This window comes from Ornithorhynchus anatinus, chromosome 4 (assembly GCF_004115215.2).
Source record: "Ornithorhynchus anatinus isolate Pmale09 chromosome 4, mOrnAna1.pri.v4, whole genome shotgun sequence".
NCBI lineage: Eukaryota > Metazoa > Chordata > Mammalia > Monotremata > Ornithorhynchidae > Ornithorhynchus > Ornithorhynchus anatinus.
The window spans coordinates 43851963-43922360 of NC_041731.1; the positions used below are offsets into that span (position 1 = coordinate 43851963).

A 70398-nucleotide genomic window follows, 5' to 3' on the forward strand; every position below is an offset into this window, starting at 1 on the left:
TGGGTGCCTCCTGATACACGTGAGCCTTCCTGATCCAGTCCCCCAGCCCACTCACAAGCCCACCTGCTCTACAAGATCTGGAAAGTCACCTCTGGGCCACTGGTCCTCAAAAAGAACTCTGGAAGGCAGGGAGACAAGCAGCAGTGAGCTCCTCCCTGCTTGCTTTAACACATCAAACACTGGCACCAATAATACAGTGAAGTCTCTTTCTAGCGAACTCCAAGGGGCTGATTTTGGAGGCATTGGTTATAGGCGAGTCCTTTTCAAAGTGGAAGTCGTGATAAAGTCAGTTGCTGGATGCAAATGAAATTTTCGTCTTATGGAGTTTGTCAAATAATTAGTTATAATGAGACTGTCTTGAACTTTGGGTTTCTACAGTACCTTTCTTCCTGAAAACTCATATCACTTTAACATCTATTATCTTGGCTGCCCTCCCTGCATTCTTGAGAGCCAGGGGGGAGTTAGGATCATTCTCCACCATTTTGGGGAAGCAGCAGGGCATAGTGGAAAGAGCACAGGCCTGGGAGTCAGAGAACCTGGGTTTGAATCCCAGCTCCAGCACTTGACTGCTGTGTGACAATGGGCCAGTCACTTTGTATCTCTGTGCTTCAGTTACCTCATCTGTAAAATGGGGATTAAGATGTGAGCCCCACTTGAGACATGGACTGTGTCCAACCTTGTATCTACCCCAGCGCTTAGTATAGAGCCTGGCATATAGTAAATGTTCAACAAAAACCATAAAAAAAATACCTGTTCTCCCTCCTACTTAGGCAATGAGCCCCATGTAGGACCTGTTTATCTTGCATCTACTCCAGCACTTAGTACAGTGCTTGGCACATAGTAAGCACATAACAAATACCTTAATTATTGCTACATATGGGAAAACAGGACAACTGAGGTTCAGCAAGTGGCCCAAAGTCACACAGCAGTCCATTAGATTAGAATTGGGGATTAGAACCCAAGTTTCCTCATCCCTAGGCCAGGCTCAACCATTTTACTGAAAGACTAGAAGAGACAAACACTTAAAATAATAATACCCCCTCTTCTGAATTATGCTTTTGCATTAGAGTATGCATTTGTAGGGTGTGTACATGTATGTATGTGTGATAGAGAAATGTATAACTATGGACCTGTATCAGAGAGGAGGTTGGGGAGCACCTGGAAGGAAGAGGGGGGTCTCTTTGACCATGAATCAGGAATCCCTTACCTTGGCCCTTGGCCTACCCAAGGGAGTGTGAGGTAGGAGGGAGGTGGTGGTGGCTATGATGACCAAGGAATTTCACCAACATCACAATCACCAGGAACAACAGCATCCAAACATAAACCACTCAGAAAAAGTTGGTTCCAGCTGGACAATTAAGCCCAGTCTTCCTACCCACCTTAGAAGCCTCACTGAGTTTACTTCTGACAGGCAGGGTGTCAGAACCTGAATGACCATGAGGCCAAAAAGCTTTGAGACCCTGTCTCATGGCTTCTCACCTACTAGTACATGCTCATTTGCAGAAAGAGCCTAACAGGGGGCTTATATAGCACTCTTCTTGGCAAGAGCTCCAGGAGCACCTGATCCATCATCTCACTCACCTCTAATCAATCAGTGGTAGATTGCAAGCTCATTATGGGCAGAGAATGGGTCTGTTATATTGTTGTACTGTACTCTCCCAAGAGCTTAGTACAGTGCTCTGCACAAAGTAGGTGCTCAATAAATACCAAGGATTGATTTATTGAGTATTTACTGTAAAGATAATACTATACTAAGCACTTGGGAAAGTACAATACAGCCGAGTTGGTAGACATGTGAGAAGCAGCGTGGCTCAGTGGAAACAGCATGGGCTTTGGAGTCAGAGATCTTGGGTTCGAATTCCGGCTCTGCCACTTGTCAGCTGTGTGACTTTGGGCATGTCACTTAACTTCTCTGTGCCTCAGTTACCTCATCTGTAAAATGGGATTAAGACTGTGAGCCCCACGTGGGACAACCTGATCCCCTTGTGTCTACCCCAGTGCTTAGAACAGTGATCTGCACGTAATAAGCACTTAACAAATACCAACATTATTATTATTACCCGCGGTGATCTTACAGTGTAGAGGGGGAGATGGACATTAAATAAATAAATATTTTATAATATATAATTTATGGATATATGCATAAGTGCTGTCAGGCTGTGGGTGGAGCGAATACCGAACGCCCAGAGGTCACGGATCCAAGTGCAGACATGACACAAAAGGGAGTGGGAGCTGGGGTAAAGAGGTCTTAATATATGTTGGTATTTGTTAAGCGCTTACTATGTGCAGAGCACTGTTCTAAGCGCTGGGGGAGATACAGGGTAATCAGGTTGTCCCACGTGAGGCTCACAGTCTTCATCCCCATTTTACAGATGAGAGAACTGAGGCACGGAGAAGTGAAGTGACTTGCCCACAGTCACACAGCTGACAAGTGGCAGAGTCGGGATTCGAACCCTCGACCTCTGACTCCCAAACCCGGGCTCTTTCCACTGAGCTATATTAATCAGGGAAGGCCTTTTGGAAAAGATGTGATCTTAAGTCTGGGAAAAGTGAGGATGATCCTGCCATTGTAGAGAGAATCAGAGAAAGTACATGACTTATCCAAGATCACAAGGTCCATCAACTGCAGGGCTGGTTCTAGGAACTATTTCTCTTGGCTCCCCGGGGTGTTCCACTAGATTGTGCTAAAAAAATGATAATATAATAATAGATTGTGGGACAGGAACTGTGTCCAACCTGACAATTTGCATCTACATCAGCTCTTAGTACAGTGCCTGGCACACAGTGAGCACTTAGCAAATACCACTAAAAAAAAAATTTAAAGTGTCGGTGGGGAGAGCTATCACCCAGGGAGGGAAACAGCCTAAAATGGGGCAGGCTGATCATGGCTCTCAGGAGACATCCCCTGACAGATCCCGGCCATATCCTGTTTATTACTGGGCAACCCACGGGACAGGGGAATCCTACACCAGGGGAGTAATTGACATCAGATGCTTCCTTGACCTACAGGATCTACTGAGGAGCCTGCAAGCATTTATTGTCTGGAAGAAAAAAACTCTCTCTCTCTCTCTCTGCCTTGTTCTCTGCATTTCCCTCCCTCTCTTCTTTTCTCTCTCTCGGTGGCTGGCTCAGTGTTCGTGTGGCCCGAGCTCAGGGAGACTAACGATTCAGAGCTGCAGCGGATGATGAATATGATTGCTGAAAGCGTTTTCCTGAGTTCTTCTTTCCTGGGTTTAGGGTTACAACGTTCCAGACTTCCTGTCCAGCCTGGCCTTTTCAGTTCTGATTTGTTGGCCTTTCAAGCCCTGTCTGTCAATTCCCTGAGGCAGGATGGGAGAAAGAAGGAGGAAGAGGAGGAAGGGTGCGGGGAGGGGGAGGAGAGGAGAAGGAGGAGAAGAGAGAAGAGAAAGGAGATAAGCCAAACTAGGATCAGAATGGAGGCAGAGGGGACCACAGGGACCAAACCTGGTGCGATCTGGGCCTCTCTGGCCCCCAGCCCCCAGCCCCACCCACACGTGTGTATGCTCTCTGCTTCCACAGAACTTTCACTCCCGTCCTCTCATCTGATCCTGGCAATCAAGGAAATGGGGATGGGGAGGCATCATCACTTGTTAAAGGTGGGGATATTGGGGTCCAAAAAGGGTAAGCAACTACCCAAGGGCAAGTCATTTAACTTCCGTATGCCTCCATTTCTTCATCTGTAAAATGAGGATTAAGTGGCCATTCTCCCTTGTATTTAGAGTGGGAGCCCCATCTGGGACAGAGCCTATGTCTGACCTGATTATCATGTATCTACCCCAGAGCTTAGTATATAGTAACTGCTTGACAAATTCTGTGCAGGGAGTCAGTGTCAGAGCTGGGACTAAGGCCCAGGCCCTCTGGCCCACAGCTCAAGGCTCTGTCCACCAGATGACCCTGTTGGACCTTGAGTTGTCAATGGCCATCCTGGGGTTTCCAGATCAATACCCTCTCAAACTGCATCCTTCTTCCTCCTTATCCTCAATCAATGGTATGGGCTGAGCACTTCGTGCAGAGCACTGTACTAAGCCCTTGGGCTAGTACAATACAGCTGACAGACACAATCCCTGCCCTGGAGGACCTCACAAGTCCGTGGCTGTGGCCTCAGTTCCCGATAAGCCCGATAAGCTTGTCCCAGTCCTTCCCTGGCTCCCAGGGCTTTTAGAGCTGCCAGTGGGGAAGAAGCTGAGGAGTTCAAATAAGCTTTTTATTCTTATCACTATCAACATTGTTATTATTGTTTTCATTTGAGCAGTCTTGATCCCTCCCTTCTGCCTGTGTTCTGAAGACCCCTCCTCCTGTCTCACTCTGGGCTCTGTGGTCATTCATTCCAACAGTAGGATCTCCTGGGCAGTCTGTCCCCTTCCCTGGACTTCCCCTCCTCTCACCTGTGGGTGAAAGTTCAGCCAGCCGGTGCAGGGTGCAGGCATTGAGATTCTGCTGGGAGGAGATGATGGGGGGAAGGACAGAGAATGTGTGTGTGTGTGTGCAGGCACACCCATGAGCAGAAGTCCTTGAGGTGCTGAAAATCAAGATGCTATCCTACCCTCTCCCTGGCTCTCCCACGTGAACTGGTTTAGCTTCTCTAGGGACAGGGGAAAAGGAAGATGCAGGGCAGAGTGGCAGAGCAGATAGCAGGCTAGAGGTGCTGCCCCAGGAACATGGCTGGTGCCTGGGTCCCAGGATGTGCCACTCCCAGTCTTGGGACAAGGAAGTGGTTTATTTCCAGTTGGTTGTCCCTCAGAGGAATCTCCCCAGCCACTGGCCTAGGCCTGGGAGCTATTAGCCAGCTGGAATTGGGTGGCATTTGAATTCTTTTCTGCAGAGGATGCCAGCTTCCATACTCACTGCAGCCTACTTCCGCAGCTGGGTGGAGGGGAAGGATTTCCAGTTCTACTTCCCGGTGGGGGGTGGTGTTTAAGGGGGTAGGGCAACCCCTCGCTCCACAGCCTTTGATCCCGGCCAAGATTACTGACAGTCTCCTCACCCCATTCACCCTGTTGGGCTGCCCTGGACAGACCTAAGCCCCAGGGAGCTGTCCGACTTGCTTTCCATGAAGCCCCTGGGAGTCCCCAGAGCCCCCTACCCTGAGCCCCTCATGGGAGCCGACCCCCGCCGCTCCAGCCCAGACCACGCACCCACCCACTGAGCTCACTCGGGTATCTGATATTTTCTCCCTTTCCTCCAGCCAGACACTCCCCAGTTTAGGATTTTAGCGTTTCCCCACCCTCCCCAGCCTCCAATTCCAGCCCTGGGGCAGGGGATGAGATGGGTGGGCTTGGTTCAGGGCTAAGGGAGATGGAGGGGAGATGTGAGGAGGGGAGGGGATGGGGCCGTGAGAAGGGATGGGGGAGGGGCCGGGAGCAGGGGATGTGATGGGGAAAACGGGGAGAGACAGAGAGAGAGAAACAGACAGAGACAGAGGGAAGGAGGGGGGCGGGAGGGGATTGCTGTGACTCAGGCTCACTCTGGGTACAGTCTCCACCCAGGGAGAAGAGGAAGAAGACAACGTGGAGAGAAAAGGAGTTGAGGTTGGAGGGAATGAAGCCAACGAGCCTCCACCCAAGTCTACCCCAGGAAAATAGGAGGAAGGGAGGAGAAGGAGAAGGTAAAAGGGAGGAAGAGAAGGAGGAGATGGTGGAGAGGGGAAAGGTAGAGGAGGAGGAGCTGAAAGGAAAGAAGAAAAGGAGGAGGTAAAGGAGTAGAAGGAAGAGGAGGAGGAGGAATATGTGGAGGAGGAGATGGGGGAGAAAAAAGTGGAGAAGGGGGAGATGAGAGGGAGGAAGGGGAGAAGGAGAAAAAGTCAAGGAGGGGAAAGGGAGAAAGAGGAGAAGGGGGAAGAGGAGGGGGAGGAGGAAAAGATGGAGGAAGAGAAGGAAGAGGACATGAAAGGGAGGAAGAGGAGGAGGAAAAGTTGGAGAAGGTGGAGGAGGAGAAGGTGAAAGGGAAGAAAAGGAGGAGGGAGGAAGAAAAGGAGGAGGAGGGGGAGATGGAAGAGGAGCAGGAGGAGAAGGAAGAAGAGCAGGAGGAGGAGGAGAAGGAAGAGGAGCAGGAGGAGGAGGAGGAGATGACAACACCAATGATGGCAACAATATCAACAAAAAGAACTTGTTGAGAGGGTCCCTGTCCCTGCAGTCAGGGTGCTGGGTGCTGAGGGGCTGGAGTCTGAAGAAGGAGTGAAGCTCCACAGAGCCGAGCTTGGTATTGGACGGTTCTGACCTCCAGAGCCCAACAACCCCAGCAGGACAGTCTGTCCAGCTTGGGGCTGGGGTGGAGATTGACGAAGAAGCAGCTACCCTCTATCACCATCCTCCATCCCACATTACCCCATTAATAATCATAATAATAATGTTGGTATTTGTTAAGCGCTTACTAGGTGCAGAGCACTGTTCTAAGTGCTGGGGTAGACACAGGGGAATCAGGTTGTCCCACGTGGGGCTCACAGTCTTAATCCCCATTTTACAGATGAGGTAACTGAGGCACAGAGAAGTTAAGTGACTTGCCCACAGTCACAAAGCTGACAAGTGGCAGAACCGGGATTCGAACCCATGACCTCTGACTCCAAAGCCCGGGCTCTTTCCACTGAGCCACGCTGCTTCTTTACTTCCTTATCCTGAATAACCTCAGCTGGGATCGGGGCAGGGGGCGGGGGATGGAGGGGAAAGGAGAGTTGGCCAAGTATTTGGGAAGCATCATGACCTAGGGGATAAAGCTGGGGCCTGGGACCTGTGTTCTAATCCCTCTTCCAACATTAACCTGCAGTGTGATTTTGGGCAAGTCATTTCACCTCTCCGTGCCTCAGGTTCCTCAACTGCAAAATGGGGATTGAATGCCTATTCTCCCTCCTAGTTGGACTGTGAGCCTCATGTGGGACAGGGTGTGCATCAGACCTGATTAGGTTGTAACCATCCCAGTGCTCAGACAGTGCTGGACACATAGTAAGAGCTTAACAAATACCAATAAAAATCCCAGCCCCCTGATGTGAGGGGAAGTCGAGGAACAGGAAAGGGGACCCCTGTAATGTATACTTGTTTGCCCACCCCCATCCCATGTCCCTGTGGACAGGCTGTTAGGTCTGGCCCGTCCCCACGGATTGATGACATGGGAGCAAAGCTGCTTCCCTTTGTGTTTGGGAGAAGAGAAGATAATGGCCCAAATTACCAGCAATCACATCCCATTTCTGTGACGGAGGAAAATAGCCTAAATGGAGGATGTTTTGCTTTAATCCCTGAATTCAGCGTAATTGAGAAATTCTGTCTCCGAAATTCAAACACCCAAGTTTGTCTGACGCCCTCGCGGTCGGCGTCCATAGTGGAGCATCAGTTCTGGACAAAGCCTTGATGATAAGCACCCCCTCTCCCCCCAGCTCTCTCCCAACCACCCCAGAGCTTCCAGGGAGCCAAGTAGGCCCCACTTCTGCCCAGCCCCCTGCTCCCCAAATCCCTAGACTGGGTGGACCAGCTTCTGAGTGGAGCTGGGGGTGGTGAAAGGACTGAAAAGGCAGAAGGAAGAATTGCCAAATTCAGGGAGAGGGGCTTCTTGGGCTGAGAGTAACTCCAGGAGAGCAGTGGGGTGCTTCTATGCCCATATCACTCTTATGAGTAAAAAGAATGGGAGAAACGGGGTGAGAAGAGCTGGGAGAAGTCAGAGGATTGGCTTGAGGAACCAGTCTAGTTTGTCCTGCTCCCATCTGGACCTCAGCCCACCAGCCTTCAGCCTGGCCAGTTCACCACTGCTGTGGCTGGCCAAGCCTGGGCCTTATTTCCCATCCCCCTGAGCAGAACCAAGTCCAGATGGCACAGATGGGGAGATGGATGGGGAAAGGATAGGCAGGTTCCTGGCACTACTCACCCTTCTCAGGCCCTGGGTCCAGGTGCTTGTGCTCCTCTCGGGAGTCGGATGAGGCCCAGCTGGTCATGGTTCAACTAGCACTGGCCCCTACAGCTCCCCACAGCCCAGAGTCCTGATTCTCAGTCTAGATGAAGCAGGGAGCTATCCTAGGTGTTCCCAGCCATAGACATGGCTCTCTGCCTCTCCCTGCCTCTCTCCAACTCTCTTCCCCAACCCACTGCCGGAGCTGGTCATGGCTCCCAAGGAATAAGCAGAGAGCCAAGAACTCGCCAACATCTCCCCCGGTCCCTGGTCCCCTGTTCCCCTGTTCCCCTGGTCCCCTGGTTTGTTTCCTGGCCTCCCGGTCACCAGCATCCCTCCCATGGGCAGAGATGATGAGGACAGAAGTTTAGGAGTCCTGTTTTTGAGTAAAATCTTCTCAAGCCTAGAGTTGAACTTCCTGTCCAAGCTAACCTTGAGGAAAACAGGTCCTCAGGCCCCTCAGCCAGAGTCTCCTGGTCTGCCTCATCTTGCGGGCAGGCACTGTTGTTCTCCTGGGAGGCAGCCTGTGAGGAAGGCAAGGATTGCCCGGAGCAGGGCAGGATGGGGACTGGGGTAGTCGGGGTGAGGAGGCGAGCAAGAGGAGGAAGGAAAGAAGGCTGGGTAAATCCTGGACAGGAGTGGCTAATAACCTGGAATTCTCCATTTACACAATAAAGAACTCTGCCCTTCTCATCCCTTCTGTGCCCTTTCCTCATTTTCCCATCTCATCCATCACTTCTTTCCACAGGACTGAAAGCCTCTCTCGGGGCCGTGGAGGTGGGACGATCAATCAATCAATCAATGGTATTTATTGAACATTTAATTAATGGTATTTGTGAAGTGCTTACTTTGTGCAAAGCACTGTTCTAAGCGCTGGGGGGATACAAGGTGAACAGGTTGTCCCACGTGGGGCTTACAGTTTTTTTAATCCCCATTTTACAGATGAGGTAATTGAGGCACAGAGAAGTTAAGTGACTTGCCCAAAGTCACACAGCTGGCAAGCGGTGGAGCCGGGATTCAAACCCATGACCTCTGACACCCAAGCCCGGGCTCTTTCCACTGAGCCACGCTACCTTCCTGGGTGCAGAGGACTGTACTAAGTGCTTGGGAGAGTATAATAAAAAAGTTTGTAGATGTAATCCCTGCCCTCAAGGAGCTTACATTCTGGATGGGGAGATAAGACATTAAAGTAAATGACAGACAAAGCCGAAGAATGTAAGGATCTGTACATAAAAGTTGTGGAGCTGAGGGTGTTGAGACTATCAGAGTGCTCAAAGGGTGCATATCTGAATGGACAGGTGACAGAGGAGAAAGCAAATAGCATGAGGAATTGAGGACTTAGTCAGGGAAGACCCCTTGGAGGAGATGCGATTTTAGTCGGGTTTTAAAGACGGGAAAATAGTGGGCTGTTGGATACGAAGCGGGAGGGAATTACAGGCCAGAGGGAAGATCTGGGCAAGGAGTCGAAGGTGAGGTAGAGGAGAGGGAGCTTCAGTGAGTAGGTTCGGCATTAGAGGAGCAAAGTTTTCGGGCTGGGCTATATAGTAGGAGATCAGCGAGGGAAGGTAGGAAAGGGTGGGCTTAAAACTGAGGGTGGGAGTTTTTCTTTGATGCAGAGGTGGATTGGCAACCATGAGGTGTTGGATGGAGGAGTCAGAACATAAGGATACCTCTTTACCACAGCTCAAGACTTCATCTTACACAATCCTCAGTCTTCCTTTCTGGGAAATGGACCTATGAACTCCTGATCCCTCCCCACTCCCTACCAAGAGAGGTGAAAGAGATGAAAGCCAGGCAGCAATGAGACCACCCCCTCCTCCAATTTCTCTTCCTCTTCTTCCTCTTCCCCTGCTTCCTCCGCCTTCCTTTCCTCCTTTTCTTTCTCCTTCTTTCTTCTGGTCTTCCTCCTTCTCTCTCTTTTTTTTAATAGTATTCGTTAAGCACTTGCTATGTGCCAGGCACTGTACTAAGCTCTCTCTCTCTCTCACTCACTGTACCAGGCGCTTTCTCCTTCTTTCTGGATTGATCCCCTCCAGATTCAGCCCCGGGGAGCAGGCTGGAACCTTCATTACTGGAGTCTGAAAAGTGTCACCCCAGCTCCAACCCCCAGTAGACAAGGTGGCCAAGGACCCCCCCCCCCCCCCCCGGAGCAGGACTCTGGTGTGGGCAGCTGAGGGCATGGTTCAGCTGGAAGGATGAGGGGACTCCTGAGTGGGAAGTAGGGACCAAGCCAGGCCCTTGTTCGGCTGCAGGAAAGGTGGCCGTGTGCTGCCACCCTGTGTAGGACGGAGGGATGAGAGGGGAGACGAACTTACTGTGGCCTAGAGGAGACTGGCGGAGGCCAACTAGGCTAGTGCCTGGGCTCCCTTGTGGAACTTGGGGCTCGGGAAGTTGGGGTCTCTGCCGGGCAGGGTTCTGCTCCCCCTCCCTTCCCCTCTCCCCTCTACCAGGAGGCCCTTTAAGCTCTTAACATTCATCCCACCCTCAGCCCCTCGGCACGTGGTACCTTTCCGTATTTTATTTTAGTGCCTGTCTCCCCCTTTAGACTGTAAACTCCTTGTGGGCAGGGAACTCTGTTGTGTTGTACTCTCCCAAGCGCTTAGTACAGTGCTCTGGTGATGAAGGCATTTGTTAAGCACTTACTCTGTGCCAAACACTGTACTAAGTGCTGGGGTAGACGCAAGATAATCAGGTCGGCCCCAGCCCGTGTCCCACATGGGGCTCACAATCTGAGCTCGGCACATAGTAAGAGCTCAATAAATACCATAGATTGATCGACTGACTGATTGATTGACATAGGGCTGGGGCTACCCAAAGGGAAAATGGTTGGAAAGAGGAGGCAGGAGAAGAGAAGGGTGAGGCCAAGAACCAGCCCCACCTCATCCATCCCCTGCCAAATATGCTATAGAATGGAAGAACCCTATTCCCCACACTCTCAGTCGCAGGGCAAAAAGGATGGATAAGTGGTAGGAGAGAAGGCGAAGAGACCCCTGAATTCAGGTACGGAATCTGCTCTGGGCTCCATATCTTTCTTCCCCTGGGTTGCAAGAGGAGCAGAGTTGCTAGGGTACAGAGGACAGCATGGCAGAACCAGGGACAGAGACCTCTCTGACCTCCTTGCCCTCTTCAGGAGGATGAAGGGGATGGGACAGGGAGGAACTCCTATACCTGAAACAGAACAGGTACTTGCTCCGGGCCCGGGACTGGAAGAGACTGCAACCGCCTCTCCAGAATACACCTGCCAAGAGCTCTCGGTCAGAACCAGTCCGCTCAGCTTTTTTAAGAGACATTGCTTTAGGTCAAGGATTGGTGGCACCATTCCTCTGGCTCCCACTGATCTCAGCCCTGGCAGTGTGGCCTGGGGGAACGAGCCCAAGGCTGAGAATCTGGAGACCTGGGTTCTAATCTCGGCTCTGTCCCTTGCCTGGGGCCACCTTTCCCTTCCCTTGGCAAGTCACCTAATTTCTCTGTGACTGTGTCCTTTCTGTAAAATGGGGATTAAATAACTCCTCTCCCTCCCTCTTAGACTGTGAGCACTGTGTGGGACAGGGACTATCTCCAGGCTGATTATCCTATATCTACTTCAGACCTTGGAATCAATCAATCAGTGATATTTATTGAGCTCTCACTATGTACAGGGCACTGTACTAAGCACTTGGGAAAGTACAAGTGAACAAAATTAGCAGACGTGTTCCCAGCCCATGACGGGTTTACAGCCTAGAGGAACCTAGTAAGGCTTTAACAAAGGCTGTTATTATTACTGTAATCTGAAAAGTGCCATCCCAAACCCTGGGGCCACCCCACCCTCGATCAGAAGAGTTCGTTCCCAACCCCCACACCAATCGTGCCCAAACTTTATTCTCTTTGCCCTCATTCCCACCATGAAAATCCAGCCTGCTTTGGAGGGGACCAGATTAGAATCCATGTCCTCTGACTCCTAGGCCTGTGATCTTTCTTCTCGACCATGCTGCTCCTCTGACGTTGTTTTCAGACTGCACAACTTCTGGTGGTAATAGAGTTACCACCCACTGGGAAAAGTATTTCCTTTTGATTTGAATGTCCTAGCCTAGAGTTTCAGTGGATGGTCCCCTTGCCCTGGAAGAGCAGGTGTGGGGAGCAACAATTCCATGTTTCCCTTGTCCACATGATTTTGTACATTTCAGTCACATTCCTTCAGTCTACACCTCTCCTCAACTTCTTCCACACCTCACCACTCCCTTTCTGTTCTCCCACTCCCTTCTGTGTCGCCCTGACTTGCTCCCTTTGTTTGTCTTTCCCTCTCCCAGCCCCACAGCACTTATGTACACTTATGTACATATCTGTAATTTATTTATTTATATTAATGTCTGTCTCCTCTCCCTCCCCAGACTGTAAGCTCATTGTAGGCAAGGAATGTGTCTGTTTATTGTTGTTTTATACTCTCCCAAGCACTTAGTTCTATGCACACAATAAGTGCTCAATAAATATGATTGAATGAATGAATGAACCTCTCGGACTGAAGAATCCTAATCCTCTCACTAGAGACTCCTACAGAAACTTCTCCATCTCCTAATCATCATGGGGAATAAGACTGTTAGCCCTATGTGGAACAGGGACTGTATACAACCTGATTTGCTTGTAATCACCCCAGTGCTTAGTACAGTGCCTGGCACATAGTAGGCTCTTAAATACTATTATTATTATTATCTGGGCTGTCAATCAATCAATGGTAATTTTTGAGAATTTACTGTGTGCAGAGCACCATTCTAAACACTTGGGAGAATAAAATACAACAGAGTTGGTAGACACATTCCTTGCCCACAAGGAGCATACGGTCTAGCTGACCTTTTCTGTCCCTTCTCCAGCTCTTTTTTGTCCTCTCTAAGATGTGGCAGCCAGAATTGCAGTGGGGACTCCAGGAGAAGCTGTACCCAGATCATTTTGGGTGGGGGAGAGGAGAGGCAGAATGACCCCTTTTGTTTTCTCACCCACTTCTGATGATTCCCCACCTCCAGTTGGCCTGCTTGACCACAGCCTCACATTGAATTGTCAAAAACAGTCAATAATGACCCTGAGAACTCTTTTCTGAGAGCTGACTGATGGCCCTAAGCCTGTCTCCCCTCACCATCTGTAGCCTTCCCACCCGCCACTTCACAGCCGCCTTTAGTTCTGCTTTCTATTTTAAAAGAAGACCAACCTCTGTCCCCTGTCCTTCTCGCCCTTCTCCACTTTCCCCTTCCCCTCCCTAGTTCTCTTTTTTCCTTCTTGGAGCTACAGGCAGGGAGCTGTGGTGGGGGGGCCCAGCCAGGGACCAGGTGGGGGGTGGGAACAGAGCTCAGGCCAGAGGAAGGTTAGGCTTGACCTATGCAGTTCGAAGGATTTGTCAGGCAGAAATGAGGACCAAGTTTTCCACCAGTGAGAGACTCTGAAAAGGAGGTGACTGAGGGAAGCTAAGACATCTCCTGCCTGGGAGACATAAGAAGAGAGAAACATCTCCCCCACCCTGTCTGTACCCAGCTAAAGGAGGGAAAAGTCTGTACTGAGGCAAGGGGATGGTTGAGATGACCTCAGATGACCTGAGCTTTGAGCTCTGCAGGGCCAATATCACCTGCCACCCAGACGGATTAGCAAGGAATGCAGAACGGAGGCCAAAAGAGTGAGGTGGTAACAATTCAGTTAGAGGGTCTGGGGGTACATCTGTGCAGAAGGGGGGTGGGGGGGTCCTGCCAGCCTCCCAGAATGTCCCTCTTCAACTCCCTCAGACATCCAAGCAGGGAGCTCAGGGCCGGCTGCCAGGCTGAGAGGGAGATCTGGAGCAGGGCGGAGGTGGCCCTGCTTTCCCTGCCCATGGGAGGAGCCCTCTCTGCCCAGCGGGGAGGGAGAAGAATAGGCCGAGGAGGAGTCAGAGTTCTGGGCTCAGGGAGCAGGAGGGGTTTGGCCAGGCTGGGTCTGGCTGGGTTTGTGAGAAGCCACAGTTGGAGCATGTGTCAGGGAGGGGGAGCAGGGCTAGGCCCTGTGCCCTATACCCCCCTGCGATGCTCCACTTGGCTTGAGCCCCCAGGAGAGGCATGTACCTCACCTACTGGATTCCCTTAAAGGGTCCCGGCCCAAGGAATGACTGGGGGGTGGGGACAGGCGACTCTGTGCCCCTTGGCTAGACCACGCTGGGCTTTCTCAGCTGAGACAGCTCTTGGCTCTGTGGACTCATCCTCCTCCTACCAATGCCTCCGGGATGCTCCAAGTCCCTGGACTCCCCACTACTGCCAGCTGAAGAGAAGGAGGCCCCAGGCCGTGAGAGAGAAGGACAAGCCTTCCAAAAGCGTTTTCAGCGCTTCTGGTGTTGAGGGAGACATGGGTGGGATGGGAGATGGCTGCAGCCACGGTGGTGTGGGATACGGGCTGGAATTCCTCTCCATCTTTTGGGCTGAGAAACCAGGATGTCCTATTGTTCCCAGGAAATAAAACAGCCTTTGAACAGAATGTGCCAGCCAGGCGCCAAGCCCCACACTTCCCAATGGAAAGCACAGCCAGAACAGGCTCAGCTTTCCCGCTCTCCTCCCTTCCTCCCTCCTCCCTTACCCCTCTACACCCCAGCCTCTCCTCACAACCTACAATCCTTTAGACTGTAATCTTCTTATGGGCAGGGAATGTGTCTGTTCTATTATTATAATGCACTCTCCTATCCACTTAGTACAGTCCTCTGCACATGGTAAGTGCTCAATAAATAAGATAGACTGAATACAGACAGAGGCTCAGCAGCTCCCCCATCCAGAAGCCAGAGCCAGGTTGACTTCCGCCTGGTTCTCAGCCCAGGGATCCTCACTTGGGTCTTCCTGGCCCAGGAAATCCAAGGGCTGCCGCAGACCAGGCTTGAATAAATCCCCCTTCCCTTCTCCCCAGGGAGGGATCAGTGAGCCTGCCCAGCTCCCTCTCCAGGCCCCCAGTCAATCAATCAACCAATGGTACTTATTGAGCGCTTACTGTGCGAAGAACACTGTAGTTTGCATTGTTCCCCACCCCAAGATCGTCATTCAGGATTGTCAGGGCCAAGAGCTGTAGGGATGCCCACAGTAGGAAAGAGGTGGAGACGGGGAGAGAGGCCGGGGAAGGGACAGCATAGGATAAAAAGAATAATGATGGTATTTGTTAAGTGCTTACTATGTGCCAAGCACTGTTCTAATGCAAGGTAGACAGGTTGTCCCACATGGGGCTCACAGTCAATCCCCATTTTACAGATGAGACAACTGAGGCACAAAGAAGTTAAGTGACTTGCCCAAGGTCACACAGCTGACAAGTGTCAGTGTAGGGATTAGAACCCACGACCTCTGACTCCCAAGCCTGTGCTCTTTCCACTGAGCCACACTGCTAAGAGGAAGGATGAGTGGGCTATGTCCCTCTCCCAGAAGAAGGCAGAAGGGTCATCCAGTCTGAATCAAATGAGTACAGTGCTCTGCACACAGTAAGTTTTCAGTACATACCACTGACTGACTGACTAATTTTAGCAGATGTCCTGGGTTGTCTGTGGGGTTTCTACAGAAAAACCTTAAAACTCAGGGGAAAATCCTGGGGCGGGTAGTTGGGGAGGAGAAACAGAGAAAGGCAGTGGGGGTGTGTATAGGTGGGCGTGTGTGTAGGTGGTGGACGAAGTGAGCTAGAGGTGGGTGTGTTGTGGGGGGGAGGGAGATGGGGGTTTATAGGAGGTGACCTCCGCAGGCCCCTGCCAGCCTGCAGTCACCTAGTAGGTCTCCCCTGCCCCCCGTCCCTCAGACCCAAGGTAGGTCTTTGCTGTCCCCTGAGAGAAGATTTCTCTCCAAGAGGGGGCGCCCTCTGCCCTTTGCCCTTGGCCCTTGGCCCGGCTCGGTGCCCAGGTGCCCCCAGCGTTGCCCATGGGGACTTGCCCTCCAGGGCTGGGACTTCCCCGACGCCCGAACCCCGACCTTCCGTCTCCCTCCCCGGCCAGAAGTAGTGAGAAGCAGTCAGAAGGTCATGGATTCTAATCCCTCATCCGCCCCTTGTCTGCTGTGTGACCTTGGGCAAGTCAATTCACTTCTCTGGGCCTCAGTTCCCTTGTCTGTCAAATGGGGATTGAGGCTGGGAGACCCACGTAGGACAAGGACTGGGACCAACCCGATTTGCTCCTATTCACCCCAGCGATTAGTACAGTGCCTGGCATGTAGTAAGTGCTTAACAAAATACCAGAAGGATTATGATGATGATGATGATTATTATTATTAATAAAAAGTTTCCGTGCTCCCCGCCCGGGGTCGCTGGGCCGTCCACTGGGCGCCCTGGTCTACCAGCCCCGGTGGAGCCCCCGGGGGTCCACACCGAGGCGGGGGCCCCCCCAACCCCCCGACCACCCAAACCCCCTCCCCGGACCGCTCTTTCTCCCTCTCCACGACCGGGCGAGAATCAACAATCAAGCAGGCGATTCCTCACAACCCGGCCCCAGCAAGAGGGGTGGCACAGGACTGGCATAGGGGCTGGTACAGGGTGAAGGACGGGGCTGACACAGGGGCTGGCACAGGGTGAAGGATGTGGTTGGCACGGGGTGAAGGACGTGGCTGGCATAGAGGCTGGCACGGGGGCGATGGACGGGTCTGAGACAGAGGCTGGCATGGGGTGAAGGACGGGGCTGGCACAGGGACTGGCACACGGTGAAGGACGTAACTGGAATGGGGGCAATGGACGGGGCTGACAGGGGCTGGCACGGGGGTGAAGGACGTGGCTGGCACAGGGACTGGCACGGGGCAATGGACTGGGTTGATAGAGGCTGGCACGGGGGCAATGGACAGGGGTGGCACGGGGGCTGGCACGGGACGATAGACGGGAGTGAGACAGGAGCTGGCACGGGGGCGATGGACCGGGCTGACACAGAGGCTGGCACGGGGTGAAGGACGGGGCTGGCACAGGGTTGGCATAGGGGCTGACCCGGAGGTGATGGACGGGGCTGGCACAGTGGCTGGCACGGGGGCTAGCACAGGGGTGATGGACGGGGCTGAGACACGGGCTGGCACGGGGTGATGGACGGGGACTGGCTAGGCGCAGAGCGCTGTAGTAAGCGCTTGGGAGGAGTACAGTATAACAGAATTAGCAGACGCGTTCCCTGCCCATAACAAGTTTACAGTCTACAGCCTTGTACTCTCCCAAAAGTTTAGTACAGCTCTGTGCGCACGGTGAACATTCACTAAATACCACCGATTGATTGATTGATTGATTGGTTGGTTGGTTAATGAGGACCGGGAGCAGAGGGGGCGGGGTAGCATTGGGGTAGTGGATAGAGCAAGGGCCTGGGAGTCAGCAGGTCATGGTTTCTAATCTAATCCCCGTTCCACTACTTGTCTGCTGTGTGGCCTTGGGCAAGACCCTTCACTTCTCTGGGCCTCAGTTACCTCATCTGTAAAATGGGGATTAAGACCATGAGTCCCATGCGGGACAGGGGCTGCGTCCAACTCGATTTGCTTGTATCCACTCCAGCGCTTAACACAGCGCCTGATTCTATTTATCTATTTTGACGCTATTGATGCCTATCTACCTGTTTCGTTTTGTTGTCTGTCTCCCCCTTCTAGACTGTGAGCCTGTTGTTGGGCAGGGATTGTCTCTATCTGTTGCCGAGATGTACTTTTCAAGCGCTTAGTACAGTGCTCTGCACACGGTAAGCGCTCAATTAATACGACTGAATGAATGAATGGTACATTGTAAGAGCTTAACAAATACCATCGTTATTATTATTATTGGTGGCCACCCTGGGGGCGGGGGGAGAGCTGACCCCCGAGGCAAGTCGAGTTTCCAGCTCCGCCCCGCTGGGAGGCCCAGGCCCTATCGGGGACCCCCACCATCTCTGCGGGACCCTTTCCCACCCCCCCTTTAGGACAGCATTTGTGTCTATATGTACATATCTATAATTTTATTTATATTTTTACTTGTTCTGATGTGTATACATATATCCCTAATTCTATTTATTTATACCGATGCCTGTTTACTTGTTTTGATGTCTGTCTCCACCCCTTCTAGACTGTGAGCCCTTTGTGGGCAGGGATTGTCTCTCTTTGTTGCTGAATTGTACTTTCCAAGCGCTTAGTTCAGAGCTTTACACACAGTAAGTGCTCAATAAACACGACTAAGTGAGAGTGAGTGAGGTGGGCCTGGCCGGTGATCGGGCCCGGGTGGGTATCTGGGGGGGGGGGGGGCAACATCGCCACCACCCCGTTAAGCCCCATCTTCGGGGGTGGGGGTCCAGGCAGGGCCGAACCTCGCCCAGGGATGCTCGGGTCATCTATTCAGTCATTCGATTCAATCCTATTTATTGAGCGCTTACTGTGTGCAAAGCACTGGACTAAGCCCTTGGGAGAGTCCACTAGAACAATAAATAATAATAATAATGGTATTTGTTAAGCGCCTACTATGTGTGAAGCACTCTTTTCATTCATTCAATAGTATTTATTGAGCGCTTACTATGTGCAGAGCACTGTACTAAGCGCTTGGAATGTACAAATCAGTAAGATGAAGTTTCAAACCCAGCTATCAGTAAGCTGCTAATTATGCTTCCTTCCATAAGGATTGAGATCCAAACACACCTCTGACAACTCACCTGCTTCTCAAAAAGTTGTAAATTGTATGCTGCTTGAGGGTAGGGATCATCTCTTCTAAGCACTCGGCGGATACAAGGTGATCAGGTTGTCCCACGTGGGCCTCACAGTCTTAATCCCCACTTTACAGATGAGGTAACTGAGGCACCGAGAAGTGAAGTGACTTACCCAAAGTCACTCAGCTGACAAGTGGTGGAGGCGGGATTAGAACCCGTGACCTCTGACTCCCAAGCCCGGGGTCTTTCCACTGAGCCACACTATTTCTCTAGACACTTGCCCGGCCCACAGGATCTAACGGTCAGTCGTGGTCAGTCCCTAGGGAGACCAGAAGCGGGCGGCCATTCAGCCTCCTCCATTCCCTTCACCTCTGCCAAACTAACTCTCTTCCCCTCTTCAAAGCCCTACTGAGAGCTCACCTCCTCCGAGAGGCCTTCCCAGACTGAGCTTCCCCTTTTCACTCTGCTCCCTCTTAGCTCCCCCTCCGCCCTCTGCTCCCTCCCCCTTCCCCCTTCACCTCCCCTCAGCTAAACCCCCTTTCGCTCTGCTCCTCCCCCTTCCCCTCAGCACTGTGCTCGTTTGTATATATTTTATTACCCTTTTTATTTTGTTAATGAGGTGTACATCCCCTTGATTCTATTTATCGTGATTATGTTGTCTTGTTTTTATCCGTCTCCCCCGATTAGACTGTGAGCCCGTCTTTGGGCAGGGATTGTCTCTATCTGTTGCCGAATTGTACATTCCAAGCTCTTAGTACAGTGCTCTGCACATAGTAAGCGCTCAATAAATACTATTGAATGAATGAATTCCCTTCCCGGGGGTCTTTGGGTGCTGGTCACCCGGATCAGTGACCACCAGGTTGCAGGGATCTGAGAGTTAAATCCACGAGCCCGTCGGCATCACGCTTAGGCCAAAGTGTATTTTGGAGCCCTCGGTTAGCCTTGACCTTTGACTGATAAACCCAGCCTCGCCACCAGCTGTCAGTACCTTCCCCGCCTGTCTCCCTCCTGTCTCATTCTCCCCGACGTTTAGTACAGTGTCTCGCAGTCCATAAACACCGCCGCCGGTTTGAGAGCGCGTTTTAAGCGCGCGGATCTCGTCCTGAATAATAACGATGGCATCGGTTAAGCCCTCGCTATGTGTCAAGCACTGTTCTATGCGCTGGGGTAGATACAAGGTAATCAGGTTGTACCCCGTGGGGCTCACACTTTTAATCCCCATTTTACAGTTGAGGTAACTGAGGCACAGAGAAGTGAAGTGACTCGCCCAAGGTCACACAGCAGACGAGTGGTGAAGCGACTCAATCACGCATATTGATTGAGCATTTACTGTGTGCAGGGCACTGTTCTAAGCGCTTGGGAGGGTACTACGCAGTAATATGAGGTGCATTCCCTGCCTACAATGATTCCGAGTGTTTCCGTGGGTCATCCCCCGCGTCCTCGCTTTTTTTGGGGGGGTCCAGGTGGGGGGGGGGGTCCCAGCCGCCCTCCCCGTTCCCCACTCCTTTAGGCCCCCGATGCCCGGACTGGTCTCGGTGATTGCGCCCCTTCCACACAACCTTACCCCCGGCCCTAGCTACAATAATAGTAATAATTATTATTATGGTATTCGTTAAGCGCTTACTATGTGCCAAGCACTGTTCTAAGCGCTGGGGTAGATACAAGTGGAAAAAGCACGGGTTTAGGAGTCAGAGGTCATGGGTTCTAATCCGGACTCCGCCACCTGTCAGCTGTGTGACTTTGGGCAAGTCACTTCACTTCCCGGTGCCTCAATTACCTCAAATGGGGATGAAGACAGTGAGCCTCACGTGGGACAACCTGATTGCCCTGTATCTACTCCAGCGCTTAGAACAGTGCTCGGCACATAGTAAGCGCTTAACAAGTACCATCATTATTATTATTATTATTATTATTACAAGGTAATCAGGTTATATTAATGTCTGTCTCCCCCTCTAGACTGTAAGCTCGTTGTGGGCTGGGAATGTTTATTGTTATATTGTCCTCTCCCAAGCGCTCTGCACACAGTAAGTACTCAATAAATAGGACTGAGTGAGCTTTAGAGAGGGTGTGGTTAGTGTCCCCTGACTGTCATAATAATAATAATAATAATAATGGCATTTGTTAAGCGCTTACTATGTGCAAAGCACTGTTCTAAGCGCTGGGGTAGTAGAGGGTAATCAGGGTGTCCCACGTAGGGGTCACAGACTTCATCCCCATTTTACGGATGAGGGAACTGAGGCCCAGAGAAGTTAAGTGACATGCCCACAGTCACACAGCTGACAAATGGCAGAATCGGGATTAGAACCCACGACCTCTAATTCCCAAGCCCAGGCTCTTTCCACTGAGCCACGCTGCTGTAGTTTTCCACTGGAGCCTAGAGTCCCTCCCCACTACCGGGAAGACGATTCTTTAAGGCCGGGAAGGGGGGCAGGGGACTGCTCTGAAGCCACGCTCACATCTCCTCCAGGAGGCCTTCCTAGACTGAGCCCCCCTTTTCCTCTGCTCTTCCTTCCCATCGTCCCGACTCCCTCCCTTTGCTCAACCCCCTCCCCGCCCCACAGCACTGGTGTATATTTGTACATAGTTATTATTCTATTGATTTTATTAATGATCTGTATACATCTATAACTCTATTTATCCGTGCTGATGCTATCGACGCCTACTTGTTTTGTCTTGTTGACTGTCTCCGCCCTTGTAGACTGTGAGCCCGTTGTTGGGAAGGGATGGTCTCTGTCGCTGTTACTTTCCAAACGCTTAGTCCAGTGTTCTGCACACAGTAAGCGCTCAATAAATACGATTGAATGAATAACGCATTTGGAGCCCCCTCCCCTACCCCCCCAGGATTAGGATGCAGGAGCCCGTGGGCTCCTATCGACCCATTACACTGCAGGAAGCCTCGTGGTTCTGGGCTACGTTTGTCCGGACAATTTAGCTGTGCAGCCCCAGCCATAGGCACAGTGTTGTTTGCGTTCTGGGGTCCGGAGCCAACCAACCCGATCGAGGGGCAGCCCGGCGGGGGGTGCGGGAAGGGGGCAAGCTGGGAGGGACAGGTCCTGCTTCTCTGCCTCGAGGCCCGGAGGCCCGGAGGAGGCCCGGCCTGGGCAGGGAGGCCGGCAGAGCCGAAGCAGCAGCCCTCGGTGTCGGACCCACCCAGGAAGCAAGTTTATCCGGTACCATTTCCATCACACATATACACACAATTCTCCAGCTAAGGCTTTCCGGGAAAGAGCTGGGTTTTGGGGGGAGGGGTATCTGTGGAGGGTGGGTGGGGGAGGCGAGGGGTGAGAAGGGGGCTTGTGCCGAGTGGAGTGCGAATCCCGGTGTCCCAAAAAGGCCGGGATGAGATGGGATCCTCTGGTGCCCCTCCCTCCTTTCCCAATTTCCCGGCCGATTCCCTATACGCCGACTTCCCCCTCCCAGCCGGCTTCCCCGGGCGGGGGGAGGGTCTCAGGGTGGGAGCCTCGGCTGCGGAGCTGCCCCCCCCCCGGCGGTGGTGCCCCCCAACCCCCTGGTGCCCCCCACCCCCGTGGTGCCCCCCCGCCCCAGGGACCCTCCCCCAGGGAAGCCCCCATCCATGGAGGGGTGGAGGGTGGCACCTCTGGACGAGGGTCTTCCCGGCTGAGCCAGGCGGGGGGCTGCTGGGGTCTGGGGGACCTCGGAACACCCCCATCCCGGCCTCAGTTTCCCCGCTCCCAAACCCACCCTTCTCGGATGAGGCGAAGAGAGGCAGCAACTGGGGGCGGGGGGAGAGGAGGAGTCGGAAGGAGAGGAGGGAGTCCTCAGCCGATCACAGGGAGCCTGAGCCGGGAAGTCCGTTCTTCCCATCATGAGCCCTAAATCCGGCCCGGGGTCCGGCCCCCAGACCCTCCTCCCGCCCAGCCCGAGGACCATCCACTCTCCCGGCCGCTGTCTCCCGCTCCCGCCCCCCCCAGGACCGGCTCGCCTTCATCTCCGGCTGCTGCCGTCGTCAATGCTGCTGCTGCTCCTACTTCTGCTCCCGCTCCAGCCAGCGTCCGCGGCCCACGGCCCGGAGAGTCCCGCAGCAGGTATTGCGCACCAGCGCCAACAAGGGTCTCTCTCTGTGCCTGGCTATGTCTGTGGGTGTGGGTGCGGATGTCTGGAGGGGGTGGGGGTGTGGATGTCTGTGTGTGTCTGTGCGTGGGTGGGGGTGTCTGTGGTTGTGAGTGTGAATGTCTGTAGGTGGGTAGGTGGGGGTGAGGAGGGGTGTATGGATGTCTGCATTTGTCAGTCTGTGTCTGTGGTTGGGTGTAGGTGTCGGTGGTTGCGGATGTGAATGTCAGTAGGTGGGTAATTATAATAATAATAACGGTGGTATTTGTTAAGCGCTTACTTTGTGCCAAGCGCTGTTCTAAGCGCTGGGGGGATACAAAGTCATCAGGCCGTCCCACGTAGGGCTCACGTTTTAATCCCCATTTTACAGATGAGGTAACTGAGGCACAGAGAAGTTAAGTGACTCGCCCAAAGTCACACAGCTGGCAAGCGGCAGAGCTGGGATTAGAACCCATGACCTCTGCCTCCCAAGCCCAGGTTCTTGCCACTGAGCCACGGGTAGGTGGGGGGGGGGGGGGGGGGGGGGGGGAAGAGGGTGTTTGATTCCCCATCCTCCCTCTCTCGCTCCCCAGGCCCCTGCTTCCCCCCAGGCCCCCCGGCCCCGGGCGGAATCCGGAGGGATAACCAGTGTCCGGGCCCGGCTGGACTGGGTTATTCATTCAATAGTATTTATTGAGCGCTTACTATGTGCAGAGCACTGGACTGAGCGCTTGGAATGTACAATTCGGCAACAGATAGAGACGATCCCTGCCCAGTGACGGGCTCACAGTCTAATCGGGGGAGACGGACGGCAGAGCAAAATAGAACAAAACAAAAACAAGTCAATATCAAGATAAATAGAATCAAGGCGATGTACACCTCATTAACAAAAAATAGGCCAATAATATATACAAATGAGCACAGTGTTAAGGGGAGGGGAAGAGGGAAGGGGGAGGAGCAGAGGGTGGGGGGAGGGGAGGGAAGGGGGAGGAGCAGAGGGTGGGGGGAAGGGAAGGGAAGGGAAGGGGAGAGGGATTAGCGGGGCAGGGATGGAAAAGCCTGGACCTGGGGCTCATCCGTCCTTTTCTTGCGCTCCTTCAAGCTTCCCTGCCGTCTTGGAAAGAGACAGCCCGGACCGTGGTGTGAGGGGAGGTGGGCTGTCTGAGGACTCTGGCTGAGGGAGTGGGGGGGACGGAACCAGCGTGGAGTGGTGAATAGAGCATGGGAGTCAGAAGGTCCGCCACTTGTCTGCCATGTGACCTTGGACAAGTCACTTCACTTCTCTGGGCCTCTGTTGCCTCAGCTGGAAAATGGGGATTGAGAGACCGTGACCGCCCCACGTGGGACAGGGACTGTGTCTAATCCGATTTGTTTGTATCCACCCCAGCGCTTAGTACAGTGACTGGAGCATAGTGAGCACTTAAATACCATGGTCATTATTATTATAGTTATCAAGGCACAAGCAAGGTTCATCCACCTCCTTCTAAACTCCCCCACGCTCGCTGCCCCATGTGGGCCCACCCGCCCCCAACCTGTAGATCCAACAGAAGTCAGACTCCTGAGGATTTAGAGGATGGGTCAGGGGGCCTGCAGTGGGGAGGAGGTTTGAGGCAAAGGGAGCTATTCAGGTCTGGATTATCCTACCTGCCTCCCTCCAAAACAGCTCTCAAACTGGAGCCGGGAGCTGTTGCTGGAGCTGGAGTTGGGGCTGGGGCCAGGATTGGGGACTGGGGCTGGGACTGGGGGATAGCAGCCTTATCCACACCAGGCAACTCCGAGGGAAGGGTGTTTGGAGAGAGGAGTATCATCTGCCAGTCTGTCTCCTTGTCTCCCTGTCTCAATAAATTCCCTTGAGGGCAGGGATCACACTTTGTAACTCTGGTTCTCTCCCAAGTGCTTCCTTAGTACCTTAGTACAGTAGGTCACAATAAATACTATTGATTGACTGGGGGGAAAGGTGGCACTTTCTGGGAAGGGTCCTCTAAAGCCCAGGGTCCCGTCCTCCTCTCCCAGAGCAGGGGCTTTCGAAAATTAGCTGTGTACTTCCTACTTGTAAAAGGAAGCTGCGGTAGCTTCTATGCTAGCGGGAGAGAGCAGACCTAAGTTACAGACCGTAAGTGTTGGGGTAGGGAACTGGGGTGCTGGCTACATATAGGGGGACTCTGGGAGTGGACACCCTCCACCTCTGCTCACTGCCTTGTGGGGAGATCAGAGATTTGGCTCAATAATCTCTCTGAGGACCCCCCCAAAGCCATCCCTCTGGCAGGACTGTGCTGTGTCTCCCCGATCCCAGAGGGGCCGATGGGGTTGGTGAATACTCTAGTTCTGGGATTCCATCTTCTAGCATATGGGAGAGAGACTCCCTTTGAGACATAGGGTTCTCCTTCACCTTCTCCCTGCCTGCTTTGCTACCTGTCCCCTTCCCGGCCCAGGGTTGTCTCAACTCAGATGCTTGCCCTGAATTCCCAGGTGAGCTGATCCCGTGGCCCAGGAGAGTCCACGGGGAACAGCCCTAGTACACACAGCCTCTCCATCACATTCACTTTATTTTCCCCCAGCAAGAGAAAGGGAAAGAGAATTTAGCTGAGATAAGCCACCGCTAGGAGAGCTCTAGGCAAGTGCCGGCAGGAAGGGGGAGCGAAAGAAGTGAAATCATTCTGCACTTTCACAGAGTCCCCTCTGTGAAACTAGTGGTCTCGCCTCCAATCCACTAACTGTGATCCCGCTTACTTCCCTTGACAGTCCCCTACATCTTCCCCCATCTGCTTTCCATATCACTCCTGAATCTGCCCCTCATATCCTCCCCCAATGGGGGTTTCAGCCAACCAAGGAGCTCCTCCCCTCTCCCTGCCCAATCCCCATCTCCAGACCTTCCCAGGGCACTATGCTTCTGAGGTTCCTCGGCCTTTCAGACACTCGGGCAGCTGGTATGGCTTCCAGTTGTGTGCAAGCCATAGCCCTGGGCTCTCTTTCCCCTTCCTGGTCAGTTTCTGCCCTCAGTGCTGCAGAAGTAGGTAGCCACCTTGGGGCAAGAAGTAGCAGATGTTAAGCAGATGTAGAGATGTTAAACCAAGGTCCAGAGAGGAAAAGCGTGTCAGTGACTGCACCAGTATTAGAACCCCCAGCCTCAGGCCCCCACAACTGCCTAGGTTGCTTTTAACCCCTCAAAGGCTCTGAGCTGTTGATCTCAGTTCCTGTACCTTCGAGCATCCCCTCCCATCCCTCCTACACCCAGTGTCCCTCCAGGAGTCTTCCAGGGAGGGCATGGGGTTGGTGGGGCTGGGCGGGGGCCAGGGGTTGAAAGCCTCACAGGAAGTTAGTCTAGACTGACTCTAGCTTTCTCCTGGCAGATACAGGCTGGGGCATTTTATAAAGTGTTTCTTCTGTGCTGAATGGTGCTGGGCTCCCTGCCCCTATCATCTCCTCCCTTCCTCCATCTCTGGCCATCTTCTGGCCAACCAGAGCTCAGGGTAGGGGTTGGGGAAGGATGCAGGAAGCTGGGGAAGGGTGTCCTATGGGGCCACCGGGAGCCGGGGGAGGAGCTGAGGAGTGGGGGGGCTTGGTAGAGAGGAGTTAGGGGCCCAGAAGTAGAACTGATTCATGAACCCAGAGAGCCATGAAGACAGGACTTTCTGGGCCAGGCGTCCATGCCCTAAGGGCTGGGTAGGTGTAGAGGGAAGGGAGGACACCCTACCCATCACCTGGGCACACCCCGGGCCTTCATGTGAGTCAGGACAGGGAAGCCCAAGAGGCAAGAGAACAATAAAAGGAGTTCCCAGTGCAGCGAATCAGATTGTCTCTCCCTTCTCCCACCACCTCAATTTCCCCACCAACTAATAGACCCAATGGGAGTTGAGGTGCAAGGGTGGATTAGGAGTGGCAGTGATCTCCCGATCTCACCCATTCTGGTGATTTGGGACCACTCCAGTGATTTGGGCATCTCTCCAAGGCCTGGGAGCTGGTGAATTGCATCTCTTGATTTTCCTTCCAGTCCCAGGCTTGGCTCTCCTACCTCCACCTGTTCCCTGGCCCCCCAGCCTAAGCCCTGCCCTGCAGAGGGCACCTCTGCCAGGCTGGAAACAGTAGACTTGGCCAAGTCAAGTCCAGCTCTGTGTATCACACTGGCACTGAGAGGCGAGGCAGAGTGTACGGGGTGGCAGTGGCAGGGAAGAGGGGAAGAAGGAGTGGAGCTGGAAGCTCTGGTCAGATCCAGCTTTCAGGGTCATATACAGGGCAGCTGGGAGGAGGCAGGCGGGAGGTGAGTCCTGGTGAGGCTGGCAGGGCACTGGAGAGCATCGGAAGGGAGGGGAAAATTGGCTCAGGTCCTGGAGTACAAACAGAGCAGAGGGATGGAGCATGGAGGGTGGGGCAGGGGGCTCAGTGGAGAGGGAAACAAGCCCAATTCCATCAGGATCTTGAAGCTGACCTCTCTTTTTGAAACCCCGGTCTTTGGAGAAGTGGAGAATAGAGCAGAGGGATGGGCTTATGTGCCCGAGAGGAAGGGCACTGGGTTGAATCCTCTCTCCCCAGTGGGGAGAAAGGCAGTGCGCTGGGCCCAGCCAAGGGAGAAAGAGGAAAGTTTCCTCTGAGCCTGTTTGTGCTTGGAAAGCCAGCCCATCTTCTTCAAGAGACAGGAGATGGAAGGGGGTGGTGTGGCTGGGGGGAGGGCGAGGGGGACCGCAGGGTTGGAAAGGAAGAAAGAGGAAGGAGGAACTGAAAGAGGATGGAGCAAAAAGGGTGTTGGAAGAGAAACCAGACAAAGCTCCCAGCTGGGGCAGACCAGGCTGCATTCATTCATTTATTCATTCATTCATTCAATCGTCTTTATTGAGCACTTACTGTGTGCAGAGCACTGTATTAAGCGCTTGGGAAAGTATAATACAACAATAAACAGACACATTCACCACTTACAAGGAGCTTACAGTTTAAAACGAGGAGACAGACATCAATACAAATGAATAAATTTCAGATATATAAGTGCTGTGGGACTGTGGGGGTGGGGCAGGGGTGAAGAACAAAAAGAGCAAGTCAGGGTGCTGCAGAAGAGAGTGGGAGAAGAGGAAAGGGATGGGGGGGTGGTTGGTCTGCAAAGACTTCTTGGAGGAAATGTGCCTTCAATAAGGCTTTGAGAGGAGGGAGAGTAATTGTCAGATTTGAGGAGGGAGGGCATTCCAGGCCAGAGGTAGGAAGTGGGCCAGGGGTCGGCGGGAGACTGGCAAGACCAAGGCACAGTAAGAAGGTTAGCACTGGAGGAGCAAAGTGTGCAGGCTGGGTTGTAAAAGGAGAATAGCAAGGTGAGGTAGGAGGGAGTAAGGTGGTGGAGTGCTTTAAAGCCATTAGTGAGGAGTTTTTGTTCGATATGGAGGTGAACGGGTCATCACTAGAGTCTTTTGAGGAGCTCCAACAAAGCCGCTCCTCACCGGTGTCCACCACCCCCTGTCTCATTCGTTCGTTCGTTCGTTCATTCATTCATTCATTCATTCAGTTGTATTTATTGAGCACTTACTGTGTGCAGAGCACTTTACTAAGCACTTGGGAAGTACAACTCAGCAACAAATAAAGACAATCCCTGCCCACAGCAGGCTCACAGTCTAGAAAGGGGGAGACAGACATCAAAACAAGTAAGCAGGCATCAGTAGCATCACTATAAATAAATAGAATTATAGATATATACACATCATTAATAAAAAGAAATAGAATAATAATTATAGATGTATGCAAATATACCCAAGTGCTGGGGGGGTAGAGCAAAGGGAGTGGGTTGGGGCAATGGGGAGGGGAGGGGGAGTGGAGAAAAAGGGGAGGCTTAGTCTTAGTCTCCTGAGCCTTGTCAGTGTCCTGGCCCCCGGCGGCCTGGGCAACCCTAGGATTGGAGCCAATTTACTCACCCAAGAGCTTCTGGGCCTAACTGCCAAGGCCCTGGATTTTGCACTTTCCCATCCAGTTCCTCAGGCCCCCGGGACAGGCGGATGAAGGAACCTCCCTTTAGGATGACTGATGAGACTGGTCCTGAGATTTCAGGACCGAAAACCTGCAAGGAGGAATCTACTCTGATGCACTCTCACTTCCCTGCCCTTCACATTCCCTTCCAGGGCCCGCTTTGCTAGGGAGTAGGCATCAGAGGTGTGAGAGAGGATGGGACTCCCAGGGTGTTTTCTACAGGAAGATGCACAATGGCGGTGGATGGCAGGGGCTGATGTTGATATCATGGGCTGCATTAGGGCTACCCACCACATTTAGAGAAGCAGCGTGGCTCAGTGGAGAGAGCCCGGGCTTGGGAGTCAGAGGTCATGGGTTCAAATCCCGGCTCTGCCACTTGTCAGTTGTGTGACTTTGGGCAAGTCACTTCACTTCTCTGGGCCTCAGTTACCCCATCTGTAAAATGGGGGTGAAGACTGTGAGCCCCACATGGGACAACCTGATCATCTTTTATCCCCCCAGTGCTTAGAACAGTGCTTTGCACATAGTAAGCCCTTAACAAATGCCATTATTATTATTATTATTTCTAAGAAGCCAGTGGGGACAGCAAGCTAGGAGGGCAGAAGGGAAGAAGTGTTCTGGAGGTGACCCAGAGGCAGACCTGGAGAAAAACAGCCTTATCCCCTTAGATGAGGAAAGAAGCAGCTTGGGCTAGTGAGAAACAGCATGCCCTAGTGGGTAGAGCATGGACCTGGGAGTCGGGTCATGGGTTCTAATCCTGGGTCTGCCATTTGTCTGCTGTGTGACCTCGGGCAAGTCACTTCTCTTCCTCTGTGCCTCAGTTCCCTCATCTGTAAAATGGGGATTGAGGTTGTTATCCCCATTTGGGACAGGGACTGTGTCCAACCCGATTTGCTTGTATCCGCTCCAGCGCTTAGAACAGTGCCAGGCACCTAGTAAGCACTAAACAAAATACCATAATAATTATTATTACTATTATTCTCCACACCCTATTGTTGCTTGCAATTCAGACAATCAGGAATATGTTTTGGGTGCCTACTGGGTGCAGAGCACTGAACTAAGCCCTTGGGAGAGTATTCTAGAGATAGTAGACACGGTCCATGCCCTTGAGGAGCATACAATTTGGCAGGGGAGGAAGACCCTGAAATACTTTTCAGTCTTTCCCCAACCATCCGAGCAGGACATGAAGCCGAGCCCTTGACTGAAAGCACTGTGCCCTCAGGGCAGGCTTGTATTCCTGCTGGACCAGCCAGGACCCTCCCTCTAGTGTGGAATGTGCAGGGAGATTCCAGGGGCCAGGCACAGGCTGAGAAGGAGGGAGAGGGAGGTGTGAGAGGGAGGGGGTGGGGAAGGAAGGTACGCTGACTCCCCTGGCTGGGAGAAAGGATGTGCTCCTCTCCCCTCCCCAATGATCATTCCCACTCCTCCCTGCTCCCCAAGTCCCAATCTGCTCCCGGAGCTGGAGCCTCTGGGAAGGGGAGGGGAGGGGAGCGTGCTCCATGCTCTGTGTTCTCTGTTCCATGATCTTCCCAACTTTTCCAGATGGAGAGGCTAGGGGAGCTTCCCAGAGCAGGAGAGAGAAGAGCAGGACCTTCCCAAAACTAGGAAGCGGCCCCGCAATGTGAATGCAGGGGAAAGCCCCGCTGCCCTTGACCTCAGCCAGTCAGAGCAGGAAGAAAGAGGCATTAGGGATGCCCATTTTGGGGCATCCACCACAACCCAGCCCAGCAGCCTTCCCGGAACAACCTGGCTCAAGCTGTCCCCGAAGTGGCCTTGGCAGGCTGTGGCTGCGACTGCCCAAGCTGGGAGGGGGCACACACTTGCTGAGCAGGAGGAATGCAGGGAGCCGGCTGGGCAGGCTGGCCTAGCCCCCTTCTGTCCTCTCCTGCTCCCTCACTCTTCATTCATTCAATCATATTTATTGAGCACCTACTGTGTGCAGAGCACCATACTAAGCGCTTGGGAGAGTACATTATAACAATAAACATGCAGATTCCCTGTCCATAGGGAGCTCAGAATCTACTCATCAGGTTTCTGCCATGGGCCCCCACCTTGTGCCCACAAAGGCTCCCGTTGTTTCCTTTGGTGGCGAGGGAAGGGACCCAGGGCCCCAGGGCCTCCGGTGCCCTGCCTGCTGTGCCTCCAGATGTATATTGCCTGCTGTGCCTCCAGAGGATACTGCCCCACCACCAAGACAGAGGGAGAGGGGACAAGATAGACAAGTAACTCACTCAGGTGTCCCTCTTCCCCAGTTCTCCAACTCATCCTCCTCTCTTTTCCCCCCCACTCTTGCTTCTACTCTTCTTTCTCTGTGTTCCATGGGAAGGGGATAGGGAGTTCCAGGGGGTCCCCATTCCTCAGGTTCCTTGGGTGGAAGGCGGGGAAGTCCACAGTGTGTCATGGGGCGAATAACTGGGCCTTAAATGGTAGGGTCACTTTTCGGTTTCACTGGTGCCCTCTTTCTCTCTTCTCCCCTCCTCCTCCTCTGACCCATTAAACACATCTCTCTCTCTCTCACTCATTCACTCACTGTCTCTCTCTCTCTCTCTCTCTCTCTCTTCCCCTCCTGCTCCAGACAGGCGAAGCCAAAGCAAGCTCCAGGTGTCCTATGGTCTGGTGCGGGTGCAGAGGGGGCATATCCCAGCTCTGCCACTTGTTAGCTGTGTGACTGTGGGCAAGTCACTTAACTTCTCTGTGCCTCAGTTACCTCATCTGTAAAATGGGGATGAAGACTGTGAGCCTCATGTGGGACAAACTGATTACCCTGTATCTCCTCCAGTGCTTAGAACAGTGCTCTGCACATAGTAAGCGCTTAACAAATACCAACATTATTATTATTGGGGTGGGGATGAAGGAGAGGAGCAGAAAGCCCCTCGGACTTGCTGTGGCTCAGAGTGGGAGCCTGCCTCTGGGGGTGGGGCTGAGCTATTGTTTATGAGTTTTCCGTGACTTTACAATCAGACGGCAGGAATGATTCTAAATATTATTCTTAGCAGACTGGGGAGGAGGTTGCTTTTCCTGATCCCAAAGTGAGGGGGGGTGTTCTTTCCCTCCCCCCGACCCTGCTGGGCCCCTCACAAAGACCTTGTAGGCGGCTGAATCGCATGCCCTGACCAGGGTGCATAGACAGAATCCTCAGCTGAGAGTTCCAGCCCCTCCTTACCCAGCCTTCTGCCAGGCTCAGACTACATCTTCTCTGCCCAGGCTCTGAGAAAAGGCTGGGTTGGGGAAGGCTTCTGGGCTAATATAACCATGGTCCCCCTCCCCCAGACCCCTGCACTGACTTGGCTTCCTGTATTAAGTTGATTTCCCTCTTTCCAAGGCTCTTTCTGGAGGCTCTGATGGGGCAGAGAGGTGGCCAGGGCTCTGTGCACCTGGGTGTATGTGTGTGTGTGTGTGTGTGAGAGAGAGAGAGAGAGAGAGAGAGAGAGAGAGAGAGAGTGAGTGAGCAGGGGGCATAGAGCCTGGTCAAGACTATCAAAAAATTGGATCACTTTCTTGAGTTCCCTCCCCATGTTTCCTCACTGAATGTAATCAGGACAGACTTGATGAGTGGAAGAAGGGTCCGAAAACACTGATCAGGGTGAGGGTCAGAATAATACAAAAGGAAAGGAAAGTATTCTGACAGGGAAGGGTGGGTTTGGGGGTAATGTGGCAGAAAAAGATCCTGGGTTCAGAGTGGACCACCACCAGTTAAGCATGAGTGGCACAGCATGAGGCTGAAGTTCGAAAAGCAGGCAAAAGTCTGGGCTGTCTGGACTCTGACTAACCAAAAAGGAACCTGGAAATATGGGAGAACATGCAGGGATGGTGAAACATCCTGGAACAAAAAGCTTAATTTTATTATTATTATTACTACTACTAACAATAATGTTATTTGTTAAGCATTTATTGATTGTCAAACACTGTTGTAAGTGCTAGTGTAGGTACAAGTTAATCAGATTAGACACAGTACCTGTCCCACTGGGGGCTCATATTCTAAGTAGGAAGGAGAACGGGTATTGAATCCCAATTTTACAGATGCGGAAACTGAGACCCAAGGAAATGAAGTGATTTGCCCAAGGTCACACAGCAGGCAAGTGGTGGAGCCAGGATTAGAATTCAGGTTCTCTGACTCTCAGGCCCGTGCTCTTTCCACTAGGCCACAGTGTTCCTCCAAAGGATTAAAGGCTCTAAGAATATTTATCCTGGAGGGTAGTAGGCTGAGATGGGATTAATAACTGTCTTCACATCTCGGAAGGTTTATTTCCCAGAGTAGCAGAGCCCATTCCTCCATCTTCACTGAAAACAACTCCTCAGGAAGCAAATATAATCTGTAGGTTTATAAATTGAAGTTAGACACAAGGAAAAGTCTTCCACTAGAATTGCTAGACCACATAGGAAAAAGCTGACCATCATCAGGGGGCTCGATCATTTAGGTCAGAAACAAGACACGAGTCTCTCCCGGCAAAGAGGTCATGAAGTCTATTTCCCTGAGGAATTTCAATACAGTCCTGCTCCGAGTATGTGGATGGAGCCTCATTCCTGGGGATTCTGGGTTCCACGGTTCTCCACAGTTCCACAGTTCTCCACACCCAGATTTTCTAGGGCCACCTACCCAGTTGCCACATCTCTGGCATGCTTTCTCCCCCACTAGTTGAGGGCAGAAACCATGTCTACTTATTCTTTTGTACCCTCTCAAGTGCTTAGTACAGTGGTCTGTGGAGAACAGGCACTGAATAAACTCCACTAAGTGATTGATTGATCCAATGGGGTCGGCACCCCACAATAAACTGGGTCTGACTCCCCTCTGCCGTGAGCTGAGTTGCCTGGGAGCTGCTGGGATTTCAGGCTGTGGAGACGCGCTCTCTGCACCCGCAACAACGCCTGCAACGTCTGCAACGCCTGCCGCCTTCTTCTCTTTTCTCAGTTGGCCTGTGGCTGAGGAGTCACTCGGGCATCTTCCAAGACCAAGCTCTGGAAGCCGAGTCCTTGCCTTGATGAGCTTTTCTTGTGCTTGGACCACCCAGCCCATGTTTATGGAAAAAGAAACCAGACCAAATAGGCAAGTCTGACAAGGCATGGAATTTCTCTGCCTCAACATGATGGGCAAAACTGCCCACAAGGGAGGAGAAGGTGGAAAAAGGAGGAGGAGGGGGAGGAAGAGGAGGAGGGGGAAAATAACATCAAATCTGATTATATTGTTTGTAGCACAATACCTGACATATAGCTTTTTTAAATGGTATTTGTTAAGTGCTTATCATGTGCCACGCACTGTTCTAAATGCTGGGGTAGATAAAGCTATTCAGGTTTGGACATAGTCCCTGTCCCACATGGGCTCACAGTTTTAATCCCCATTTTACAAATGAGGTAACTGAGACCCAGATAAGTTAAGTGACTTGCCCAAGGTCATACAACAGAGCCGTGGTAGAGCTGGGATTAGAACGGAAGGACTTCTGACTCCCAGTCCCATGCTCCATCCACCAAGCCATGCTTTATACTGAGAAGTGCAGGAGATGGAGCTTTATCTTGGGGGGATGGGGAGAAGTAGAGGGATTTTTTTGAGGGGAGTGGGAATGGGGTTTTATGTTGGGGGACAGGGCTTTATGCTGGGGAAGCAGGGGGGTAGGGCTTTATTTTGGGGAGAGCATGCGTGGGATGAGAGACAGGCCCAGGAGCTGGAGGGAGAGCAGGAGAGAGGCTATTCTGAGCTGCGTGGGCTGGAGGCAGGGGCCTGGCCATGGTGGCCGCTCCAGGCCCCTTCCAGCCCAGTGGCGGGGCTGCAGGGCGCCAGGTGTCCGTGGGCATTGATCTCAGGTTTCTTGCCCTGCCCAGGACTTTCTAGCCCACCCATTTCCCCTGGGCCCCACCCCCGGCCTGGGGCCCGGCTCTGGGCTCCTGGCCCAGGCCCAGGCCCAGGCCCAGGCCCCAAGCTGGCGCCAAGAGCCAGGTCTGCGGGGACAGGGTGTGTCGGACCTGGGTGACCAGGAAAGGAGCGTGTGGACAGGAATAGACTGGTTTCCCAGCAGCGGGCACAGCTGGCAGGTTCCTGTCGCCCCCCGTCTAACCCTGCTCTGGCGCTCTGCTGTTCCGCACATCCAGGCCTGCTGTGGGGAGCAGCCCCGCCTTCCCTCCAGGAAAGCTAGGTTCAGGCAGGGCCAGAGTCTGTGTCTTTGTCTTTCCTCAACTTTCACCCAAAGTGAATTTCCCTTCCAGCTGGTGTCAATGAATCCTTGCAGAAAGGCTCGGGGGAGGGCTAGGGGCCCTTGAATTTCTTCTGGGCGTAACCAGCCCACCATCCTGGGGTAACCCCTCTCTTCTCCCCCTGGAAACCCCCATCCCACTCCATCCAGGGACCAACCTGGGCCACAGAAATGGCCGGGTCACTCGCTGCTGTCTCCCAGCTTCCCCGGAGAATCCTCAGGAAAGTCTAAGAACTGATCCTGACAGAATAGTGCCCACTCCTTCCTCCTTACACTCCTTCCCCCCCACTCTTCCCCCCACACTCCCTCCTCTCCTGCTCTCTTCCTCTCCCATTCTTCCCCTCACACTCTCTCCCCCTCACACTCTCTCCCCTCACACTCTCCTCTCACACTCTCTCCTCTCACACTCTCTCCCACTCCCACCCCTCCCCCCAGCTCTCTCCCTGCCACACTCACTCCCATCTTGCTCTCTCCCCCTCACACTCACACTCTCTGGCTCAGTGGTAAGAGCACGAGCTTTGGAGTCAGACATCATGGGTTCAAATCCCGGCTTGGCCACTTGTCAGCTGTGTGACTTTGGGCAAGTCACTTAACTTCTCGGTGCCTCAGTTACCTCATCTGTAAAATGGGGATTAAGATAAACTGTGAGCCCCACGTGGGGCAACCTGATCCCCCTGTGTCTACCCCAGCGCTTAGAACAGTGCTCGGCACATAGTAAGCGCTTAACAAATACCAGCATTATTATTATTATTATTCCACTCTCCCCCTCATACTCCTTCCCCTTCAGCTCTCTCCCCACCACACTCACTCACTCCTCTTCCACTTCCCTTCCCTCCACCTCTCTCCCTCTCACACTCTCTTCCTTCACATTCTCTGCGCTCATACTCTCCCCTCACAGCCTCCCCACTCACACTCGTTCCCCTCCAGCTCTCTCCTTGCCAAACTCACTCCCCTCCTGCTCTCTCCCCCTCCCACTCTCTACCCTCCCACTCTCCCCCCTCACACTCTTTCCCTTTCCAAGCTCTCCCCTCATACTCCTCCCCCTCCCCCTCTCTTCCCCCTCCTGCTCCTCTCTGCTAGATAAACCTTGCATGCTAGTGTTTCCAGCAGTACCCCAGCCAGGCTTGAGTCAGCAGGAAGACTCAGAAGGAAGGAAGAAAAACCTTATCTTTGCCAGGGCTGCTGAGGCAGAGGAGAGAGGAGGATGGGGGTGGAAGGTGGGGGACAGTGGAGGGGGGAAGGGAAGGGCCTGTAGGTCTGGATCCTCTGCCCCGAATCACCCCAGAGCCCCAGATCTGGTCTCCGGCATGGAACCCAGCATGGGGGAGAAGGGGCTGGGCCACTGCCTCCCTCATGCAGGAGTTCCACTCTGGAGAAGGGGTGGCCCTGGTCCTAAAAAGCCTCAGCTCCAGAATAGGAGGCAAGGAGCGGCCGGAAGCTCAGGCTGATAGCTGCCCTCCCCAACCCTGAGCCAAACAGAGCAGAGAGGAAGGGGAGAGGAAGGGAGTGGGGGGGTGGGAAGTGGACGCCTCTGGGCCGGGCTGAGGACTGGCAGCTCATTGCCCCCAGGGGAGACAAGGGAGGGCGATGACCGACCATCTGAGGGTAGTACAGAGCCGGAAGCAGCCCCTGGGAGAGAGGACCCGTTGATCAAGGCACCTTCAGGGAAGGGGTACCATGCTCTGTCTAACTGAACCTCTGCTGGGGACTTGGGAACCACCACGCTCAGGAGTGTCCAATTTGCATGTGGTTGGTTTTGCTGCCAAACACTGAAACCTCTCTGTCTTCCCTCACCAGCATTCTTCCTACCCTCCTGGGTGCCCTCTCCAGCCCTACAAACTAAACTGATTCTTTTTTTATGTGTATGGTATTTGTTAAGTGCTTACTATGTGCAAGACACCGTACTAAATGTTAAACAAGCTAATTATGTAGGACAGAGATCGGGTCCCACATGGGGTTCATAGACTTAATCCCTACTTTGCTGCCAAGGTAACCGAGACACAGAGAAGCTAAGTGACATGCCCATGGTCACACAGCAGACAAGTAGCAGAGCTGGGATTAGAACCCAGGTCTTTCTGACTCCCACACCCATGATCTTTGCACAAGGCCACACTGCTTCACTCCCTCCAAACTCTCATGGGAATTGCATCTGTTCCCTGGAAAGCTCTTCCCTCCCTAGCACTGGGGCCAGTGCCGATGAAGCAGCCACCTGCCCCAGGTCACAGAGGGCTGGTGCTGGGGGACTCTGTCTGTCTAGGAAGTTGAAGAGGATTGACTATGGAATTCCTTAGGGGAATTGCCTTGGCTACCCCTCAGATAATTCAATCAATCAATCTGCAGTCTTTATTGTGCATTTACTGTGTGCAGAGTACTGGACTAAGCGCTTGGGAGAGTAAACTATACCAGAGTTGGTAGACACGTTCTCAGATGGAGCCTGAAAATCCTGCAGACAAGGTCCCCTTTACCCTCCCCTAAGCAAACCTAAGGGGTCCAGGGGTGCGGAAGGGAAGAGGCTTGGAATCTGGTATCTAGCTCCACACAGTTCGAATCTTCTCTTGCTCAGCTCCCTGTGCCCCTTGTCTCCCTTCCAGTGAACCCATGTTGCTACTTCCCATGCCAGAACAAAGGCGTGTGTGTACGCTTTGGCTTGCACCACTACGAATGTGACTGCACAAGAACCGGCTACCATGGACGCAACTGTACCTCTCGTGAGACCTGCCTGCCTTGTCCCCTATCCCTCGACCCTCCCTCCTCACTCCTGAGACCCCATCCCCACCCCCAGGGGTTCCGGGATGGTCAGGTCAGCCTGACAACACTCCTTCAGGTCTGGACCACTGGGTGGGGAAGGCTGGTTGGGAAGGGAGTATTGTCTGTTATCAGTTTTCCGCTGGACCTGTCCCTCCTCCTCCTCCTCGTTCTCCTCTTCCTCCTCACCCCCTTCCTCCTCGCCACCAGCCGAGTTCTGGACCTGGCTCCGGAACGCCCTGCGGCCCAGCCCGGCTTTCTACCACTTCATCCTGACCCACGGCCGCTGGTTCTGGAACCTCATCAACAGCACCTTCATCCGCGATTTTCTCATGAGACTGGTGCTTACAGGTGAGGTTCTCCCGCCCCAACCCCCACTCCCCACCCTCTCCCTAGCAGGAGCCAAGAGGACCCCTGACCCCCAAAGACTCCCACCCCCCAGAGGACACAGATCTCCCCTCACCCCAGTGGTGGGGCCCCCTACAGCAAGCAGAGACCTTCCGGACTAGGAAGCTCCCCAGGGGCAAAGAGGCCCCCAGCCCCCGCCACATAAAGAGTTTCTGCTGAGGACATTTTGCTCTCCCCCCACCCCCTTTTTGTTCTCCAGTTCCCGGAGTTCTCTGGCCTCTTGTAAGGGTGGGGTGGGGCCTGGGACCCGATGTGGCCGGCTGATCCTCGAGGAAGCTGGACGGACCTCTGTCCCATCTGGCCCAGCAGCCTGACCCCGGTCTTTCTTGCAGTCACAGAGTGGGGGTGAAGGAGGGGAGGAGGGAGGACAGAGGAAGGAAGGGACCAGGCTAATCTCTAGAAATTCAGATCAGGCCGTCTTGCCAGATGATGGCTCTCCAGATAGCGATGAGGGGAATTCACAGCCTGTGAGGCCCATCAGATTAAGACCCCTCAGGCAGATATGGTGAAGTAGATTTCAACTGCCTGCCAGAAAAACCTCTGACAGCTACCAAGTGTCTGGGGTAAGTGGAGGAGGCCCCAGTCTTCTCCCTTCACCAGCCCCAGACACAGCTTCCCCACTGCTCCCTCCTGTAAATTCAGAGCTGCAGGGACTGGCCGAGCTCTGGGAGAATGTTCATCTCCTCAGCCCCTCCTGCTGGGGAGGAGGCCCAGGCTAGGGGAAGAGGAACTAAGGGAAGGTACCAGCTTGATACAGTATTTACGAGGTGGGAGAAGAAGTGAGACTTGTCCCAGCTCCATTTCCCTGGCCAATCTGCCTATCTCTGGGTCTGGAAGGCTGGTGAAGCACTACCCACTGACCAGACCCACAGACCACGGTGTCCTTCCGCAAGCCTGGTTTACAGCCCTACACCTCTCCTGGGTCTCTCCCTTTACCTTCCCCCATCCTCTATTCCCTTCTCATCTCCTCCCCTTCCGTCACTGCCACGGTTGGCCTCTTCCCACCACAGTGCGTGCCAACCTGATCCCCAGCCCCCCGACGTACAACTCGGCTCATGGCTACATCAGCTGGGAGGCCTACGCCAATGTGACCTATTATACCCGCGTGCTGCCCCCGGTCCCTGACGACTGCCCCACGCCTATGGGGGTCAAAGGTAATGACTGCTTTGCTCAAGGGCTCCTAGGCAGGATGGATTGGGGGTCTCTACCCTCATCCAGAGCTGGAAATCTTTTCTGCCTCTCCTAGCTCCCCCTGGAAGGCTGCAGGCAAGTGCCCCAACCTCCCAGGAGGACTAAGCTGGGTTGATTCGATCCCAAGTGGAGATTCTGGTACCTCATGCCCCACCTACCAGTGCTCACCATTGGATGGGGATGCCCGGTTCAGATCTGTAGAGTCTTGGACAATCTTTCCTTTTTCCCTTCCCTTCTCCCCACAGCCTAGTTGTCTACCTAAGTGGCCTCCTGGGCTGGGGTGCTTGACCCTTGTCCCTACTCCCTAGGCTAGAGCCTGTCTGGCTTGCCCAGGCCCACCCACCTCATTGTGACCTAGATGGAGAGGCGGGGCTTATTCATTCATTCCTTCATTCAATTATATCTATTGAACACTTACTATGGGCAAAGCACTGTACTAAGCACTTGGGAGAGTATAATATAACAATAAACACACAGTTTCCTTGGCCTTAGAGGAGCAGGGAAGGTTTCCAGACATTTTGACTTTATGCCGGCATATGAGGAAATGAAAAGGACTCATGCCAATTAATGGGTCCTACTTCTGAATTGAGAGCTTAGGCCCCTTGGAAATGAGGCAGCAGACCTGCCTCATGCTCCAGGGTGAGTGTGCGTGCCTGTCGTGAATGGAGGGTGGGCTGTCCAGTGCATCTCAACAAGACCCCCCCATGGTGAATCACCCCCATGTGTGGCTCTGGCGGTTAACAGCAGCATCCACACCCCCCTCTGGGGCCAAACCTTGGTGGACAGCAGCAGCTGTTCTCCGCAGCTGTTTTCCATCCTACTTTTTCGATGCATTATCTGCCCCAAGTCGCTGCTCCCAAACCTTCTCTGCCAGCCTACCTCAACACCAGGCTGGCCCGACCTCCTTCCTACAGCGGCTTGGCTTGTCCTGGGACAATTCAAGGAGTGAAGGCCGGGCCGGCCCGGCCCGGTCCCTGACTCCCCTGGGGTGTTGCAGAGACCTGCAGGCACACGGCCCACGGGTCCACGGGCACACGGCCTTCTCGTTCCCTCTGGCCCGCACGCTCCCCACCTGCAGCCCCAAAGCCTAGCAGATCCGGGTCCCTGTTGCCAGGCCCTTTGCCATCCTCCCGCAGGGTCCCCAAATGGGCCCCACTCACCGGCCTCCATCTCTCCTCAGGGAAAAAGCAACTCCCGGATCCTGGACTGCTGGCTGAGCGCTTCCTGTTGCGGAAGGCATTTGTGCGTGACCCGCAGGGGACCAACCTCCTGTTCGCCTTCTTCGCCCAGCACTTCACCCACCAGTTCTTCAAGACATCGGGCAAGATGGGCCGCGGCTTCACCAAGGCCCTGGGCCACGGCGTGAGTGCCCGAGGGTCGGAAAGCCGGGGATGCGGGGGCAGACTCTCCCTCCTAGGGGTGGGTGGCTGGGAGCCTGTCTCGTCATAGTCTTGCCAAGACAGGGGAGGAAAGGGAATCTGAGACCAGAATCTCCCCCCGCCCCTGCCCACCGGCATGGAGAGAGCCTTGCCAAGTCATTTAACCATCTAGACCAGCCCTTTGTCCCTGATCAAGATGGCCTGGAAACTGTCCCACGTAAAGAGAAGTCCTTTATCTTTCCTTTTCCTAAACACTCACTGAGTCAATCAGTAGTATTTATGGAGTACTTACCATGTGAAGGGCATTAACCTAAGCACTTGTGAAAGTACAGTAGAACAGAGTTGGTAGACATATATCCTGCCCACAAAAGTCTCCAGAGAAGAAGGGGCCTCAAACCCTGCTGCCCTTACAATCACGTGATTCATCAGTCAGTGATATTTACTAAGCACTTACTGTGAGTGGGACATTACACTAAGAATTTTTTTTTCGTAGAATTTAAGCACTTGGTGCCAGGCTTTGTACTAAGCCCTGGTGTAGATACAAGCTAATCAGATTGGACACAGTCCATGTCCCACATGAGGCTCACATGGGGCTCACAGTCATAATCTCAATTTTACAGATGAGGTATCAGAGGCACAGAGAAGTTAAGTGACTTACCCAAGGTCACACAGCAGTGGATAGAGCACGGGCCTGGGAGTCGAAGAACCTGGGTTCTAACCCTGGCTCCGCCACTTGTCTCTGTGAGACCTTGGGTAAGTCACTTAACTTCTTTGTGCCTCAGTTACCTCATCGGTAAAATGGGGATTAAGATGATGAGCTTCGTGTGGGACAGGGACTGTGTCCAACCTGATTACCTTGTACCTACCACAGCACGTAGAATGATGCCTGGCACATAGTAAGTGCTTTACAAATACCATAAAATAAATGGTGGTGGAGCTGAAATTAGAACCCAAGTCCTTGGACTCCTTGGTCCCTGTTCTTTCCACTTGGGATTTGGGGGTGTATAATCAAACAGGTCTGATCCCTGCCCTTAAGGAGTTTACAGTCTAACGGAGAAGTTTACAGTCTAGCTACCCTCTACATACCCCAACTATGTAGTGACCCAGGAGACCCTCCTACTCCAGGCTATCATGTTCAAGTGACGATGGGAGACCCATCGATTAATGAATCAACAGTATTTTTGAGCAGCTACTGTTGGCTGATGTTGTACTGAGAGAATACAGTAGAGTTAGTAGGTGCGATTCCTGCCTTCCTAGAGTTTGCAGTCTAGCAGGGAAGACAGACACTAGAATAAATTACAGATGGGAGGAATAGAGAAAAGGGGGGCATGTATCTATAGCTCAAAGCAGGCTGTGGGGTCTTTAGATAAGCAACTCTGCCTAGTAGTTAGAGCATTGAGAGGTCGAAGAGAGGAATGGAGAGTCAGAAGGACCTGGATTCTAATTCTGGCTCTACGATTTATCTGCTGTATGACTTTGGGCAAGTCACTTCAATTCTCTGTGCCTTCTGTAAAATGGGGATTAAGATTGATAGCCTCATGTGGGATGGGGAAGGTTTCCCACCCAATTTGCTTGTATCCACCCCAGCTCTTAGTATGGTTCCTGGCACAGAGTAAGCCCCTAACCAATACCACAATTACTATTATTGGTCACCGAGGAAGGGTTAGGGGACAAAGGTGAAGAACTGACAGTCTTTCCCATCGAGAGCAGACTGGGCGTGCCCTGCCCTTTCTTCTTCCTTCGGTCCAGCTCTTCCTTTCTCTCTTGCTGCTTTGCTCACCTGCCCTTCTGCTCTCAGGTGGACCTGGGCCATGTGTACGGAGACACGTTGGAGCGTCAGCACAAGCTACGGCTCTTTAAGGGAGGGAAGCTTAAATACCAGGTATTCGAGCTGCCCCCAACCAGTGCCCTGGTGGGTTGGGAGGAATTATTGGGACCAGCAGCCCAGCCCTCTGCCATCAGTGGAGAAACTCCCTTGGGGCCCAGCCAGACGCCCAGTCCTGTTTGCTCTTCCCCCCAGAAGATTGCTCCCCAAGGCTTCTGGGGTGAGAAGGGCTGGAGAGAGGAGGGTTTGGCGGGGGGCAGGGAATTCTGGGGAGGACCTGCAGCCACCCCTTTGCCCTGACATCTTCTCTTCTGGGCCCAGCAGTGCCCAGAAGGGAGCCAGGCCGAGTGGACTTCTCAGGAAAGGAGCAAACAAAACAAGGGACCCGGACAGTGCCACGGGGACAGATGATCAGGTCCTGGTGCCTAGCTAACCAGGAGAAGTGAAGGGGAGGCAGAGGGAGACAAGGAGAGAAGGAGGGGGAGGAGGAGAAGCAGCGAACGACCGATCATATTTATTGAGCACTTATTTTGTATTAAGCTCTTGGGAGAGTACAATATAACTGAGTTGGTAGACACAGTCCCTGCCCTCACAAGTTTACAGACTGGAGGGGGAGACGGACATTATTATAAATAAATAAATTATGGATATGTACACAACTGCTGTGGGGCTGAGGGAGGGATGAATAAGGGAGCAAATCCAAGTGCAAGGGTGATGCAGATGGGAGTGGCAGAAGAGGAAAGGAGGGCTTAGTCGGGGAAGGCCTTTTGGAGGAGATGGGCCTTCAGTAAGGCTTTGAAGATAGGGACAGAGATCGTCTGTAGAATATGAAGAGGAAGGGTGTACCATCCAGAGGCAGGTTGTGGGCAGGTTGTGGGCAGATCCATAGTGAGATAGATGAGACTGAGATATAAAGAGTAGTTTGGCATGAGAGGAATGAAGTGTTTAGGCAGGATTGTAATAGGAAAGCAGCGAGTCGAGGTAGGAGGGGGCAAGGAGTTTCTTTTTGATGTGGAGGTGGTTGGACAGTCATCGGAGGTTCTTGAGGAGAGGAGAAACATAGACAACGTTTTTGTAGAAAAATGATCTGGGCAGCAGAGAGAAGAATGGGCTTCAGTGGGGAGAGACAGGAGGCAAGGGAGGTCAGCAAGGAGGCTGAAAAAATCAAGGCAGGCTAGGATAAGTGCTTGGATTGATGTGGTAGCAGTTTGGATGGAGAGGAAAAGGTGGATATTATTCATTCATTCATTCAAACACATTTATTGGGCACTTACTCTGTGAAGAGCACTGTACTAAGCGCTTGGGAGAGTAAAGTATAAAATTAACAGACACATTCCCCCTCACAACGAGCCTACAGTTTCGAGGTGGAATTTAATATAAATATTTAAATTACAGATATGTTCATAAGTGCCATGGGGCTGAGAGTGAGGGATGAATGCAGGGAGCAAGTCAGGGAGAGGGAGAAGAGGGAAGGAGGGCTTAGTCAGGGAAGGTCTCTTGGAGGAGTTGTGCCTTCAATAAGGTTTTGAAGGAGGAGACTGTCATTATCTGCCAGATAGGAGGAGGGATGGTGTTCCAGGTGAGAGGTAGGATGTGGGTGAGAGAACGGCAGTGAGATGGACAAGATAGAGGTACAGAGAGAAGGTTAGCATAAGGGAAGGAAGTGTGAGTGCTGGGTTGTAGTAGGAGAGTAGTGAGGTGCGGTAGGAGGGGGTATGGTGATTGAGTGCTTTAAAGCCAGTGGTGAGGAATTTTTGTTTGAGGTAGAGTTGGATGGGCAACCATTGGAGTTTCTTGAGGAGCGGGGAAGCATGTCCTGAATGTTTTTGTAAAAAAATGATCCGGGCAGCAGAGTGAAGTTTGGACTGGATTGGGGAGCGACAGGAGGCAGGGAGGCTGATACAGTAATTAATCCAGGCAGGGTATGATAAATGATTGGATTAATGTAGTAGCAGTTTGGATGGAGAGGAAAGGGTGGATTTTAGCAATCTTGTGAAGGTGGACTCGACAGGATTTCATGATAGATTGAATACGTGGGTTGAATGAGAGAAGAGTCAAAGATAACATCTAGGTTACAGGCTTGTGAGACAGGAAGGATGGTGATGTCGTCTACAGCGATGGAACGTTGTGATGGTTGAACCAAGAGGATTTAGTGATAGATTGAATATGTGTTTGACTGAGGAGGATGAGTTGAGGATAACGTTTGTGAGACAGGAAGGATTGTGGTGCTGTCTACAGTGACAGGAAAGTCAGGGAGAGGACAGGATTTGGATGGGAAGATAAGGAGTTCTGTTATAGACAAGTTTGAAGTTTTGGCAGGACATCCAAGTGGACAGGTACCGAAGGGAGGAGGAGATGCTATACTGCAGAGAAATAGAGAGAGATCAGGGCTTGAGATGTAGATTTGGGTATCATCCACATAGAGGTGATAGTTGAAACCATGGGAGCGAATGAGTTCTCCAAGGGAGTGGGTGTAGATAGAGAACAGAAGGGGGCCCAGAACTGAATCTTGAGAGACTCCCACAGTTAGGGGATGGGAGCCAGAGGAGGAGCCCATGAAAGAGTCTGAGAATGAGCTGCCAGAGAGATAGGAGGAGAACCGGGAGGGGGCAGTGCCAGTGAAGCCTAGGTTGGATAATGTTTCCAGGAGAAGGGGATGGCCGACAGTGCCAAAGGCAGCTGAGCGGTCAAAGAGGATTAGGATGGAGTAGAGGTTGTTGGATTTGGCAAGAAGAAGATCATCGGTGATCCTTGAGAGGGCAGTTCCTATAGAGCAAAAGGGGTGGAAGGCAGATTGGAGGGTATCAAGAGAATTGGAGCAGAGGAACTGGAAACAATGGGTATAGACAACTCACTCAAGACGTTTGGAGAGGAATGGTAGGATATGGGATGGTAACTGGAGGGAACCGTGGGGTCTAGGGAGGGTTTTTTTAGGAAAAGGAGAAGGAGAAGGGGGAGATGCCCTATCCCCTCAGCTCAGAGCCCAACCTTCTTCCCACCCTGTCACCCCGTAGCCTGCTCCAACAGCTCCAGGGGGCAGAAGCTGGGACAAGGATGTCGTGGTGTGGACTCACCGGGTGGCTGTGCTTGGGGAGAGGAACCAGAGTGAGGGACCAGGGAAGGGGCGAGGAGGCTGGGACCACCCCGATGCCTCACTTGTCTCCTGCTCCCATCATGGCTCCCACAGGTGCTGAATGGGGAGATGTACCCACCGTCTGTGATGGAAACGCGGGCAAACATGACATACCCGCCAGGTGTGCCGCTGCATGGGCAGCTGGCCGTGGGGCAGGAGGTGTTCGGCCTGCTCCCGGGGCTCATGGTGTTGGCCACGCTCTGGCTGCGTGAGCACAACCGCGTCTGTGACATCCTGCAGGCTGAGCACCCATCCTGGGCCGATGAACAGCTCTTCCAGACCGCTCGCCTCATCCTCATCGGTAAGATAGGGGCTCACCCCTGGCGTTGGGACTCCTGGGGATCCAGGGAGGGGCACTCTCCTTTAGCCTGACCTCCCTCACCTCTCTCTGCCTCCTCTACTGCCCCTGTCGTGTCCCTCCCCTCCTCCATCTAGCTTGGGTAACCCACCTCTGGCCCTGCTGGCCAGCCTTTCTCCTCAGTGCCCCTGCTCAACCAGTTCCTCTCCTCATTGCCCCCCGCTCAAACAGCCTCTCATTACTTCCTTCCTCGGGAGACCCAAATACTCAGCCGGTGACCCAGTCAACCTGAGCAGACCATTTTTCTAAATGCGAAATACAGAAATTCCCACCAGGATTCAGCTGGTGTGGTGAAAGCAGGGGGTCTGCTGGTTTAGTCTCTGCTGACAGGGTAGACAGGAAGTTGGCCCAGACAAATACTCCTGGTTTGGGGAGCCTAGGGAGAGAATACCATCCCATGAGGATTCACCTCCAAATAGCTTGCCCTGTAGCGTAGACATCAGAGTTGGAAATGTGCAGTCAGTGCTGTAGAGACAGCTGGCCTGAGGGAGCGTCCAAAGGCGTGGCCATGAAGGACCGTGGCCGGGCTCCAAGGCTCTGTGTTGGCCCCGTTGGCTCTGCTTCATCTTGAGATGACGCGGGGCAGGGGATGAGTCTGCAACCTGAAGGTCAAACTATTTCCTCTGCCATGATCAACTCTATCACCTTCCTAACAGTCGTGATGACTGTCTGCATCCACCCCCATCCCTACCCCCACCCCAGTGACGTTTATCCCTCTTGGCTAAGTGGAGACGGTTATCCAGGCCCCGTGAGTCACTGCTCTACCATACGGTCCTGGCCTCAGGCTCCACCAGTCGGTCTCCCACCGCCCCATGGTTCAGGCTTGGGGCTAGGACCCCTGAGGTCTGAGACCGTGATTCATCAGATGGGGCTGTATCCTCTCAGATAGGCAAGGACACCCTTGGGAGTGGTGGGGGAGGGCGTCATGGGAAGGACACAGTCAGGATATTGTGTGCAGCAGAACTGGATAAACTAAAGGTCAAGAGGCCGTACATGGTACCATAGCAGCTACGAGATCCATGTAGCGCCCCTCTCCCCCCGAACTGTCAAGCATGGAACCCCGGGTGCCATCATCATATCGTTCTCGGGAAAGAAAAGCTGAGTGGGCAGGGAAAAAGAAGGGAAAATACAAATGGTGGTCCCAGAGAGGTCAAGTAACTTGCCAGAGGTCCTGCAGTAGGTCGGAAGCCAAGCCAGGGCTAGAGTGCAGGTCTCCCGATGCCCAAGCCAAGGGGTCTCTGTCAGACCAGCGCCCTGGACAACCCCTTCGTCCCTCGCCTTTCCTTGCCCATGGTGGCCGCCAACTGACCCCTCTCTCTCGTGCTAGGGGAGACTATCAAGATTGTCATTGAGGACTACGTCCAACACCTCAGCGGCTACCACCTGCAGCTGAAGTTTGACCCAGAGCTACTGTTTGGGGTCCAGTTCCAGTACCGGAACCGCATCGCAGTGGAGTTTAACCAGCTTTACCACTGGCACCCTTTGATGCCTGACTCATTTGTAGTTGGGTCCCGGGAGTACAGCTATGAAGAGTTTGTCTTCAACACCTCCATGCTCCTTGACTATGGCGTGGAGTCGCTGGTGGATGCTTTCTCCAGGCAGCCTGCTGGGCAGGTGGGAGGGGGAGGTCTTCCTTCTGGACTCAGCCCCACAAACTTTCTTGGAATCCTTTCCGTGCTTATCCTCCCTTTCTCCCCTGCCCCTCTCGCCCCTTCTCTCTTTTATGGTATTTATTAAGTGCTCACTATGTGCCAGGTACTGTACTTAGCCCTGGATTAGGTACAAGCTAAATCCCACATGGGCCCAAAGTCTTAATCCCCAAACGAGCAATCTATCGTATTTATTGAGCACTGTACAATATACAGAAATGGGAGAAACATTCCCTGTCCATAATGAGCATTTTACAGATGAGTTAAATGGGGCACAGAAAAGTAGAGTGACTTGCCCAAAGTCACACAGCAGACAGGTGGTGGAGTCAGAATTAGAACCCAGATCCTCTGACTTCCAAGCCCCTGCTCTTTCCACTAAGCTACACTGCCCCCCCTTTTTCTTTTCCCCTGCCCAAGTTGCCCTTCTTCTGTTTTTGTTCCCAACCCCTTGCCCTTCCTTTAGATGGGGGCTGTAGGCCACTGTCTCCTGGAAGCTTACCCTGATTTACCCAGCAGCCCTCTCCTTAACCCATCCCTCTCCAACTCATTCCTGAAACAGTTGAATCTCTAGGGACACAGGGATGCAGGTTGACAGTGCATCAGTCTTGTTCCCCTACATTGGACTGGGCCTCCCAAAGCCAGAGATTAATTGTGTCCCATTCCCACATCAGACTGAAAGTGCCCAGAGGGCAGGTCTCCAGCCTGGTTTCTCGAAGAGGGACCCTAGACTCTCGGTGGCCAGCTGGGTTCCCAGCGGGCTCCTTACAGACCAGGGGACCGAGTCACCACCTGTTCCCTGGGATGACTAGGAGGGTTGAAGGTCAGCTTGGCAGTGGGAGATTGATTGCCTCCCACGTGCAATTGTTTCCGTATGCTCAGCTGGGCAGAGGCAGATAGTCTGGACCATCCCAGTGGAATCCTTAGAGGTTGAGACTTTCCAAAGCAGAGTGTCTCCCAATTCCTGGATTGTGCCGGCCTCTGCTGCCACCCCATGGTCCTCTCCTATTACTTTGTCCTCAGCTCCATCCAATGCCAAGGAGGACTAAAGTAGTAAACGCTTAACAAATACCATCATCATTATTATTATAAAGTACCAGGCTTCTGTGATTTACAGAGGTCACCTTTTCCACCCTCCAGCCTCCAGGAAGGCTTCACCCAAACCCTCCCAAGCAGATGGTATTAACTAACAAGTACCATAGCTATTATTATTAAATGATAGCTGTTCTTGGGTTTAACAGATCCAGGCACTGAGTATGAGGCTAGTCCTTTTTTTTAATGGCATTTGTTACGTGCTTACTATGTGCCGGGCACTGTACTAGAGAAGCAGCATGGCTCAATGGAAAGAGCATGGGTTTAGGAGTCAGGGGTCATGGGTTCTAATTCAGCCTCCACCACCTGTCAGCTATGTGACTTTGGGCAAGTCACTTAACTTCTCAGTGCCTCAGTTACCTGAGCTGTAAAATGGGGATTAAGACTGTGAGCCTCCACGTGGGACAACCTGATTACCCTGTATCTATCCCAGCGCTTAGAACAGTGCTTGGCACATAGTAAGCACTTAACAAATACCAATGTTATTATTATTATTACTAAGTACTGGGTTAGGTATAAACTAATCAGGTTGGACACAGTTCATGTCCTACGTGGGGCTCACAGTCTTAATCCCCATTTCACAGATGAGGTAACTGAGGCACCAAGAAGTTAAGTGACTTGCCCTAGGTCCCGCAGCAGACAAGTGGTGGAGCTGGAGTTAGACCCAGGTCCTCCGACTCCCAGGCCTGTGCTCTACCCACTAGACCACGCTATTCCTCACCTAAATATTTCTAGCTGTAGTTGAAGCCTGTACCCTCCTGCCTGGTCAGGCTTGAGGGCTTGCCAAGCAAAATTATTCTGACCTCCTCCGCCAACCCAATGGTCCCTTCGGCTCGGCCGGGTTTCCCTGGTCCGTCCCCGCCGCTGTCGGGCAGGGGCAGCTGATGACGATCGCATGTTCTGTTTCCAGATTGGTGGCGGGGAAAACATCAACCGCCACATCCTCCATGTGGCCATCGGGGTCATTGAGGAGTCGCGGGAGCTGAGACTGCAGCCCTTCAATGAGTACCGCAAGCGTTTTGGCCTGAAACCCTACAAGTCCTTCCAGGACCTCACAGGTCAGTGGCCCCACCTCCTGATCACTCTCCCTTGCAGCCCCCCACCCCCCGCTATGATCCGCCCCCTCCCTCTGCTCTATCCCCCTGGCACCTCCGGGATGGGAGCTGTCCCCCGACCCTGCCTGGGGAATGTGAGAAGCAACGTAGACTAGTGGAAAGAGTTCAGGCCTGGGAGTCAGAGGAACTGGGCTCTAATTCTGGCTCTGCCACTTGCTCGCTGTGTGACCTCGGGCAAGTCACTTAACTTCTCTGTGCCTCAGTTTCCTCAAATGTAAAATGGAGATTAAATCCTACTCCTTCCTACTTAGACTGTAAGCCCCAAATGGAAGAGGAACTGTGTGTGACTTGATTAACTTGAATCTACCCCAGCATTTAGAACAGTGCTTGACACAGAGTAAGCGCTTAACAAACGCAACAATTATAACAACATTAATAACTGCATGGGACCCCCAGTGACCCTCCCTGGAGAGTCTGTCCCCCTCATCCTCCTGCTCCACTAGCCTGGGCAGGAATGGGTCAGCTAGCCTGGAGGCAGGGGCTGGCTGGCCTCCGGAGGGCATGGCCGGCACTACGATTTTGCTTTGGGGAGTGGGGAAGCCTCCGGCCAGCCTGGCAGGAACCTGGACCCTTCGCTCTGGGTTCTGAGTTTCCTCATGGAGTGGCATGAAATGGACCAAGAGTCCAGGCTGGGGACATGGCATCTGTGTCAGAGTGACGGAGAGGAAGGGAGTGGGGAGACCACATCGCTGGTCATATCACAGCTAGGGAAGGCCCTGCCCTCACCCGTCCTGCCCCAGAGCCTGTCTGGTCCACTCAAGTCCTGGGCCTGAGAAGGGTCTTGCCCCTGCCTCTGACCCAGCCTGGGGGTTCAAGCCTGTACCTATAGGAGGTGAGCCTCCTTGGGCCCACACATCATTGACCTGCACCTGCCCTCTCCCACACCCCAGCCCACTGGGCAGCCAGAAACAGTGTCGGGGAACAATCAAGATCAGGCTGGGCCCCCATATCTGCAGGTCACATCAATGGGTCTTTTTTTTTCTTTTTTTTTTTAGTGGTATTTGTTAAATGCTTACTATGTGTCAAAGACCATTCTAATCCCTGGGACAGGTACAAGCTAATTAGGTCAGACAAAGTCCTTGTCCTGCATGGGACTCAGAGTCTAAGCACGAGTGAGAACAGGTACCCCTATTTTAAAGTTGAGGAAATCGATGCACAGAGAAGTAAAGTGACTTACCCAAGGTCACACAACGAGTAACTGGCTGAACTGGGATTAGAACCCAGGTCCTTCTGACTCCCAGACCTGTGCTATCTCCACTAGACCACACTGCATCTCAGCGTCCTGAGCCGACCCCTGGTGCTCCACGCCTCAGTGGAATCTAGGCCCCTGGCTACATTTGGCTCGTTCGAGGCCCAGTCCAGAGCCCCCGTGCGTCCCTCCCCCACATGTCCCCTTGTGCAGGCGAGCAGGAGAAGGCAGCCGAACTGCAGGAGCTGTACGGTGACATCGATGCTCTGGAGTTCTACCCGGGGCTGCTGCTGGAGAAGTGCCAGCCCAACTCCATCTTCGGGGAGAGCATGGTCGAGATCGGCGCGCCTTTCTCCCTCAAGGGTCTCCTGGGTAACCCCATCTGCTCTCCTGAGTACTGGAAGCCCAGCACCTTCGGAGGGGAGACCGGCTTCAACATCGTCAAGACGGCCTCGCTGCACAAGCTCGTCTGTGCCAACGTCAAGACCTGTCCCTATGTAGCCTTCCATGTGCCCGCCCCCGCCGATGGCGAGGGGCCGCGTGAGCCATCCGGTGAACTGTGAGGGGGCTGGGGGGAGGGAAGCAGGGAGGGAGGGAACTGGCCACATCACTGCAGAGGGAGCCAGCAGGATTTCTGTTGGATCAGTCAATCGATCAATCACGTCTATCATATTTATTAAGTGCTTAGTATGTGCAGAGCACTGTATTAAGCACTTGGAAGAGTACAATCGAATAAAATTGGAGGATACGTTCCCCGCCCACAACGATTTCACAGTATAGAAGATCCTCCAGAGCACTGAATTTCCTTTCCCCCTTTTCCCACTACATTTTAACGACAGCCAGGGTTTGGTCCCCTGAAAAACAATCCTCCCACATCCAATCCCTCCTGCCTCCTCCCGCCCTCTTCCCGACCATCACTCTCCAGCAGAAAGAGTGCTTGCTGCTGTTCCTGCCTTGGCCTGCTCACCGGCCCACCCTACCTGCCCGTCCCCTGGAGAGAAGTTGCCCTTTCCCCGCCACAGAGGGAGCCCAGACCCGGTTGGACCATGGAGCCCACTGACAGCCCTCAGAACGCCGGGCACCCCTCTAGCCACCTGGAAGCAGCAGACACACATGATGTTAGATGCATCACATAGGCTAAGCAGTGCAATTGCGTACCCAGTACACACAGAATGTGCGTGTACTGTGAGAAAATCCGCCTCCCCGTCCGTCAGTCTGTCGTATTGACTGAGCACTTACCGTGTTCAGATCACTGTACTAAGCGCTTGGGAGAGTACAATATAACAATAAACAGGCACATTCCCTGCCCACAGTGAGTTTACAGTCCAAAGGGGGAGACACTAAATAAATTAGAGAAAATGTACATAAGCTCTGTGGGGCTGGAGGGAAGATGAGTGCCAGCACTGTACTGGAGCTCACAGTCTAAGAGGGAGGGAGAATGGGTATTGAATCCTGATGCCACAGATGAGGAAACTGAGGCTCGGGCAAGCTACGTGACTTCATGCTCCTTTCCGGGTCCCTGGGATCGCAGGAGTCGCTGGGAGAGGGAGCCCCAAGTGGTTGGAAAGAACAGACAGGCCAAGATTCAGACTCGTCCAGGGTGAAAAGGGCTGAGTGGCCAAGCTAGCTAGGGGATTGGGCTAGGAGATGTTCCTGCTTGGCCTCCTGCAGGCTGGTTCCTTACACCCACTGTCATAGATGCATCCGGTCACCGTGGCTACACTCACTCACAGACGCGCACACACACACTCACTCGGACACACACCAGAGCGACGGATGAGCCTCTGGCACGAGACTTCGGGCCCGAGAGCCTATGCGAAGTAATCGATCAGAGTCCTGGCGGATGGCAGTGTGCCCCCTGCCCTGCCGTCCCTTCCTATCCTGTGCCCGCTGGTGCTCGGGGTGCAGAGAGCGAGTTAGGCAGGCAGAGCTGCAACACGTCACCTGGTGCCCGCAGAGGCAGGAACCTGAGTCGGTGGTCTTACTCGATTGCCAGCTGGAGCCAGCCCCAATCTGAGGAGGCTCAGGGACGGACTCCAGCCAGATACCCTTTTCATCATCATCAGTGGGATTTATTGAGCACTTACTGTGTGCAAAGAACTGTGCGAAGCGCTTGGGAGAGTACAATACAGTACTTGGTTGAAACATTTCCTGCTCACGACAAGTCTAGAGGGGTGGTAGACATTAGCCTTCTGCTAGCGCTCTGGATGAGAAATGGCCAAGAGGTGGCAGAGCCCTGTCTCTGGGCCGGGCACTGTCCCCTTCTCTGCCCTCTAATAACAACCTTGCCCAACTCCTTCTCCTTCTTCCTCTTCCCGAGTCGCCATCCCAGAGTCTCCATGAGATCTGGGGCTGCATCCACGCTGGGAATGAGAAAGAGGTCTGAGGTCAATCGGCGTCCTCCAAAAGTTACCTAATCCAGTCCCCTGCCTCTGAGCAGGCCTGAAGCAGCATGGCCTAGTGGAAGGAATACAGGCCTGGGAGGCAGAGGACCTGAGCTTTTTTTTTTTCCTACGGTATTTGTTAAGCACTTACTATGTGCCAGGAACTGTTCTAAAGCTCTCGGGTAGATACAGGGTAATCAGGTTGGACACAGTCCCTGTCCCACATGGGGCTCACTGTCTTAATCCCCATTTTACAGACGCGGTAACCGAGGCACAGAGAAGTGAAGTGACTTGTCCAGGGTCACACATCAGACAAGTGGTGGAGCTGGGACTAGAACCTAGGTCTTTCTGACTCGCAGGCCCAAGTTGTATCCATTAGGCCATTCTGCTTCCCTTAAGTCATTTCACTTCTCTGTGCCTCAGTTTCCTCATGTGTAAACTTTGACATGTCCTCCCTCTTTGACTGTGAGGCCCAAATGGGTCAGGTGCTGTGTCTGACCTGATTATCTTTTTTCTACACCCTTGCTCAACACATAGTAAATGCTGAACAAATACCACAGTTTATTATTATTATTATTACTATTACTATGATCTTCATTAAGACTCTACTGAAAACTTCCCTTCTCCAGGGTCACAGGTCTTCCCCGAAGAGACATCATGGTCTCCCTCAGATACCAATATCCACCTCTGCCAGGAGATTCTCCCATTTTAAAAAGTTTAAATGGTATTTGTTAAACACTATGTTACTAAGAACTGGGGAAGATACAAGCTAATGAGGATGGACAAAGTACATCTCTCACATGGGGCTCCCAGTCTTAGTCCCCATTTTACAGATGAAGTAACTGAGGCCCAGAGAAGTGAAGTGACTCACACAAGGTCACACAGTAGACAAATGACAGAGCTGGGATGAGAACCCGCATCCTCCGACTCCCAAAGCCCGTGATCTTTCCACTAAGCCATGAGACTGACAGACTCGGCCCATCACAGCCTTGTGCTTCACCCCCCGTCTCCTATCCCTCCTGGGCTGTCTGTCCACCGTCCATCTGAACATGAGCTGTTCCCCAGACAGCCAGTCCGTGGAATCCAAAGAGATAAAAAGGTCCTGAAGGGAGCAGTGTGGCCTAGTGGAAAGGACCTGGCCTGGGAGTCAGAGGACCTGGGTTTTAATCCCCATTCTGCCCCTTGTCTGCTGTGTCAGCTTGGTCAAGTTACTTAACTTCTCTGGGCTTCAGTTCCTTCCTCTGTAAAATGGAGATTAAGACTGCGAGCCCCTTGTGGGACATGAGCTGTGTTCAATCTGATTAGGTTGTATCTAATCCAACACTTAGTACATAGACACATAGTAAATGCTTAACAAATATGACTATGCCTGTGAAACAGGAACTGTGCATGTCCTGATTAACTTGTATCTCCCCTAGCACTTAGAACAGTATCTGATACAAACTAAGTGCTTAACAGAATATAATCACAATAATAGTAATAATAATAATACCATTATAAAAGAATAAAACATCCAATGCGTCTGCCTGGTCATCAGGTGGCAGCTATGGGTCCTCTCTCCTCGGCCTCCTGACTACCCTGCTGCCCACCACCACATTCATCCTAAGACCAGCTCCATCTACTTTGAAGGAAAGATTGTTTTCTGTTTCCCGTATTCAAATAACCTCATTCATCCTGGCAGCAGGGCTTCTGGGATTCTGTTTCTCTCTGGAAAACCCCATTTCCCCCATATTTTCCTTAAAATGTAGACAGTGCCGGGGAGGAGTTTCATGTCCATGAAGTCTCTTGTTTATAGGGCACTGATTAATGGTCATCTGGGAAAAACGTTTTCTTTCCAACCAACTGTTTTTCAGGCAATAAATGCAACTGGGTAATAGGGCTTTACCAAAAACATCCCCAAGTCTATACATGAAGTATCTGAGCAGCTTCATCTCTATGTTTTAATTGTATATAATTCCTAGATCTAATGAGTTTTAAGATGATACTTCCCCTCCAACATTCAGTCATTCGTTCAATAGTATTTACTGAGTGCTTACTGTGTGCAGAGCACTGTACTAAGCATTTGGAAAGTACAATTTGGCAACAAATAGAGACAATCCCTATCCAACAACGAGTTCGCAGTCTAGAACGGGGGAGACGGACAACAAAACAAATCAAAACAAGTAGACAAGCATCAATAGCATCAATATAAATAAATAGAATTATAGATAGATATATACATATCATTAATAAAATAGAATCATAAATACATACATATATACACAAGCGCTGTGGGGCAGGGAGGGGGGTAGAGCAGAGGGAGGGAGTCAGGAGGATTGGGAGGAGAGGAGGAGCAGAGGGAAAGGGGGGCTCAGTCTGGGAAAGTCAAATTCCCAATGTTTATAGCCTCTTCTTTTGAGAGGCGACTCTCATTAGTGAGTCTACTGAAGGCACTTTCCCGGGATGACACCAAACCGGACAGCGAAGGGGGAACCAAGGGGAAAACAGAGAGGAAGATTTTGTCAGGAAGAACGTGGGGTCTCTTTGGGAGTCAGGAAGGCCCCCCCCCCCCCTTACCTTCCATCCAGAGCTCTGCAAAAGCTGGGGCCTGGAGAGAGTGAGCAAGGGATCCAGTCTGCCCTGCTGCCCACATTCCTCTTACTCTTGCTTTTCTGGATGGCTTCCTTTTGAGGTTGATGGTGTCCTTTATTTCTTCTGGGTCTGGGGTTGTCCCAGTCCCTTCCTCCGTGATCCCCCAAGTCCGTACACCCTGCCTCGGGGCAAGGGGTTTGGGTTTCTCTCCTTTGACAGGCCCGGGTTCTGCTGCAGGCTTTCGAAAGTCTCAGAAATGTCTTTCCTGCCCATGGGAGTCTCATCTCACAAAAGAGCCCAAGTTTCCTCATATGGGCTGGTGAGAAGTTAGAGGATAAAGCAACTGGGGGAATTTGCTATGGCAGTAGCAGCGTGGCCTAGTGGAGCGTTTATGAAGGATATGGGTTCTAATCCTGCCTCTGCCACTAGTCTGCTGTGTGTCCTTGGGCCAGTCACTTCACTTCTCTGTGCCTCAGTTACTTCATCTATAAAATGGGGGTGAAGACTGTGAGCCCCATGTGGGACAGGGACCATGTCCAATCTGGTTGGGTAGTATCTACCCAAGTGCTTAGTACAGTGCCTGGCACGTAGCAAGCGCTTAACAGGTACCATGGAACCATCTCCCCTGTAGTTATTTTCAACAATGCCTTGGTTTCCCTCCCTTGTTTTTTTGTAGATTAGGTAATCCACCAAATGATCTGAGTTGGCTGGAATTTGAACTGCTTTGGCTCTAACTCTTGATGGAGAGCAGGGCATAGCAGAGCAGAGAAAGGCAGATAGGGCTCAGTCAGGATCAGGGGGATGGGAGAGAATGGAAACATGCAAGCAACACTGATTTGGCTTCGTGCAGCCAAGCCCAGGCTGCTTCCCCAAACTGCCCAGACAGAGGCCATCTGGTTTGTATTTATTGATTTTTCTTGGTGAGTCCAAAGTTGTTCCTGAGCAGATCCTTGGTCAGGTTCATTGTGATCCAGAATTGAGCTAGTGACGCTACCCAATGCCAGATTCATCATCTTGGGGCCCCAGGGCTATTGGATATTTGGGGAGCCCCGTGAGATATGCGATGCCATTTTTCCTGGGTTAAAATAAGACCAACATGGCCTCCAATGCTCTTCCTCCTCATTTCCCCAACTGGGCCAGGGGCCTGAATTTTCAGTCATTTGCTGACTGAACAAATGCAGAGCAGAGCTTCATTGATTCTTCACTAGAGTTACATAACCATTAATGAGTTTTTTTATTATTCATTTATTTATTTAGTGTCTGTCTCCTCTCCCAGACCGTAAGAAGTGATGTGGCTTAGGTGGAGAGAGAACAGGCCTGGGAGTTGGAAGAACTCGGGTCCTAATCCCGCCTCTGCCACAAGTCTGTTGTGTGACCTTGGGCGAGTTACTTCACTTCTCTTGGCCTTAGTTACCTCATCTGTAAAATGGGATAATGTGAGACAGGGACCATGTCCAACCTGATTAACATACCTACCTCAGAACTTAGAACAATGCTTGGCACACAGTAAGTGCTTAACTAGTAACGCAATTATTATTATTATCTTTTCCGTAAGCTAAAGGGCCCAGGAAATGTGTCTATTAACTACATTCTGTTGTAGTGTACTTTCCCAAGTGCTTTAATACACAGAGTGAGGTTTCAATAAATACAATTGGTTGATTGCTTGATAGGGCTGGCACAATGGCAATATCCTTGGTACTTTCATTTTGCTTTTATGCCTTTTTTTTAAATGATATTTCTTAAATGGTTTATCACGTGCCAGGTACTGTTCTAAGTGTTGGGTAGATACAAGCTAATCAGGTTGGAAAGGACGGTCCCTCTCCCACATAGGGCTCACTGTCTTAATCCCCATTTTCCAGATAGCTGAGGCACAGAGAAACGAAGTGATGTACCCAAGGTCAGTCAGTCAATCGTATTTATTGAACACTGTGTGCAGAGTACTGTACTAAGCGTTTGGGAGAGAACGATAAAAAAATAAATAATGATGGCATTTAAGCGCTTATATGTGCCAAGCGCTGTTCCAAGCACTGGTTTAGATGCAAGGTTATCAGGTTGTCCCTCTTAGGGCTCACAGTCTTGATCCCCATTTAACAGATGAGGTCACTGAGGCAGAGAGAAGTGAAGTGACTCGCCCAGGGTCACAAAGCAGACAAGTGGCGGAGCCAGGTTTAGAACCCATGACTTCTGACTCCCAAGCCCGGGCTCTTATCCTCTGAGCCACGCTGCTTCTACAACAGTAAACAGACACATTCCCTACCCACAGTGGGCTTACAGTCTAGGGACAAGTTTGAAGTCTAGTCAAGGTCCCACAGCACAAATGGAGGAGCAGGGATTAGAACCCAGGACCTTCTGACTCCCAGGTTCATGCACTAACCACTAGGCCATGTGGCTTCGCAAGTCTCATTCGGATGTTGGCCTTTGTGCTCAGAAACGAGATGCTGCGGGGACCCCCAGAAGAACCTTGCTCAGAAGACGTTGGCAGAAAGAGGGCTTGCCCAAGGTTTCTCACATTCTCTTCTTAAACCGCCCTTTTCCTGCCATTTCCTGGCTATAATTGGGTGCTGACAATTTTGTCATATCACTTACTGGGAGTTGAATTCAGCTGGAGATCCAAACCTGAATAATAATAATAATTGTAGTTATTAAGCGCTTGCTACGTGCCAGGAGCTGGGGTGGAGAGAAGACAATGAGATTTCGATCCATTCCCTGTGAGTCCCATTTGGGGGTCACAGGCTAAAGAAGGAGGGAGAAAAGGATTTAATCCCCATTTGGAGCAGCATGGTCTAGGAGAAAGAGCGTGGGCTTGGAAGTTGGAGGACTTGAGTGCTAATTCTGCCTCTATGCTTGTCTGCTGGGTGTCCCTGGGAAAGTCACTTCAGCAGCATGGCTCAGGGGAAAGAGCCCGGGCTTGGGAGTCAGAGGTCATGGGTTTTAATCCCGGCTCTGCCGCTTGTCAGCTGTGTGACTGTGGGCAAGTCACTTAACTTCTCTGGGCCTCAGGGACCTCATCTGTAAAATGGGGATGAAGACTGTGAGCCCCACATGGGACAAGCTGATCACCTTGTATTTCCCCCCAGTGCTTAGAACAGTGCTTCGCACATAGTATGCGCTTAACAAATGCCATCATCATTATTATTCTCCGGGCCTTGGTTACTTCACCTGTAAATGGGGGTTAAGACTTTGAGCCCTAGGTGAGATAGGGACTGTGTCCAACCTGATTATCTTTTATCTACCACAGTGCTTAGTACGGTGCCTGGCACATAGTAAGCGCTTAACAAATATCATTTTTTAAATGAGGAAAGTGAGGCACGGAGATCAATCAATGGTATTTATTGAGTGCTTACCGTGAGCACTGTACCAAGCAATTCAGAGAGTACAATAACAATATGAGATACACATCCCCTGTCCACAGCGAGCTCACAGTCTAGAAGAGGAGACATAAAATAAATTATAGATATGTACATAAGTTCTGTGGGGCTGTATGAAGGAAGGATCATGGATAATGGAGGGAAAAAGGGCGCAAAAAGGAGTGGAAGAAAAGGAATAGAGAGGGCTTAGTCAGAGAAGGCCTCGAGATAGGAGAATGCCAATGAAGTCAAGGTTGGATAATGTTGCCAGGAGAGGGGGGTGGTCCACAGTGTTGAAGGCAGCTCAGTGATGGAGGAGTATTAGGGTGGAGTACAGGCCGTGGGATTTGGCAAGAAGGAGATCACTGGAGATTTTGAGAGGGTGGTTTCCGTGGAGCGAAAGGGATGGAAGCCTGATTGGAGTGGGTTAGGAGAGAACTGGATGAGACGAATTTGAGACAGTGGGTGCAGATAACTCGCTCAAGGAGTTTGGAGAGGAACGGTAGGAGAGAGACGGGGCGATAATTGGAGGAAGCCGTGGGGTGAGGGAGGGGCTTTTTGAATAAGGATAGGGGAGACGTGGGCATGTTTGAAAACAGTGGGAAAGAAGCCATTGGACAGCAAACTGTTGAAGATGGCAGTTAGGGAGGGAAGAAGGGAGAGGGAAAGTGTTTTGATAAGATATGAAGGGATGGGGTTAGATGCCTAGGTGGAGTGGGTGGATTTTTAGAAAACGCAGATCCCGTCTTGAGTTACTGCTGGAAAAGATGGGAAAGTTGAAGGAGGGAGGGACTTGGGAGAGGCAGGGGAGATTTTAGGGACATCCCATCTGATAGTTTCGATTTTCTTAATAAAGTAGGTGATCAGGTCATTATGGGCAAGTGATGGGGAGGTGGGGAGACAGGAGGTTTGAGGAGGGAGTTAAACATCTGGAACAACTGCTGAGGGTAGTGGGCTGGGGTGTCAATAGGAATGGAGAGAAGTGATAAGTTCTCACAGCAGGCAAATAGAGTGGGGATTTCAAACTCGAGTTCACCCGACTCTCAGTCCTGGGCTCTTTCCACTGGGCTGAGAATCAGTTCATAATTTCCTCAGTACTCCAAGGGGTTTACTTTTCTTTAAGCTATTATCTCTCTCATCATAAGATATGATCAATAGATCAGTGGTATTTATCGGGTACTTGCTCTGTGCAGAACACTCCATGAAGCGCTTGGGAAAGGATGTAGGATTGGGCAGCGTGGCTTAGTGGATAGAGCATGGGCCTGGGAGTCAGAAGGTCATTGTTTCTAATCCCAGCTTCACCATTTGTCTGCTGTGTGACCTTGGGCAAGTCACTTCTCTTCTCTGGGCCTCAGTTACCTCATCTTTAAAATGGGAATTGAGACTGTGAGCCTCATGTGGGACAGGAACTGTGTCCAACCCAATTTGCTTGAATCTATCCCAGCACTTAGTACAGTGCTTGGTACACAGTAAGCGCTTAAATACCCCAATTATTATTATTATTTGGCAGGAATATGGGTGGGTAGTGACATATGCAGGAGAGCAGGGACAGAGGGGAATGGGGAGAAGATGGCACTGTGGAAATAAAACCAGGGTTCACCCCAACTTCCACCAGGCCACAGATTGCCCCATTTCTTTTAGGCTCCGGTAGGGAGAAGTGAGCTGCAATGACCCCAAACTGGAACCAAAACTCCTGAGAAAAGGGGTCTAAGTGATTACAGTAGTCTGCCCTGCCCAAACCCCCCTAAACCTCTATTCCTGCCTCTTCTCTACCCTACATAACTCCCCTGTCACAAATAATACTGTTCTCAGATTTCCTCATCCTTTACCTCAATTTATCGAGCGCTGTGTGCAGAGCTCTTGGGAGAGTATAACGTTACAGAATTGGTAGATACTTCACTTTCCCTGCCCACAAGGAGCTTACAGTCTAGAGGGGGAGATGGGCATTAAAATTACTATGTACATAAGTGCTGTGGGGCTGAAGGTGGAATGAGTAAAGGGTACAAGTCCAAGGACGAGGGTGATGCAGAGAGAGAGGGAGTAGGGGAAATGAGGGCTTAGTTCGGGAAGGTCTCTTGAAAATGTGATTTTAATAAGTTTTTGAAGGTGAGGAGAGTGATGGTCTGTAGGATATGAAAGGGGAGGACGTACCAGGCCAAAGGCAGGATATGGGCGAGAGGTTGGCAGCAAGATAGACAAGATCAAGGTGAAGAGTTTGGCATTAGAGGAGTGAAGTGTGCGGGCTGGAGTATTGTAGGAAATCAGCAAAGTAAGATAGAAGGGGGCAAGGTGACTGAGTGCTTTAAAGTCAACAGTGAGGAGTTTCTGCTTGATGCTGAGATAGATGGGCAATGACAAGAGGATGCTGGGGAGTGGGGATACACAGACGATGTTTTTGCAGAAAAATGATCTGGGCAGCAGGAATATAGATGGGGTGGGGAGAGACAGGAGGCAGGGAGGCCTGCAAGGAGGCTGATACGGTAGTGAAGGCTTTTCTTCGTGCTCCCTTTGCTTCCTCACTTTTCTCTAACATCGCTCCCCTTTCCCTATGCGTGTTTTCCCAGTCTCCTAAAGAGTGAAGGAGAGGTGAAGACAAGTCGAGATCTCCATTCCGGTTTATGTGCTACTGTTAGCCTTCTTAGTCTACTTCTCTGCGGCCACTACTCCGTCCTATCTCCAGGAAACTTGGGCTGCCTCATCGGAAGCTGTTTTCAAGCTTTTCAACTGTTCAAGGCCGTCCTCCTAAGACTAAAAGAAAGACCTAAGGAAGTCCTACTTAAAAAAGCTAATGTTTAGGTCTTCAGGGTGGCAGGGGTTCATTTCCCCATTAACTCTTTAGGAATCATGAGCCCCCAACATCTAAACACATTAATACCAAACCAGAGCATAGGTTGAACCCCTCCTGATGAAGTAAAATGGGGATTAAGACTGTGAGCCCCATGTGAGACAGGGATTCTGTCCAACCGAAATACATTGTATCTACCGCAGGGCTTGGAACAGTGCCTGGTACTAGAAAGCACTTAACAAAATACCATTAAAAAAAAAAAACCTGGAGTGAATACCAGCCTGCCATGATTGGGAGTGCTCGGTTCAGTGACATAGATCCCGTAGATGATAAGAAAATACAAACGGATGACGATGGGAAGGGGTATATGCAAAAGCCAGAGTCAAAGCCCCATAAACTGCTCAGATTTATGCTTATTTACACAATGAGGACATTTTATTGATGTAATTTAAGAAATGGTGAGAACTTCTGACTTTACACACACAACAAAGGAAGTAATGCAGGACAGGTGAGAAGCCAAAGCACACAGGAAGACACAAAAATAATCGTACGGAAATACACGCCACGGACACCTGCACCTCCAACTCTTCCGCTACTGGTCCCTTGCGCTGTGGTTTCAATCTATGTCCAGATCACTATCCTCACTATAACATGCGGTTGGGTTGTGCACAGAAGTCAAAAGCACAACATCCTTGTCTGGGAGCAGACCACACTCCTGCAAAAACGCTTCCAGGTCCACAGCGAAAAAATCTTCTCCTAGTTGGTCGGTGACGCGCACGAAATTGCCGATCAACTCTCCGCCCCTGTAGATGAGGAGGGCCGGGAGGGCGTTGTTGGTGAAACGGGTGCTGGCCCCGATGAGGGAACTCTTGACTTTGCAGAATTTGACGGCCGGATATTCGGCGGCCAGGCAAATCATGCAGCCGTTCATCGGCTCAGCCCCCGGGATGTCGTCCTCGTAGATGTGGATAATGACGAGTGTGCTCTTCGGCTCCTTGTCGACCGTTTCCAGGAAGCCCTCCCCGCTGGGAATCTCGAAGACCTGCTTGAACTGGGGCCCGCTGTGAAGCTGCTGCCTCATCTCCTCCATTCTCTGCTTCCTGTACTGCTGCAGGAACGCTTCGTCGTCCTGGCCGTCCTGCATTATGCCGTACTCCTTCAGCGTCATCTGCAAGATGTGCGGACACAAGGGAGGAAACCCAGACCTCCAATGGGACCCCTGCAAAAACCCTAGAGCAGTTCACCTTTAAGCCGGAAACCCCCTGGCTGGTCAGCAGGGCTAGTGCCAAGTCTGAGGGACCCGGGAGTCACAAGGACCTGGGTCCTCATCCCGGCTCCGCCACTCGTCTGCTGTGTGATCTTGGGCAAGTCGCTTCACTTCTCGGGGCCTCAGTTACCTCATCTATAGAATGGGGATTAAGACCGAGAACCCCACGTGGGACAGGGACTGTGTCCAACCAGACTAGCTCAGGACGGCATTTAGTATGGTGCCGGCACATAGTAAGTGCTTCACAGACACCATTTAAAAAACCCCCAGAAATCATCCACCCCTACTCATCTAAGCTACTGACAAAGAATGTCCTTAGTACAGTGCTCTGCATGCAATGAGCACTCAATAAATATGACTGAACGACTGAACAATGACACGTGTGTAACACCTTTCCCTTCGTCTCTGAAACCGAGGGTAGTTTGGGGGGTCCACACGGGTCACACAATTACCTTCCCGTTGATTTTCTCCTGAAGTTCCTTTTGTTTCTGTTTGTCATCCTCTTCATCAAAATGAGACCTACAGGTCATAGACAGCTTCTTGATAAGTCTTTCCATTTCTCTACATTGCTCTTCTCTCTGTTCTGTTTCCAGTTGCTTAAATCTCCGCCAGTCATTAATCACACCTTTTGGACCTGAGGGTAGGAGACCATCAATCATAATTGAATCAGGCGGAAACAATGATGCCAAATTTCTGCAGCATTGTTTACTCAGGCACTCCAAGTTCTCAGAAACAAAGAAAGCTGGGAGAACGCATTTCACTCAGCAGGGCTCGGCACTGGCTGCTCCTTCCCAGAGGCGCTTTCGGCTTACGTGCCGGACATTTTTGTTCTCCACGGGCCCCAGAGTGATAGAAAAAATAATGCCATGACGCAAATGCCTTGGGGTTGTAGCGCCGGTCACAGAAAAGGCTGCCAAGGTATTTCAGAGAGCCTACGGGCCAACGGCACTCCCCCGGGGTAGAGAAATAGACAGGGCTTCTAAAGGACACATCTGACGCTTGATCAGGAGCTTCCGATCTGCCTTAAGAGACAAGAATGCGTGAGGAAGAAATCCCTCTGTCTCAGAGACATGAAACCCGGCTGCTGATTCGCTTTGCCTTTAACTGTGGGGTTCGACCCCCGTGACTGCCTCCCAAGTGGCGGAGGGTCAGCTTTATATGCTCTGACAAATGTTCTGGTCTACTTTGTGGCAACATTTTCCAGTGGGAAAACGCCAGGGAGATTCACAGTTATAAATTCATTCGACTGTATTGAGCGTTTACTGCGTGCAGAGCATTAAGCACTCGGAAAGTACAATTCAGCAATAGAGAGACGATCCCTGACCACACCGGGCTTACAGTCTAGAGGTCCACAAATGATCCAATTCATTACTTAAAAGTAAAGCAAGCTTGTGCAGTGAACTCCCTCGGTCCGCAGATGACACAAAATGTTATCGCGGTAAGGGGGGGAAGGGTGGGAGTGAAACGCCATCAAGGTAGGGATTTACCCCAAGAAGCTCTTGTCTTATGCCGTCGAGTCATTTCCGACCCAGAGCGACCACGGACACATCTCTCCCAGAACACCCTGCTCTCCATCTGCAATCATTCTGGTAGTCCATCCATAGAGTTTTCTCGGTAAACATAAGGAAGTGGTTTACCGTGGCCGCCTTCCGCGCGGTAAACTACAGTCTCCGCCCTCAACTCTCTCCCATGCCGCTGCTGCCCAGCATGGGTGAGCTTTGACTCGTAGCAGATTGCCTTCCACACGTTAGCCACAGGCAAAGCTACGAATGGAAAGGGTAGGCCTCTATTTGACTTTCCCTCCCAGAGCTGAGACTGGTAGAGTACTGGAAACTCTCCAGGTGTGATCCTGAGAGGGGAGGAAGCTCTCACACAGCTGAAAAATGGCACAAGTGCTTGAGAGTGAGTAAGTGCAACGTCATGTGGCCCGGTGGGTAAATGCCGCTGCCGCTCTCGGTTCAGGAGAGAGACCTTTGAGAGAGATTTTTATCGACTGCTCCTTTAAGTCATCCGCCCATGGGGTCCCAGCAGCCGAAAAGGGCAACCGAGTACTCAACATCATCGGGAAGGTCACAGAAGACCAAAGACCATTTTGCCACTACGTAAAAATATGGTGCACCACACCTAAATATCCTGGGTAATAAATGATGATAATAATAACAGTATTTAAGTGCTTATTATGTGCCAAACACTATACTCAACTCTGGGGTAGATAGAGAACACTCAGGCTGGACACAGTCTCTGTTCAGTCTACTTAGGAAGGAGAACAGGCGAAGAATTTCCATTTTACACATGGGGAATATGAGGAACAGAGAAGTGACGTGACTTGCCCAAGGTCACAAACAGCAGGTACGAAGAGGAGTTGGGATTAGAACCCAGGTCCTCTGACTCCCTGGCTCATGCTCTATCCATTAGGCCACACTGCTTCTTGATATGGACCCGGACTATATCCAATCTGATTAGCTTGTCTCTAGCCCAGTGCTTAGTACTTACTAAGCTGTTAACGAATACCATAAGAAAAGGATGGATTGTCAAGCACTGTACAAAGCACTGGGGTAGATACGAGATAATCAGGTCCCACAGGGGGCTCATAGTAGAGTTAGGAGGGAGAACAGGGACTGAATCCTCATTTTACAGAAGAGAGAACTGAGGTACAGAGAAGTGAAGTGACTTGCCCAAGGTCACACAGCAGGCTTGTGATGGAGTTGGGATTAGAACCCAGGTTCTCTGACTCTCAATTACCTCATTTGTAAAATGGGGGTTAAGACTGTGAGCCCCATGTGGGACACAGACAGTGTTCAAGTCCGATCAGTTTATATCTGTACTCAGTACAGTGCCTGGCAAGGAAAAGGCGCTTAACAAATCCCGTTCTGTAGAAGCAGCATGGCCTATGAGATAGAGTAGGGGCCTGGGAGTCAGAAGGACCTGGGTTTTAATCTCAGCTGGATCACTTGTCTGCCTATTAGACTGTAAACCCGTCAAAGGGCAGGGACTGTCTCTATCTGTTACCGATTTGTACATTCCAAGCGCTTAGTAAAGTGCTCTGCACATAGTAAGCACTCAATAAATACTACTGAATGAATGAATCTTGGGCAAGTTACTTAATTTCTCTATTCCTCAATTCCCTTGTTTATAAAATGGGGATTAAGACTATGAACGCTATGTGGGACAGGGACTGTGTCCAACCCGATTGTCTTGTATCTACTCCAGTGCTCAGAAGAGTACCCGGCACAGGTTAGCGCTTAATAAATACCACAGCTATTGCTATTATCATTAGGTCCTACATGAGGCTCCCAGTCTTAGTCCCCATGTCACAGATGAGGTAACTGAGGCCCAGAGAAGTGAAGTGACTTGCTCAGAGGTCACTCAGCAGACACGTGGCAGAGCCGGCATTGGAACCCAAGACCTTCTGACTCCTAGGCCCGGGCTCTATTCACTAGGCAATGCAGACTCTCTGGATCCTTTCTGTGATCCTCAGGGAAGAGGCAAATAAGAGGGAAAAGTACTTCCGAACCATGGCAGGGTTTTGTATTATTTTACCTGTGTTAACTGTGAGGCCATCACTGCCCAGCTCAGCTTCTCCTGGGACAGATTCATCCAGTGTGGCTCCTTTGCTCTTATCTTCCCTCTCGCTGTCTTCATCATCACTACTGCTATAGTAGTACTGAAGTTTCTCCCCAAGGAGCTTGTCGTCCAGCGTCGTCATTGTTCCTAAAGGAGGTTAGCACAACTGTTTCATTCGGGTCCTCTCTTCACAATCAATTGGACTGACTGAGCTCTTACTGTGGGCAGACCACTGTACTGAGCACTTGGAAGAGTACAATACGACAGACCCAATCCCTGCCCACAACGAGCATACAGTCTAGGGGGACTGTAAGACACTTTTACTAATGCATACCCTGAAGAATGAGGTTGAGCACATGGTGGTTACCTGCTTCTCCTCCTCTGATCTGAACTGGGTCCTTTTCAAAATCTGAAGCGGCAGGTAAAAAAAAATGATGCCTCAGTTAACATTTCCCATTGAAACATGTGGAATTCTTCATATTCCAAAGACTTCTAGGGCTCAAATTCAAACTTTCCAACTCAGCACAGTATATCTCACTGAAAACAGTGGGAAGGAATACTTTGGTCCATACTGCAGGTCTGTTTCTTCTACTGGCAAAAACTATCAAGGCCTCACCTAAAATGTAGGTGTCCTAGGGGAGAGTAGGCAACTTTTCAGCACTCATTTCCTCTGCTGTTTAAGGGGACGCTACCTACATCAATAAATCCGTGGTACTTATTAAGTGCTTGATGTACGCAGTGCACTGCACAGCCGGCTTGGGAGAGTACAACATGATCCCTGCCCTCAAGGAGGGAGAGTACAACATGATCCCTGCCCTCAAGGAGGGGAATGGAAATGGAAATAAGAAATACGGAATGGAATAGAACAGAATAATGGAAATGGGACAGGTCTGGGAATCAGAGGACCTGAGTTCCATCCCGGCACATGGCTGCTGTGTGACCTTGCACAAATCACTTAACTTCTCTGTTCCTCAGTTACTTCACCTGAAAAAATGATGGCGAGCCCCAAGTACTAGGGGACTGTGTCCAACCTGATTATTTTTTATGTACCCTGGCACTTAGAACAGTGCCTGGCACATAGTATATGTGTAACAAGTACCATTCTTAAGAAAAGTGGCAGAGAATAAGGATGTGTACGTAAGTGCTAAGGCGGGGTGGGGTGAGAATCAAAGGGCTTAGTGGGTACAGACCAGAGGCAATGATGATTCAGAAGGGAAGGCAGCACTTATGCATATACCTATAATTCTATTTATTTCTATTAATGCCTGTTTACTTGTATTGTTGTCTCCCTCCCTCCCTCTAGACTGCGAGCCCTTTGTAGGCAGGGATGTCTCTCTTTTTTGCTGTACTATACTTTCCAAGTGCTTAGAACAGTACTCTCCACACAATAAGCACTCGATAAATAAGACCGAATGAATGAATGAATGAATGCAAATAAAGTGGGGAAAGGAAGGCTTCTTAATAATAATATTCTTTCATTAAACAGTATGAAGCAGCACGGTGTAAGGGATAGAGCCTGGGCCTAGGAGTCAGAAAGTCATGTGCTCTAATCCTGGCTCTGCCACATGTCTGCTGTGTGACCTTGGACAAGTCACTTCACTTCTCTATGCTCCAGTTACCTCATCTGCTAAATGGGGATTGAGACTGTGAGCCCTACGTGGGACTGGGACTGTGTCCAACCTAATTTGCTTTTATCCATCCCAGTGCTTAGTAGAGTATAGGGCATCTAGTAAGCGCTTAAGAAACACTATAATTGTTATTACTGAGTGCTTATTGTATGCAGAACACTGTACTAAGCGCTTGGGAGACGGCAATACAACAACAAACAATAAACTGACACATTCCCTGCTCACAGTGAGTTTACAGTCGAGAGCAAACCCTTAAACGATAACAGGTAGCCACAGAAAAACCCTGCCCGTCAGGGTCAAATAAGTCATCCAAGGAAAAGGTCGCCCTTTCGACAAGGGAAAGCCCACCTGAAGGTGAACAAGAAACTCCATAAAGAGTGCCAGGGCTGGTATAATTCTGAAATTAAATATGAAGTGCAGCCAAAACAAAGCCAAACCCAGTATCCATGGCTTAGTACAGTACCTGGCACACAGTAAGGGCTTCACACACACCATTATTATTAACCAAAAATTCTTCATATGCAGTCATTTCTGCTACACAGCAGTAATTGTGTTCTTGAAGAACCTCCTGTTATTTGGAAAATCACATGATGGTAACCCTGAGCCGATGAGAACTAACTGCTAGGGAACAGATGGTTCAAAGATACCACCGGGACTGAACATTTGCAGTACCATTTCTTTCTTTTTTTAATGGTGTTTGTTGAGCGCTTACTATGTGCCAGGCACTACTAAAGTGCTGGGTTAGATACAAGATCATCAGTTTGGACACAGTCTGTGTCTTACGTAGGGCTCACAGTCCTAATCCCCATTTTACAGATGAGGTAACTGAGGCACAGAGAAGCGAAGTGACTTGCCCGCGATCACATAGCAGACAAGTAATGGAGCTGGGATTAGAACCAGGGTCCTTCTGACTTCCAGGCCCGTGCTCTATCCAAGAGGCCACACTGCTCATTTCTACAGTATTGTCATAACTGCCCTTAGCCGAATGCTTTATGCCAATGCCACTTTTTTTTTTTTAACTAAATTATGTAAAACTGCTGAAACACAAAGAGACACTTAGTATTCTACAGAATGGCCCAGTACGGCCGAGGCCGAGGCAGGGAAAGGTGGTAGGATCACACTCTGACTGATGCCAGGTGCATGGGCATAACCATTTCAATCACTTGTATTTATTGAGCACTTACTGCATGCAGAGCACTATACTAAACGCTTGAAAGAGTACAAGAAACAGAGTTGCTAGATACGTTCCCTGCATGCAAGGGGCTTACAGTCGAGGGGGATATGTATGGATGATGATAATGATAATTGTGATATTTGTTAAGCGCTTACTGGATGCCAGGCACCGTACTGATCTATCACACTGCCAACCTCTTGCCCACATCCTATCTTTAGCCTGCAAAGCCCTCCCTCTTCATACCCAACTCTCCCCACCTTCAAAATCTTATTAAAAGCCCGACTCCTTCAAGAGGCCTTCCCCGATTAAGCCCTCCTTTCCCCTTCTCTCGCTCGCTTCCGCGTTACCTTGGATTTGCACTTTTTATTCACCTATCCCCTTAGCCCCACTGCACTCACGTATAGAGCCGCAATTTACTTATTTACATTAATGTCTGCCTACCCATCTCGACTGTAAGCTCCTTGAGGGCAGGGACTGTGTCTACCAACTCTGTGACATCGTACTCTCCCAAGCACTGAGCACAGTGAGTGACACAACTGATTGATTGATCATCATGGATCCAGTCTGTGATTTATGCACGCTCACAGCAAAACCTTCTCTGATCTAAGTGCCCCCTTCAGCTACCACCCTATCTCCTTGCTCCAATTCCGAGCCAAACTCCTTGAGCAGGGGATATAGTCTGGCTGCCTACCAATTCTCCCTGACTCCCTTCTTGACCTTCTCAATCTGGTTTCTATCCCCTTCACTCAAAATTGAGGCCGCACTTCCCAAGATCATCAGACGGTCTTCTCACCGATCTATCCTAATCTTCCTTGCCTCTCAGTCATCTTTGACACTGCTGACCCCTCTCCTTCTGGAAACACTATCCAACCTTGGATTTACTGATATAGCTCTCTCCTGGCTCCTTTAATCTCTCCAGTGGCTCCTTCTCAGTGTCTTTCCCTGGCTTCTCTTCCACCACTCACTTCCTA

The 70398-nt window shown here is 51.6% G+C and overlaps 2 protein-coding genes across 3 annotated transcripts in view; one reads left to right on the forward strand and one right to left on the reverse strand.

The window, feature by feature from the left end:
- Window positions 1–22216: 22216 nt before the first annotated feature.
- On the forward strand, window positions 22217–51479 carry PTGS1 (prostaglandin-endoperoxide synthase 1). Its single transcript, XM_029063989.2, has 10 exons — window positions 22217–22500; window positions 37218–37334; window positions 37582–37722; window positions 38790–38933; window positions 40151–40332; window positions 42148–42231; window positions 45362–45608; window positions 46993–47279; window positions 49314–49461; window positions 50921–51479. The coding sequence occupies exons 1-10, from the start codon at window positions 22281–22283 to the stop codon at window positions 51268–51270; spliced, it is 1920 nt and encodes a 639-aa protein (XP_028919822.1). The 5' UTR covers window positions 22217–22280; the 3' UTR covers window positions 51271–51479.
- Window positions 51480–62200: 10721 nt separating this feature from the next.
- The window catches only part of PDCL (phosducin like), a 12177-nt gene continuing 3979 nt past the window's right edge, over window positions 62201–70398 (reverse strand). The window contains exons 2-5 of one of the 2 annotated variants that reach the window (XM_029063895.2): window positions 66993–67034; window positions 66602–66772; window positions 63514–63695; window positions 62201–62962 (exon numbers count right to left, since the gene is read on the reverse strand). In XM_029063895.2, the coding sequence (XP_028919728.1) occupies window positions 62411–62962; window positions 63514–63695; window positions 66602–66767 (900 nt within the window). In that variant the 5' untranslated portion in view covers window positions 66768–66772; window positions 66993–67034 and the 3' untranslated portion in view covers window positions 62201–62410. The remainder of the gene's footprint in view (window positions 62963–63513; window positions 63696–66601; window positions 66773–66992; window positions 67035–70398) is intronic. The other variant, XM_029063896.1, reaches the window with a different exon arrangement.

What these genes read in the sequence shown, in the direction of transcription:
- PTGS1 (XM_029063989.2), top strand. Translation starts at nt 22,281, where the DNA reads ATGAGCCCTAAATCCGGCCCGGGGTCCGGCCCCCAGACCCTCCTCCCG. An exon ending in TGGACGCAACTGTACCTCTC is followed by an intron (nt 37,335 to 37,581) that starts GTGAGACCTGCC and finishes CCTCGCCACCAG; the next exon opens with CCGAGTTCTGGACCTGGCTC. An exon ending in CCAAGGCCCTGGGCCACGGC is followed by an intron (nt 40,333 to 42,147) that starts GTGAGTGCCCGA and finishes TTCTGCTCTCAG; the next exon opens with GTGGACCTGGGCCATGTGTA.